Below are 72,089 nucleotides of genomic sequence, written 5' to 3'. Positions count from 1 at the left end.
TTTAATGGATGAAAGTACAGTATGTAGGTGTTGTGTAGTCTTAAAAACACCACATTTAAATAGTGTTACAAAACTTATTAGTTCCACTTTCAGTGCAAATAACAATAAAAAATGATTGCCATTCCTCTGTCTCATAAGACAAGGGATCACGTGCCATGCATTACTCTGTGTGTGAGTGGCACAGCTTCATACTAGAGCAGCAGGGTCTAGGTTCATTCTGCATCAGCTGAGTACTGTTTCTGGTGCTGTCTTCTTATATTCGTGCTCTAAACACTCTTCCCATTGGTTTGCTTCACACTCATTTAAATCATTTTCTCTGTGGCTTGCTTCTTATTCATTCTCTCTTGGCTTCTCACTCATTTAAATGGCTTCCTTGGCAGCAAACATTCAATCTGCACCTCGAGCTTCCCAGCCTGCTCACCATATGGCATGTCCTCGGGAATTTAACCATCTTTCCTGTTGCTGGCATGGCAGAGTCAGGACAAGCACCTTTGGGTAAGCAAAGCAAACCTGGTTGGTTTTCCTGCCTGTGCCAGTATGTTATTTTTTAAAATACGTTCTAGAGTTGAAACCCAATATCCTCAATGCGTTGAATCTGCATTTTTGGCAAGAATACATTGCCGATGCTTGCTTTCATAAAGCAGCATGCTGAGCAAGCAGGCTTGGTACACCTTCATCTTGGTAGGCATGATGTTGTCCCAGACCCTATTTGTTAGATGGTCCAATACTGATGCTGCTTTGCCAATTTGTGTCTTCCACCTGGCATCCTGGAATTGTTTGCTGGACCAGGATACTCTGTGATTTAGCTTGGTGGAGATGAACACATTAGTCATGCAATGGTTTTGGTATGAGCAAACTCTTACAGCATCTGCCCCTTTTTGTTCAGCTTGGTGATGCCAAAGTGGCCAATGCTGTAAGAGTAAGGATTCACTGTAAGCTCCTGCTCAGGCATCGAGGTCCACGAACAGGTAGAGAAAACTCTATGGTGATCTCAAGCTATCCATGAAACTCATCCTTAGTCTTAGCTGAAGAGCAGAGTGTGGGAATACAGATGCTCAGGATTTTCAGTGAACCTGAAGGTTAAGAGATGAAGAGGGATTTTGCATTTGGTTGGCGGTTCTACTGAAGGAAGTAGTAAATGCCATACAAATGTTGTCCCTCTATGTTTTTATTGCTAACGGAATGTGCAGTCTTTTCTCTGAGGCTGCTGTTTGATAGGAGTCTGGTCTCCTGTAGTTCAGTAACACATTGTCCTGACATTTCAGATTTCTGTTCTCTCTCTCTTCTTTTTTTGCCTGATGCAGGGTTTATAGGCTGCTTATTGGTATTTCCCCTAAACTCCAAGAACCGACTGAAGCATAAAGATTTTGGTGGGTCAGCACCTTACTGGCTGCGGGCTTCCCAGCTTGAGGCAGGCAACAGATGAGAAATAATACTGTGATGACCCCCAAACACACACCCCCGACTGACAGAGATAACCCTATATGTTCTGAGCTTACACCAATCATTCTGGAGACCGAAAACTCAGAAATTCTGCCTTCTGTGGTGTCCTCTCCAGGGCACAGGCCTGGGTGAAGTGGATGTACGTTCTGCCCAGTCAGCAGTATCCCCCTCTCAGTCTCACTGATGTAATCAAAAAGAAAGCAAAGAAATACGTTTGAGCTTGGGAGCTGGCAGAAAGAGGTCAAAAATTGGCATCCAGCAGCCTTAGTAGCACTAAAACACTACTGGAAACATTAACTTTCTCATATAACTTTTACATCAGTAGTAACGTAAGAGCATTCTTTAACAAGCAAAGGACAAAGCTGACTCCAGCATTAGATATATAACCCAAATGCACAATATTACAGGTCAGTGATATTATTATCTCACAGTAATCAGATCTCAACTGATTGATTGCCTCATTAAAGTCAAATTGGAAAAAAGTGACCAAATAAAAAAAGATATACACCAGATGTTCTGATCGCTATCATGTTTATCTGCTGATGTGGTCATTTTGGCCAAATTATGCAAACAGAAAATTATGCTGACTTGTTGTGTAAACTTAGATATCAGTTCAGAGAGAAAAAAAATGTTTGATAAGCACACAGCAGGCTTTTGTCTATTGCCTTTGGGACAGTAACAGCTTTACTCATATATCACAAAGTTTGAGCTGTCGAATCCTATAAAATATTACGAGCATGAGGAGTTAAAATTTTTGCGAGGAGAGCAAACTACTTTCTGCACTAGAAGTGAATACCAGATTAAGTAAAGTAAAACACACTTCAGATTAAGACAGATACACAAATCAGTGATAACATTACAACCCAAAATATTGTGCCCAATATTATGTGGGTTTTCCTTGTGCCACTGGGGCAGCTCTGGCCTTTAAGGGGCATGACTCCAGAAGACCTCTGGGGTTGTGATGTGTTATCTGGCACCAGGACTTTGGCAGTGGATCATATGGGTGTTGTGGGTTGAGGGGTGTGGCCTCCATGGATTAGAATTGTTTGTGTGGCGCATTCCATCGGTGCTCAGTTGGATTGGGATCTGGGGAATTTGGAAGCTATGTTGGTGGCCTTGGGCTCTCTTGCAGCAGGTTGTGGTGCACTGGGTGTTCTGGTGCCTTTCTATCATGACCAGTCGGCAAGTTGTGCTGCATTTGGCTTTTTTTGTGGGATTGGACCAGATAGGCTGGCCTTTGCTCCCTCATGGCATAAATGAGTCTTTAATGTCCCAGAGTTTGTCACCAGGTTACTGGTAATCATCATTGTTAATGTGTTTTGGCTGGTTGGTGTATCCTCTGTGTGGGAGATACAAGAGAAATATGGGACATGTTAGATAACGTTGTGTCATATCTTGATGCATATGACATTTTTTTAAATATAAAAAACTAATGATTTCTCTTTGCTTACTGAAGTCAAGGTTATGATAAGGTGTAGGCATAACATTACCCACTGACAATGGAAGTTTTTTGCATTGATAGTAGGACAAACAAGAATGTGTACAATGATATATGTGTGTGAGCCTGGCAGAAGTGGATTGCAGATAGAGAAGAAGTTTTGTGCTGTGTGAGGTAGTTTGGAAACACATAACTGACAGCTGAAAGACACCAGGGAGAGCAGATGCAGCTGGAGAACAGGTTTGACAGGTGCTGAGAAAGTGCTTATGCACTCTTTTCTTAACGCTCCAGTGACACACACACACACACACACGCGCACGCACACACGCACACACACACATTGCACCTTCATATCCCCCTGGGCGAACCATCTCTTTTCTTTCTTACACTTACATTCTCTGATTTGGTTTTATACAGTCTTATGCATCTTGCAGAATTAACCAGGCTTGTCTGAGATTGTGTTTTGAAAAACAGCAGCATATCCTCAGTCTCCATTCAGGTGTGAAATATTATTTCTTTTCCCAAAAGCGATGTGCCATGAGGAATGGTTTTGGAGCAGAATAGGAAAACAGCATTTGTTGTTCGCTTGTTGGTTTCTACATGTGACACTGAAAAATTCAGAGAAACACAAATAGTTGCTTGGAGCTGCTAAAGCTAGTTAATCCATATCCAATTTTCTTTTTTTTACAAACACAGAATCTTAAGAAAAACCTGGATGCTGATGTTGATTTAGATTTAGATCTTTAATGAGCTTTAATGGAACAAAACCTCCCTAGGACATGAGACAGAAACCTTGAGAGTTAAAATGTAACCCGTCCCCTTCATGGTGACAGAAGATAATGGGATGATCAAATCATTACTGTTATACACTCACTCACTTTTATCCCACTTATCCTCTACAGGGTCATGGGAGGCAGGGCTCAATCATGCACACAATAACACACTCACGTACACACTAAGGCCAGTTTTGGAAAAGCCAATTAGCTTACTCTGCATGCCCTTGAACTGTGGGAGGAAATTGGAGTAGCTGAGGGAAACCCACCAAGAACATGGAGAAGATGCAAACTTCACGCACACAGACCAGAGGTGTGAATCAATCCCTCAACCCTGGAGGCGCAGGGCCACTTTACCACAACGCCACCATGCCGCCCACAGTCACTTCTGTTTTGTGCAAATCTTTAAAAAAATGGATGAAACTGAAAATTGAAATGAAATACGTGATTATGGTTAACCCTACTGGTTAACAAACAACTTTAAGGAAAAAAATAGGGTCGGAAAATTTTTTAAATGTGATCACTTCAACATTTTGTGAAATCAAGTCATAAAAACAGTAGAACATGTTTAATAGTGAATGTAAGGGCATTTCCACATGCACAATGCGAAGGGATTGGGACTAAACAGCTGTGTAGCCTAAGAAAAATATTAATCAGTGAGACTAATCGGGGGGAGGGGGGGGGGCTGGGAAATGGAGAGCATAAGGAATGCATTAAAAAAAGGTAATGTGGTCTAATGAGTCCAGAGTGACGGGCGCATCAGGGTAACAAGAGGGGTGCATGAAGGTATTATTCCTAGTGCCTACCGTACACACCTGTGGGGGGCAGTGTTTTGATCTGGGGTTGTTTCAGTTGGTCAGGTCTAGGTTTAGAAATGGTATGTGCCCAAAAAATGAGGTCAGCTGATGACCTCAATATACTGAATGACCTATTTTTTGCCTTGATGGACTTTTTGTTTCCTAATGGCACCGGCATGTTTCAAGGAGATGAATTTATTAGGCTTAATTTGTAATAGAGTAGTTCATGGAGCATGAGACCTTAACCACATTGGGAATCTTTGGGATGTGCTAGAGAAGACTTTACACAGGGGTCCGACACCCCCATCATCATCCCATTTGTCCTTCCAATATAACTATAAGATTATGTAAATAATCTTTTATGATATATCTGTATATGTGTGTAATGAAATAAAGGTCTATGTGGGCAATCATGATTTGTAAAATTCAAATTACCTGCAATGTCATTAGCCCAATGAGTTTGCTAATCATGGTAATGTGAGCTATTCACAGAAGTGCTAGCTGGCTGAAGCAATGTTATCTGACCACAGAAATAGCACTAAATAGGACCCCCATAACTAGTATTAGGTACCCCAATTAGCTGTGGGTTAAATGGTATTCTTAACATTTGCTTTAGTAAGGAAAAGCAAGGGAGAAAAGAAGAAATGTACACTCACGGGGGGAAAGAGACAAAGATAACTGCATGCACTAATATTTAACTCTGTGATTTTAAAGTTTAACTAAAAATAGAGGAAACTTATCATCAATGTTTAACATAAAACTCATCCTCTATATCTCTTATTGTGTTTAGGGTCTCGGGACACCTGTAGCCTATCCCAGGTGACTTGGGGCATTGGGCAGGGTACGATCCATACAGGGCACAAAGAGGCACACATACAGAGAATTTCGAAATGGCAGTAAGCCTAATAATAAACATTATGGTTTGTTAAATATTGGGAATACATTTCTGCAGTGTGGACTTCGCTAGAAATCTGATCTTGTTATGGTGCTTGATATACTTCATGACCTGAACTTGACAATATTATGTGAGACTGAGAGTTTCTGTAAACCTAACAAAGAGGTAACTTTGAGTTAGTTTTCTGCTTCAACTCCTTTTACCCCAAGGTTACGTTTTATATTCAATAACATCGATCCTAGCTCTGGACTGACACTGAGGTTATTTGGCAGAGAAACTCAGTTGCAGCTGTAGTGATTGGAAAATGAGCTGAGTGGCAGAAGCCATCACCCAAAACGCAGAACAGCTTTAACACCTGACACCAGGCCATCTGTCTGTCAAGTGACTGGGCAACAAGACCCTCAGCTACAGGTGTGTGTGCGTGTGCGTGTGTGTGGTGTGTGTGTGTGCACACCAGTGCACAAAGCAAGATCCATAAACACATGGATGAGCGAGTTTGGTGAGGAAGAACTTGAACTCAACCTCATTTAAATATATATATACAGTGTATATATATATATATATATATATATATATATATATATATATATATATATATATATATATATAATGTATAAAAGCATCTGGAGTAGCAACTACCTAGAGGAAAACAGATTCTTGATATTTTTTAACCCTTAAGTTCATTGTTCATTGATGAGCGCTTAAAATTGCTTTGCTGTTCAGAAAATAACTTTTTTTTTTTCCTTTTTTCAGTTGCCACCATTTAAATTATATTATGGGTTATTATATTCTGTCTGTCAAATATGGTGTAAAAAGTAATTTATCATCTTAATTAAAAACAACAGTCAGGTTAATTCATTTTTGCAAGATGTTTTTTTACTCGAAGCTTTTTCTTTGTTACAGCAACGTAAAAATTAAAGCAAATAGTTACCTGTCATTTTTCACTCACTCATTCTCTCACGCATTGTCAGGGGGCAGAGGGCCCGGAGCCTATTACAGGAGGGTTAGGGCACGAGGCGGGGTACACTCTGGACAGGGTGCTAATCCATCACGGGACACACGCGTGCACACACTATGGCCAATTTGGGAACTCCAATTGACCTAATCTGCAGATCTTTAGACTGGTGGAGGAAACCCACCCAACACAATGCAGAACATGCACTCCATGGACACACAGCCGAGAATCAAACCCAGACCCTGGAGGTGCAAGGCGACAGTGCTAACCACTACACCACCACGCTGCCCTTGTTGTTTTTCAGTGAATTAACTATCTTATATTCAGTTATTGCATATACATTTTTTAGGCTGTAGTGCATCCCGAGCATGTTCTGATAATCCTGGCCATGATTTCTGAATTGACCCCAGAGCACCGCGTGCACATAGACAATCATGCCCTCTTTTACAAGTAGCTTGTTCAAGAAACCGACATGGACATAAATAAAGCATATTCACAAGCAATGAAAGATACACAAACCTGCTCTGCCAGTAATCCAAACTTGTACCCCCATCATACATTTAGGAGTTCGGTAAGAAATCTCACTTGAGAGCTATTTTGGTGAAAAAATTGCCGTACTGGTGATTTTCCAGAATCTTGGTCTCTTATAGGACACTCTTTCAACTCCTCAAGCCTTTAATCTCACCAATCTTAGCAAAAAGCTACTGAATTAATAGACGTGTCAATTCTTTCTGTAGACTTCATAAGAAAGACTCTATATTTTTACATCATAGGGCTCTCATGACTCACTCCAGAGGCACTCCAGAAACTCGTCCTGGTATTCGCCGATCTCATAGACGAAGGAAAGTGACAGTGAGATTGTGGAGTAGCTGAGGAAATAAAGAAAGAAAATAAGAAGGAGTTCTTCCTAGAGGTTCTGCAAAAATGAATTTTATATTTGGCCAGATTGACAAGAATGAGGAGTTTGTTGGCGAATGATCTTCGTAATTCAGGAGAGAGTTGGCGAGATCGAGGAGATCATTGGCGAGAACGAGGAGCAGCAGGGCACATGCAGCACTGCCGTCGTTCTTCCATCCCCCACTCGTGACTCTCTCTCTCCAATCTCTCCTCTCGTCAACCACTCCTCACCTCTTCTCATTCCCGTACAAGCACTCCTCAATCTCGCTGTTTGCAAACTCATTATTAACTACAACACAGGACTACATAAAGTGCATTAACAAACCATGAAAGACAATACAATTACTCGTACAACTGGCAACAGACACAGTAAAGAACATTGCAAGCTCTCCAGTATACACTTCTAGTGTGAATAAAATATGAAATATTGCAATATAATGATAAATGTAGTAAGTGTACTGTAACAGTAGCAAAAATGCAGATAATCAATACAGTGTAGTCTTTTGTTTTTCTATCTTTTGGCAGCAGTTAAAATATGTAATGTGCAAAACTTTTGACTATGAGTGTTTAGTATGTGTTTGTTAGCGTGCTTGTGTGTGAGTGAGTGTGGCGGTGGTGTTAAGCCAGTCCCTGAACAGTCTGATGGCTTGGGGCAAGAAACTCTTAGACATTCTGTGTGTGACGGCCCGAAGGGTCCCTTTTGCCAAACACCAGGAGGGCAAAGAGTTTGTATGAGGTGAGTGCGAGGTCATTTGCAATGCTGGTGTCTTTGTGGATGCAGTGTGTGGTGTAAATGTCTATGATAGAGGAAAGAAAATGCCCTCTGATCTTCTCAGTTGCCCAGGGTGCTCTCTGTAGTTCCTCTGTAAAATGTGGTGAGAATGAGTGAGTGGAAGATCGCTTTCACTCAGCCCTTACAGGAAAAATAGACACTGCTGGACTACTTCTAGCTTGTAGAGTGTGTTTTGAAAGACCACTTGAGGTTCTCCACAGGTTAACACAGATGAATTTTGTGCTCTTAATGATCTCCGTGGAGAACCCATCGAGGCTGAGTGGAGAGTGGTCAAACTGTGCGCTCCTAAAGTCAGCAACACTATCTTGTTAGTTTTATCCACTTTCAGAGACAGGTTCTTGGCTCTTGCACCTGTTCATTAGCCACTGCACCTTCACTCGATACACACATTCATCGTTCTTCTATGTCGATCTGCAAACTTAATAATGTGGATTAAGCTGTGCATTGCTGTACTGTTGTGAGTCAGCAGAGTGAACCGCAGTGGACTGAGCACACAGCCCTTGGGGACACCAGTGCGGTGGTGCTGAAGAAGCTACGTTCATTCGGGACTGACAGACATGTTCCAGACATGGTGCACTTTAGGGCCTAACCCTAACACGCCTGGTAATATGGGATTCGGTTAAGTAATTGTGTGAAATGGAAGAAGTGTATTTGGTATATCATTTACTGTGACATCAATTTATATATACAGTGCCTTGCAAAAAAGTATTTATACCCCTTGATCTTATAAATGTAAATGATTTGATTGTGTAAATCTGCTTTCGGATAATGCCAGTTGTTAAAAGCGCTATACAAATAAAATTGAATTAAATTGAATGTACCTTGCTGGGATTTTATATGATAGACCAACACAAAGTGGTGCATAATTGTTAAATGGAGAGAAAATGCTAAATACATATCATTTTCAAAAATGTTAACTTTTTTTTTGGTTTTCAAATGGTTTACAAAAAACCTGTGGTGTGCATTTGTATCCGCCCCCCCTCCCTTTTACTATATACCCCTAACAAAAATCCAGTAGAACCAAAAAAGTCAGCTAATTAGTAAGAGTCTACCCATGTGTAATTTAATCCCAGTATAACTACAACTGTTTTGTAAAGCCCTTAGAGGTTTGTTGGAGAAAATGGCGAGAACATTAGTGAACAAACAGCAACACAAAGCCCAAGAATCACACCAAAGTACTGTATATCCTTGTTTTGTTTTTTATTCTTGGTGCGATTGAACAGTAAGCTATTTGTACTTTCTGCAAATCTTCCAAATGACTTTATGTAAATATGCAGCCTGCCATTTATATTCAGCAGACACATCAAACTGCATAATGAAGACTAAGGAGAGAAGGATCTTATCATCTATTACTTGAAATAAGAAACATTAAGATCAATAGGACTTCTAGGAACTAATGGTTTATCTGTAATATAAATTCTATTTTCTTACACCTAAAGGTCAAGGCTTGTTGCTAAGTTTTGGGTGATTGTTGCCCATTCGCCAAAAAAATGTCATTGTAGGGAAGACTGAAAGATTATGTAATGTTCTCAATTATTATACAGAACTAAAGACTTAATGATAAACACAAACTGGGATCTGGTTACAAATAAGCTTCATTTATTAATATTAATAATAATAAACAGAAATTGAGACATTTAGGTTTGGAGTTTGGTTATTAAAAAATATCCCAAGCTTTGAATATTTCACAGAGCACTATTATCAACCCATCAACTGGAAATTTGGAAAATTATTTATCATTTTTTCCTTTTTTACAATTATGTGCCACTTTGTGTTGGTCCATCACATACAGTATAGCCTCATTACAATATATTTACATTTGTAATTGTAACGTTACAAAATGTGAAACAGTTTAAGGTGTATGAATACTTTTGCAAAGCATTGAATCATATTCAAACTACCTAAAACTCCAATATTTTCAGTCCTTTCAATGTCCAAGAAATAGTAGTAGTGTTATGACTTCCTGATCACAGCAAGTCCCCAGAAATACACACCCACACTCCTGGCAATCAAGGCCTCCTTCTCTGAGATTAAACAGACTTATGCCATAAAATCTCATTAGTCATCAGTGGCTTAGTCATGGTTACCAGTCTGAACCTGGATATTCGAAGCTTAGAAAAACATAGCCTTGTCTTTTTCCATTCGTAAGCTGCCAAGTTTCGGTGAGCTTGTGCCCACTGCTGCCTCAGACTCCTGTTCATGGTGACAGGAGTGATCTTCTCAGGGTGGTCTTCTGCTGTCATAGTTCATTTGCCTCAAGTGATGTTTGACAGGTTGTGCATTCTGAGATACTTACAGCTTATTTATGGTCTTCCTGTATTATTGAACCAGTCTGGACTTTTTCCTCTGACTTTCCTCATCAACAAGGCAATTTCCACCTGATTGTTTTTTGTCGCTGGTTACACTATTTGTTGTCAAATCTTCGTAGATTATTTTAGAACATTTTCTAAAATAATTAAACTAGAATCTAGCACTGCCACAACACTATGAAAGATACTGAGATTATAATTTTCCTTATTCTGATGTTAGATTTGAACAATGAAGCTCAAGCTAAATAAATTGCACAGTTGCCCAGGAATTGGTTGCATAAATGAGCTTGTGGACATGTGTTCCTATTAAAGTTAGTGTATGTACTTGTATAGAACTATACATAAAACATTATACAACTTACTTTTCAAACTTTTACAACCAAGTGCAGTGTCAGTAATACGCTAGCTCTTGCAGAAGCAGGGTTCGTACTGTACTGTGTAAAATTCTTGAGCCACTTGAGCCCTCATTTCTTCTTATTTTGCTTCCAAAGAGTCAGACGTTCTTGTATTTTTTATGTAGTCTTGAGAAATATTTCCCCAGGCTTCCTGAAGGATCTCTTTTTTTTTTTTTTTTTCACTCAGGCGCAAGTTTTTGCCTCTCGTTTTCAGTCCAGTCCCTGTACTTGGCCAGTTTTGTATTTGTTAAGCAAAACAGTGATCTATGAATCAGTTAAGCATAAAATAAAATCTCACTTAAGGCATGAACCAGTGAGAAACAGGTGCAGATGTTGACAGATGTTGTGTACTGGTGATGGTGAATGCTGATTGGTTGGAACAGACGGGAGGGGAAATGAGGTCGCTGCTCATGTCACATAAACAACAATTGTTTTATATTACTGTATATCTTTAGGCACTTTGAAGCCTGTCGCAGTAAAACATTTGGTACTATTACTACTATTCATTTAATCTACATCATTTCATAAAATTTAATATGAGGAAATGAGGATTGTCTTAAGACGTTTACAAAGTATTGTATTTCAGGCTGTTAATCAAATTAAGCAGTATTTATTAATATTATTATTATTATTATAATCTGCTGTTTATTCTTTCACCTGTGTGCCATCTAGTGGGCTTGAAGTTCCCTTACCCCTCACATATATCTGTGCAAATGAATTCATTCATTTTCCATGGTGCATGAAGTTTAATTACACAAAAGCATGTTCGCTCACCCGAACAGCTCTCTGTTAAACAAAAACAAAAGATTGCTGTTATCATGGACTCGTTATGAACAATTTGTTCATGTGACCAGCCACTACCACATTCTGGTTCAGTGTAATGGGGAAAAAAAATCTACCTGAAAAATTATATTACAGTTATAAAATATTGGTTAATATTTATGACAATGTGCTAAATAAGAGGAAGCCTATTAATAAATGTATAAGTTGCAACAGAAACATGAAACTGATCATATATCCTAGATATTTCAGCTATTTCCAAGACTTTTTTAAATTAAAGGTGATGTAATATAATGGCATAAAAATGCTTCTATGAGATGAGACACATCTGTCTTTACTGCCTTCCTACTGTATGTTTGCAGAATTGACCAGGATTTCAATGGCAGCATGCTCTATACTTGTTCTGCTAACAATAAATAAGACTTCCTTTTGCCTACAAATCGCTAGAATCATATAATTATCTGATCACTATAGACATGCAAGACGTTTAAAAAAGAAGTTTTAATAAAAGTAAACCATACCAGACACTGCAATGTCTCCTCACTGTTTCCCATTATTAGCACTTGATAACTTTAAACGTAATCAATGTCTTCAAACAGGATAAGGTTTTGCAAAAGAATTATTCCCAACAGTCCTCTTAAGAGGATAATAGAATGATATACAGTATAGACAACGTAGTCATAGAGACGTAGAGAACATAGACAAAATGTCTTTCCTATGAGGATGTTCAGGTCACAAGGGGTTAAAATGTATATTTAAAAAAAAAAAAGCAGCTCACATAATTCACTGCTGCAAGCAGGCTGTATCCTGCAATTACTAGAGAAGATGCCTTTAAACAAAAATAAATCTTCCTTTAAAGCATGACGTGTGTGTTATTTTGATAAACGATGATGAGTCGCAGATGTGGCACTTGGAGAGAGGTTTTATAGATGAGCTCAAGACCATGACAGTTTTAATTAGTTACCAAAAAACATGAATTAAAGCTCAGCAGCATAGTGATTAGTGTTTCTACTTCACAGTTTCAGGGTACTAGGTTCGATTCTGAGTTTGGGTTCCTGTTTGTGTTCAGCTTGATATGTTCATCCAGTGTTTTTATGGGTTTCCTTCAGGTTCTCTGGTTTTCTTTCCCTGTTTCCAAAACATGCATGTAGACACGACTGGTTGTACTAAACTGGCCAAAGAAACTCACTCACTTTGATTTGGCAAGAGTGGTTTTCATTTTTAAAAGGTTTGATTTTGAGTAGATTATTAGACACAGACAGAAAGCAGAAACACATGCCCAAGCATAGACAAAGACATCACTTTTAAAGACATTTGGTACAGGTGTCTTCCACACTGGAACGTTTTGTGCTGCAGTAAACAAAAAGAGAAACAGGAACCTTACTCTGCTATAAAGAAAATATCTTAGATTAAGTTGTTCTTGTTTTTACTATACACAGAAAGCCACTATAATAAGACTCCAACACACCAGCTTCTGTTACTCACTGGTGCCTGAGCATCATCGCTTCATTTCTCTCATCTCCTACAACTGATGCAATCATCTGTACATCTATGGACCAAAAGGAGCCTGGCTGGTCATCATGTATTCTTTTTGACATAAGAATGAAAGCCTTTTGCTTTACAGTGGTGAGAGAATTCAGCAGAAATTGAGGTAACATTAACATCATCACTGATTGCATAGTGGTGTGGTGGTTAGCACTGCCGACTTGCACCTCCAGGGTCTGGGTTCAATTCCCATTTAAGATCTGTGTGCATGTTTCTCCAGGTACTCTGGTTTCCTCCCACAGACCAAAGACTTGCAGTTTAGGCTAACTGGCGTTCCCAAATTGTGTTTTGTGTGAATGAGCATATGAATGTTGACCAGAGGTTTTACTCCGGTTGTAAAAATGGGAAAAAATACAACGGTCACCACCGAACTCCACGGTTCCTAGTCAGACGATAGAGGTTCCTAGATGGATAGATAGTTTATCTACAAAACTGGAGCATTGTATATCTACCAGTTTCAGGCTTTTACATTTATGGCATTTGAGACAATTCCCCTGAGCAACTTGCATTTATGTTATTTTTACAACTTAAGGTACACAAGGTGAGCAATTTTTTCTTTTTTTTAAGGATATTGCTAATAGGCCCAGCAGAATCAGCTACTGATCAGTAGTCCATTATCTTTTCTTGGACAACTGATGCAGGACTTTAGCCAAATCATCATTTCTCTGGACACTTTTTGTACCAATCATTTTTAGGATTTATTATTGCATATGCATTTACATGTAGCGTTTAGTTTTTTCTCCAGATGAGCGAATGGACAGATGGATGAAAATTACTAGTTTTAGCAGTGTACATATATAGTATATTGATTTAAAAGCTAAATAGGAACAAATAAAATCTCAACTATTGATTATAAATAATGTACACAAAAAAATAATGACATTATAAAACATATAAAAACTACATTAATGTTGCTGTGAATGAAAGAGTTATGAATACCTGCAATGTGTGGCATGTCAGGTAAAACTTAAAAATTATTATTACCCATCTGACCCATCCTGGTGCCATGCTTCTGGTTGAAGATCTCGTCACATGGATGCCCCGTGTGTCTCTTTGGGATGCGTCTGGTGTCTGGGGATGATTCTCTCTACCTAGAAGATGGTTCTGGCCTGATGTTAATTGATGTTAATATGGAGTCCAGGTAGTTATTGAAGACCCAGGTAGGCTTGTAGAAAGTTCCAGTCCTGAACTATCGAACTGTCTAGTCCCCAGAGAAACAGTTGCCAACACCAGTCGAGGCGAGAACCATCTTCTAGGTAGAGAGACACACGGGGCATCCATGTGACGAGATCTTCAACCAGAAGCATGGCACCAGGATGGGTCAGACAGGTCCGGAGGGCAGAGGGAGTCTGGATCACTGGCAGCTCAGGAACGACATGTGTAGCTCGACAAAGAGAGGGAAGAGAGGGAGGGGGAGACAGGAGGAGAGAGGAAAGAGAAAGAGGGGGGGGAAGAGAAGAAGAGGAGAGATGGCAGTTAGGTATGGTCACAGTCACACAATGTATAATGTGAATGTATATTAACTGTAGAGTGCAAGCAGAGACTCCGGCAGGACTAACTATTACATCATAACTAAAAGGGAGAGCCAGAAGGAAACACAAACATGAGGGCTTCCTGAGATGCAAACAATCACCTCACCATCAGCAAACCTGAGTGATCAATGGGAGTGAGGAAGACAGCATCCAAACATACCAGTTCACCATAATACTCTACGTCCATGAGTCCCCCAGATCTGCTCCTTTACCTATGGCAAATCTATTTATAAAAATGCTTGGCTAAATAAATAGGTTTTTAGCCTGGACTTAAACACTGAGACTGTGTTTGAGTCCCGAACACTATGTGGAAGACTATTCCATAGTTTTGGGGCTTTGTAAGAAAAAGCTCCGCCCCCAGCTGTATTTTTCATAATACACGGTACTGACAAGCAGCCTGCATCCTTTGATCGAAGTAGGCGTGGCGGATCGTAAGACACTAGCAGTTCACAACACACCACACACACACACACACACACACACACGTGAATACACACGCAACACACTAACATAGCAACCCAGAAAAAGGCGTTAGGAGAAACAGAGTCTCAAAGTAAGAGCCCACTGAGAGATGGTGCCAAAGCACTATAGGGAGTGCAGGACACTCTTGTTTTCCTAAGGGGCTTTTTTGGGCTTTTTTGGGCCCAATGTGATCTAAAGACATTGAGATGTTGTTGTTGGTCTTTTGCCTGCTCCCGGCGAGGGGTCGCAGGATTTATGCCAGATGCCCTTCCTGACGCAACCGTCCCATTTTATTCATAGGGGGGTAATGCCTGGGAATCGAACTCAGAATCTAAACTATTGATTAAAAATAAATAAATAAATTACACAAAAAAATAATGACATTATAAAACATATAAAAAACTACATTAATGTTGCTGTGAATCAAAGAGTTATGAATACCTGCAATGTGTGGCATGTCAGGTAAAACCTAAAAAATATTATTATTATTTTTTAAATTATTATTATATTTTTATCATTATTATTATTATTATTGTTGTTGTTGTTGTTAGTTAGTTAGTTAGTTAGTTAGTTAGTTATTTTTTATTTATAAATAACCGTTTGTTGTGTATCATGCGTGTAATTAGCTACATATTATTGACTATTGCAATGTATTTTACTAAATATCCACGAGAGGGCGCCAAAGTAATAGCCTGCTGGTCACCTCTATAAGCAAGAGAGGAATTTAAGAATTTATGTGGCACAATAAAGTGAAACCAGGACTTGTGTTGAATATTCATTTAAACTCTGCGTTAATGTGTTATTTCTGGATTTGTAAATATAATTTATTTTAGTTTGCTAGCTAGCTACCATACGGAATTAACTTTTAATTAATTCATTCTGTGAAAATCTGCGCCATTATTACATTATTTGCGCGCTGTGTCTGACTGCAGGAGGTGATTATTGTCTCTCAAATAAAATTGTAACAGTTTCCGACTCCTAAAGTCTCAGGACCACGTTGATCGCACGTGATCGTTCCATGTGTAAGAATCAGTGATCTGTATCCACTCAGCTTTGCAACTATTTTTAAAATATCAAACACAATCATGTAATTTCTCTTTTGTACATGTTTCTATTGATGATTCAATTATCATTTGTGGAATATCCATATGATTACATTCACCGTGTTGAAGTATATAAATAATAATTGTAAGCAGTCATTTAAAAGGAAGCGAATTAATCAGTTGGGGTTTTTAGCAGTGTTTTACACTAAATCTCCACCAGAGGGCGATTATTAACAAAATACCCATTTAATAGAACACAAAAAGGTTAACATTTTTTGATGTGTTTAATTGTGTTGCTAAGGCAAGGTCTTAATTTGAGGGAAAATAAGGTATTTATTTCTAACAAGTAGAAAGTCCTTATCTTTTAAAACATTTTACATAGAAAGATTAGTTTCATGATTTTGTGACATTTAAATGAGCCCATTGATTAGATATGGATTTGGCATGACTCCTGCAGCACTAAACTACGTCCACTAGATGAAGGTATTTCCCTCTCCTTCTTTTAATATGGCTTCATGTTTACAATTTAAACATATACAGAAATAATAAACGTAAATATTATAAACATTCAAATTGCCCAATATGCAACATTCAGTCTGGTGCACAGGGGCGGCGATATACACACCACACACACACCACACCACACACATACACCACACCACACACACACACACACACACACATACACAAACACTACACATACTACACACAAACACACACACACCTTACAAACAGACACTACACATTCAGCTCTTGTTTTTCTAAGTATAAATTTTTTTCCCACCCTTTTGGGATTTTGGGGGTCATGAAAAACTCATGAAAATTGGCAGACAAGTTGGGTTATGCTGCCATAAGAATGCCTGAGAAAGTTGCTCATATAGGGTTTATTGAGCCGAACAACTTTCGCACAACTTTTGCATGTCCTGGGCTCAACTCAACAGGAGGCGCCCAATGTGATCTAAAGACATTGAGAATGCAGAATTGTAGTGGGATTTTTGATATCTCAAATGGGTTGTTGTTGTTGGTCTTTTGCCTGCTTCCGGCGAGGGGTCGCAGGATTTACGCCAGATGCCCTTCCTGACGCAACCGTCCCATTTTATTCATATGCGGGGGGGTTGGGTATTGCATGGGAATCGAACCCAGAGCCACCAGCCCCCCTGACATCTTAAACGGGTCAGCCGTGATAATCCCTTCAGCATACGCTGAAAAGTGGTTAATAACTTTGTGTGGCATTATATTCAGTGACACGTTCAGTGACATCACATTAAATAACATCATAGTGTGAGGCTTTTTTTTCCAGCATCTGCGGCCTATTGTACACATGTACACATCACAAATGTTAACACTCACACACACAAACACGCTCGTAAATCACACACATGCACACAGACATACACACACATTACAAATGTTAAGTATATTTTGTTTTATTCATTTGATTTATATTGTAAAATTAAGAAATCTTCATGATTTCATCCTTTTTTTCTTACTTTTTTAGCAAAATTATTTTATATTCCATAATAATATTGATTCCGAAGACATTTCTACAATAAACAATATAAATCACTATTGTATGTTTCTTTACAATCTGCCAGCCAAACACTAGCATTGCATCCAAAAAGAACTGTTATTCTATGTATACAAAAATTAAGTTTACATTGTTTTTAAACCTACATTTTGTTTCGGCTGCTCTTGTCAAGGGGTCGCCATAGTGGACCACCAGATCTTGGCACAGGTTTTACACCAGTTGTCCTTCCTGTCACATGGTAACTTCTGTAATTTTGCAGTAGTAAAAAAAAAAATGTGCTAAGAAAAAAAATTCTAAACAGAATAAACATCCAGTATGTACATTTATGCAAGTCTATATAGGTTGTTCACTATATATACAGAGGTTAGACACTGTATATACACTGCACATTATATACTGTAATGCAAAACCCTCGGCTTGCTCATCAGGGGCCATCTAATCATTTTGATTTGTACACATTTTTTGCATTTCATACAAATTTCCATAATTTCCCTTTGATTTGCGACGATGACAATTATTCAATTAAATAATATTTCATTTGACATCACTACTTTACTCCAACTGCTGCAGTCATTTAATTATTCCGATGCATGTTTTACGAATTCACGGAAATGAGATGTTACATTCGTACCTGTTTCAGTGTTTTTGACGTGTGGATGGCCCTGGTGTGGCCACACCGCTCTCTCTCCCTTTCATACAGATTGCTGCTGGTGCTGCCAGGAGCAAGACCTGCACTACACACTCTCTATTACAGCACAATAAATATATTTATAGCTGAATTTGTTCAGTTCAGTTCTCACACTCTTACGTTCTCTTTGAGCCGAAGGATAAATCGATAAGACAAGACCAAAGAAGATGGATCCTATAAACAGTAGTGAACTCCTCATCAGTTTATATTTGGGCTACTGCGATACTGCATAACCTTGGTAAACTTTTTAGATGATATGCATGTAGATGAATCCATCAGGCTGTTTGAGTTATTTTGTTTTAGAGGATCAGTGGAATTATTCCTTTCATTACAAATTCGGAGTCAGACAAAAGTTACACACACAAGAAAAGATACTAGGCGTGATTTTGCATTAATAAAATTTTATTGCTTTAAAGGTTTGATACAGAACAGCTTAAATTTCTGATTTCAAAGCACTCGTGTGAAGAGCAGGAGTAGTGTACCAAAATACTATCGATGATTCTGGTTCCGTTCAAGTCCAGTAGAATTACTTTTTGTGTGTAGCAGCGATGCGAAGCTCCCTTTAGTATTAACCAGAGCCTGTTGGCAAGACTGTACAATTTCTAGTTTTTGCCATATGATAAGGAGATAGGACATGAAGGAACCATTAAAAAAACAGGAAAAGAAAAAATAAAAGAAACAAAAACATGGAAAATAAGCAGAATGATAAGAGGAATGTGGGCGTGCATGGATTCAGTATATCCATCCCACTCGTTTTAATTCACAGTCAAGTGCTAGAAGTAGTGATTGACAGTTCAACTTGTTCCAAAATCGAGAGTCGGGGAGAACATTTGCAACTCAGGAAGGTACATTTCAAATAAGCATCATGTAAAAACCCTGAGAGCAAGACAGTGTGTGAAGAAAGAGACAGAAAAAAAAATACCCATTTAAGAGAACATAAAAAGGTTAACATGCAAAACTACCCTAAATAATTACCCAGAACAGGAAAACAATAAATTTCACAGTTTTATATATCAAAGGAGAAAAACAAACTCATATCTCATTCAAACTAATATAATAGTGATAATAACATCAGCCGAAAAGAAAGAAACGAAATAGACCACAGAGTCCATAAAACATAAAAACATCTACATAAAGCCTTTGGATCAATAGTGATTATTGCTAAGGGAAAAACAAACAAACAAAAAAAAAAAAACAGAAGACCCAGATCAGCTGGGCTGCTGAAGTATTGAATCTGAAACATTTCTCTCTGCAGCATAATTAATACATGGCTTCTCCATATTTTACTTCTTTACCCACACTGGGCTACAATAAATACATTTAAAACAGTCCGTGTGCATTCTCAACCGGAAAAAACACACACGCACACACACACACACACGTGAATACACACGCAACACACTCACACATAGCAACCCAGAAAAAGGCGTTAGGAGAAACAGAGTCTCAGAATACAATACGCAGACTGAGTTAGAGATTGCATTTTTCATTTTTTTTTTTTTTTTCAAGTTCATCCAACACTAGTCGTCTTGTGCCAGTGGCCACTATGGTGAGGAAAGACGCCATCTAAAACCGGCTGGTATCTCATCACCTGTCAGAGTGATGCTCGCTTAGTAATACTCTGTTTCATAGCGCTCACACCACCAATTCTAATGTGTTTTTCTTTTTGTTTCCTGTTAAACACCAGAGGTCGACCGGGGTAAACGGGAGTCGTCCAGTCAGCGGGGACTAGTTTGGAGAACAGACGAGGAGTTGGCTGTAATTACTCTGCCAGTTCGGTTTGCTGCTCTTTGAGGTTCGCTTTGAGTCTGAGGTTTATACATTTGAGGAAGAAGAAAAAATTCTTTTTACAAAAATACCCAACTCCACATGTGATCATATGATTGACCTGATATCCAACTAGGAGAGACGCTCAGGAGGATGATGGTCCTGGAACTGGTGCTGTAGCCAGACAGGAGGCAGCAGGGTGACAGCTTTCAAGTAATAAGAAAAACTAGCATTTGGACGCATTAGGCCTGTCTAAAGCCTCTGGAGAAAACACAAGTAAGGCCTGAAGTTAAAGTGTTTTGGAAGACATTTCACCTGGACGAAGGAGTCTCGTTCTGTTGAGATTTGTTTGCAAGTCACACTAGAGCTAGATAGATCTCTTCATCTTGAGCCCTTTATATATATAATTTTTTTTTAATAGGAAAAAAAAAACTGCACTTCCCTCAGTTAAAAAAAAAAAAAAAGGTTAAAACAGGATGTCTGACATGGTCAGCATAGCTGGAAACTATGTTCATGTTATTATAGGCAAATATTGCCCAGATATTATATGCTGAGATAATATGTTGCGCACACCTCGGAGGGTTAGCCGTAAAGCCTCTGTAACTCACCATGCCCTCTTGTTATGTAATACAAAAGGCCAGAACACAACTCGGTATTCTGGAGGTCTTGCTAATCACTAAAGCTGAATGCTGGATTTTGAGTCCATGGAAAAATAAGCGCAGTTCCAGTTATACTCGTCACACAGTAGTCTCAGTAGTCATGTGCCGGCTTGTTTGCAGGCTCGTATGACCATTCTCTGTTCAGTTTGTCAATCATATACAAATCATTATACTAAACTGTTCAATTATTTATTGCTTAATGTGACATTTCAAAACAAAACAAAAATTCATTTTATAAAATACTCTAAAAAAATCAACTAAATCATCTGGTAGTAGATAAAGATATACCAAAAAAAAAAAAAAAAAGTAGAAAGGCACTTGTAAATGGTCTTTTTGTTGCTGTTTAAAATGTTTCTCAGTACAAAAGTACTTATTGTATGGCACTGGAGTTACTCCTTCACTCCACCCCCAGGAGAGGAGGCTCGCTGTTCGAGAGGATGCGCTCGATGTTAGGCTTGGAATGGATCTCCAGCAGGCCTTGCAAAAACCCGTCCGAGGCTGAATCCGAGACTGGATCCTCTGCTGGAGGCTCTTTGGGTGTCTGTGTAGCTGGTGATGTTTCTTCCTTCTTTGTGACGATGGCAGGAGCTTCTTTATTGAGCTCCTGCTCCCTTTTTGTGGCCGAGGAAGACTTGCGCTTTTTCTCTTTCCTGCTTTCACACTCGTTGTCGGAGGGAGGGTTCGTGCTGGTGGGGGTGGATTCCCTCTCACTAGCCGAGCCCCCGCTGAATCCCTCGTCCTCTCCGGCTGCGCCGCGGGGTTTCTGGTGTATACGCTGATGCCTGACCAGGCTGTGTTTCAGGGTGAACGTGCGCTCGCAGGTCTGACACTTGTAGGGCCGTTCACCTGGTAACAGAAGATGGTAGAAGCAGTTATTAAAACACTATATGTACACTATAGCTATAACACAGTCAACACTGAAATTGTTCTTACCTGTGTGAGAGCGCATGTGTCTCGTCAGATCCTGAAGGCTCCAGAAGCGTTTGCCACACACCCCGCATATCTTCTTCCTCCTGTCAGTTTTGCCCCTAGGCAATACAGGCTCCTCTTCACAGCTCTTTGGTTCAGTAGCACCTCCTTCATCATCACTCCTCTCGTCCCTGTCCTCTTCAGAGCCACTGTCCATCGCACTGCCCGCCCCTTCACTTTCGGCCGTCCCGTTTCGCTCCGGCGTCTCCACCTCGTCTTCTGCCATATCCTTTTTCAGTTCGCAAGACTCTGCCGCATCGTCCGTTTCGAAGTCGGCGTTAGTGGCATCGGCTGCGCTTTCTAACACGTGGACTTTTTCGTGGCGTGCCAGAGTGGCGGCATATCTGAAGCTCTTGTTGCAGCTCTTGCAGGTCAGCTTGGACTCTTCCTGTTCATGTGAATCACTGTCTACAGCAGAAATGGGCCGCTGTTGTTCACCCTCCGAGAATGTAAAGTCAATTAACTTGCTGGCAAAGTTCAGGTCCAGGCTCTTATTGCTGTGGGTGTCGTCGTCATTAACTGTGCTTTTCCTTTTTAGTGACTCGTGGACATCTTGGTGTTCTGGCTCCCCCTGGTGGAAGAGGGGCTTTACTGCAGCTGCCTCGGTGGGCTTGGCTGGGGAGGGTTTCTTGGCATCCGATGCCGCTGGCTTTTCAGGTCCACAATTTGTCAGCTCCATCGCCTCACCACAGTTGAGCTCAGTTTCAGACATGCTCTCTATAACACAAAATTAAAACACATTAAACATTGCTGTATTTTTTATAACTTGGATTTTATTTTATTTTTAGTGTAAATCTGTATTTCATTTCATTTACTAAACATCTATTCCATGTGTGGTTGCAGACAATTCGAATCATGACGCTATATAAATGTCTGTAATAACATTACATAACATTTAAAGTGTAATAATTTTTTTTCTTGCATGTACTGTACATGTCTTGCTTTATCCCAAAGTAAGTGTTCCCTGTAACAATTAAAATTTCCCAAATCACTGTTGAGAAATAAATATCTATTCCTACAATCAGCTATCTGACTGAGTTAACAATTTCAGGCAATAACATAGAAGTTGATATTTCATATTTTGTTCCCATTTAATTCCAAGTGAGACTCAATGTAGTTACAGGTTACATTATACAGCTTAATACAACACTGATTTCTATTATTGATTTAGTTTCATCCAAAAAATACACAGACGAGTTAACTAATTTAAGTGTCCAATCAAAAGGTAGTTTTCATAAATGTTCTAAAAATCCCAATCTCTCTCTCTCTCTCTCTCTCTCTCTCTCCCTCTCTCTCTATCTTTCCTTACCTGCACTCTCAGGCGAACACTCGTCTGACTCCTTGGATTTAGACATGGCACCATTTTGCCGGAGGACTCTATTGGTTACACCATGCTTGCGCAAAAGATGGCGCTCACAGTTGGACTTGGTTGAAAACAGAGCTTCACATTTAGGGCAAGGGTACGGCTTTTGACCTAAACCACACAACGAATAGACCCGAATTATGCCACATACATAATCATATATACAGACATGCTAAGACCATGGAATGGGATGGTTTGTTGTGTGTTACCTGTGTGTGTCAGCATGTGGCGTTGGAGTGAGCTGGCCCATGGAAAGACTCTGGGACAAAATGGGCAAGTCATTTTTTGCACAGAGTTTGAGTATGCATTCTTTTTCCCTTTGGACTGCTGGGGCTGAGAGGTCTGCTTGGCCTGCATCTGTTTTTCATCTTGTCCTTCTTTCTTGTCACCATTGCATGGCTGTTCTCCTTCTTTCCTTTCCAGCTCCATTATGTTGGTTTTTAAGTAGGTGCTAAATTTATTGGCATTACTGGTGGCCAGCATCTTCTCCACACTGGCAAATTCCCCACTGGACTCAAGGTCGATATTGGAGTCTGTTGAATTCATTGCAGGCTTTTCTCTAGTTGTGTTCGTGGCTTGCCTTTTATTGCTTCTCCTTTTGGATCCCTCTTGGATAAACTCCTCAGCGGAGATGTCTGAGACAGAGTCAGGACAGCTACCGTTAGGGCTGTCGCGTTTCAGGAGGTCGGGGGCACCAGAGACGGAGGAGATAATCTGGGCAATGGAGGCCAAAGGTGGGAGCTCCTTCACAGCAGCAGAATTTGGTTTAGGCAGCAGGGGCTTTAACCGCAAGGCACGACCTGCTACACTGGTTGCAGAGATGGTGGTCATGGCAGTGGGGAGCTGATAGCACCCAAGCTGCTGCGGTTTCTCTTCAATGGCTCTATCTATTTGTAGGCCCATGGGGAAAGTGTGATCCATTATGTTAAGAGATGTCTGTTCCATTTTTACTTCTCTTTGCAACACTGCATTAGGATTTACCTTCATCTTTTTATTGGGATTCTTGGGAATTGAGAGATCAATGGGCTCCATGGAATCATCATAAGAGGTAGGCTCTGTCTTGATTCCAGGAGAAGCACTGATGTTTCCAGCATTGTTACCTCCCCGGTTTTTGTTTGAGAAGTCCAGCGGTTGGTCCTGATCTGCACCATAGAAACTTAGATCTTCCACTTTGATTAGACAGGGTGATGTTCTTGGTGGCACTCCGTTGGGTGGAGAAGGTGTGGGACATGTTTGTGAAGGAGGAACAGTGATGATAGCTATATGGTCTTCTATGTCCTGCTTTTTAATTTCAGGGTGCTGTTTCAGTAGGTGGTGGATACAATTTCGCTTGGCTAAAAAGGCTGCTCCACAGCGTTTACACTCAAACGGCTTTCTCTGGAAGCCATTGTGGACGTGCATGTGAACCTGCAGCGCTCGGGAGGTCTTAAGGTCCTCGCCACATAAACGACAGACAGTGTCACTTGAGCCAGTTTGATCTAATGCATCGGGCATCGTCGTGGACGAGGTGACATACTTGATATTTTTCTCAATTTCCTTACGGTTGTTCTTCATGTGTTTCTTGCGTAGGTGGCGCTCACAGTTGGCTTTAACAGTGAACGGGTAATGGCAGACTCGACAGACATAGGGTCTTTCACCACTGTGGGTGCGCAGATGACGAATCAGTGTGGCTTTGTCAGGTGCAACATAGTCACAAATATTACACTGGTGGGGCAAGATACCGAGATGATAACGCATGTGCGCCTGTAGTACCCCCGAAAATGCAAATACCTGGTCACAAAGGCGGCAGGGGTACGACCCCTTGCGACCTGCTGCCTTCTTTCCAGATGGCGCCATTATCTTGTCTTTTGCCTGCTTAATTTGTTGGTCATCTGTATCCATGGGAGTGTGGGCATCACCCATGCAATCAGCTTCCATTTGGAGTTTTTCCATAGATGCCTGGTTGCAAGTGGATGATGAAGATGAGGACGAAGATGGAGACAATTCCTTGGCAGCCTTCGGGAACTGCCCAGCAGGTGGTGGCAGACTGGGGCTGATGCAGCCTAGTGATGCCTGCTGGGTACTTAAAAGTGGTGGAGGAGTAGACGTTGTCATGTTGGTCCTGGGAGCAACCAGAGGCTTTGGCTTGAGTGGGGGCATCTGCTTGTAGTTTGACTTCACCGCACTGCAGGGTGCCTTAGACAAGGGAGGGAGGCTGATCTGATTTGGGGCAGCAGAAGCCACTTTGAGGATCTGCTGTATGTCAGCCAGTTCCATTCCAGTCTCACGACAACCTGGCTTCACTACCATTCCACCATCTGGCTGGACAAGGAAACTAGTCTGAAATGGTTGCAAAGAAAGGAGTTTGAGTGCCTCGTTCTGCGACAGACCCCGGAGAGATGTCGGATCCACCAGAGACAGGCTAATTCCACTGAGAAAGCTGGACTCCTTTTGGACCGAGGATGGCTCCACATGGATCACACGAATATTGTCTCGCTCTGCTTGCAAGGCATCCTCCTCTGAAGGTTCAGGTTTGACCTGAGAAATGTGCTGCAAACCCAGAGAGTCCATGAAGCTTCTTTTCTCAGATTTGACAGCCTCTTTAGTGGAAGGCTGTGAGGAAGCAGACTCTTGCTTGGTTTCAGAAGTGTCATGGGTGGACTTGTGCAGGTCTAACGCCACATTTAAAGGGAAAGCTTTGTCACAGGTCTCGCACACAAAACGATGAAGCTTGCTGGTGCAGCGGCGTAGATTAGTTTCGCACCAAACCTGTACATTTAAATAACAGTATATAAATAGGACGTAGTATATCTAATATACCACATAATAAAACCATCAGAATTAACACTTCATTGGGGCTGACTAACTGACATAAATGCAGGTTATTACCTGGGCAATGCGAGCGAATTTGTGGCAGGAGAAGTCGATGAAAGCCAGATCGTTGAAGCCTAGGGGTATGGAGGGGTTGTTCTGAATGAATGGGCGTCCATTGGGGTCCGTCGGCAGCTGCTTATGGATGGCTGCATTATGACGGAGCAAACCTCGATGTGTCCGAAATGAGATGCAACAATGCTCACACCTATGAGTAATACCACATTTTAGTGCACTGTCCTTCAACCAATCCAAAATGCATAAATAATAAATACATCTATCCAATATTTGATAATTGTTGAGGAGCAATCAAATGCATAAAAGGCTTCTGAAACACTAGGATCAAATATTATTAAACTCGAACGGACAACTGCAAACATCAGAGAAAATGTAGAGTAACAAAGGGCGGTTTGTGATGGAGAACTCCTGCATTAACTGTGGCAGTTCTCCATTTCTGTTTGAGACATCTGGCAAGTGTGGATGCGGTTGCACACAGCTCTTATCAATGCCCACACTTCTCACCACTGTCGTGAGGTGTCTGTGCTGACCGTAAGCTGCTTTATCTAGAAGTGCATGCGTGCACGCACGCAACCACACCCGTAACAGTGTGACCAGGCAAGCATTATGGCAGGTGTGTTTCCACAGTTTAGCTAACTGAGATGCACATTTCTTTGAGGGCTAGTCATGAAAACGCAGCAACATAACTGCCAAACCTGTTCTCCTTTTGTGTAATGAGTCATTGAGACATTTTGTTTATGCAGTGTCCCCCTCCGAGGGAGTCTCATATAACCAAAGTGCTAATTCCCTTTATTACTGCATGCATCCGAGTGTGTGTGTCTGGACGTGTAACAGTGAGCAAAACACCTAACCACACGTCCATATCATGCCACTATGTATCCCTGTATTTGCATGCTTGCAGTTTTATGCTCAGCACCCGATTCACTGCAGCGTAGATCCTCTTAACTAGCTCTGGCGATTACACGGGATTAGTGCTAAATTTGCTCTACTTCCATACAATAATGGTTCTGTGAAACCAAATCCAGGCAGGCTCACCTCAGAATGAACCAGCTCCACGAAGCTACCCATTAACTTGTGTTCAGAGAGGTTCGTCACTGCATGAGTGAGTTTTAGGGCCGGAGTCTCTGGACTGTGATGTCTCCAAGGATACTCATCCCCACCCCCAACAGAGAGGTCCAGCCGAATGCGTCCTGAAGTCTACTTCTGTGACTCATTAAATCCCCTCACCGCATACACACACACACACACACACACAACCTCCATGGTACTCCCCCCTCCCTTTCCTCCCTGGTTTCCTCCCTCTCTCCTCTCAACACCACTCCCTAACTCTGGTGCCTAGGGGCCAAATGGGGGAAGGGATAAATCCGTTTAAAGTTCTGAAACCAACTGAGAACCCACAAACACCATAAGAAACACCCCAGGTACTGTATGACCCTTCTCCGTTCAAATTACTGACTTGAAATATGGCATTCCACCTCATTTTAATTCGCAAACTTCGAATTCACAAACAGGATATCAGAAGTCATTAAAATGTTTAATGATGGAGAAAACTGCAGCAATTATACGAGTCAGGCTATAGACAAGCCCATGAAACAACACCCTGATTGGTATGCATGAGGCTTGGATGTGTTAAATTATGACCATTTCAGCACAAAGAATGCCTCCATAATCTCCCAGCAACTCCTCCAGTCCTGCCTAAACCTCCAAGCTTTAACGTCCTCTATCAACACAGCTCTCATATCCTTAAAGTCTTTTCTTACCGTAATGATAAATGAATTCTATCCAAATGCAGGCAATAATTTAAATAAACAAGCACTAAGCTAAACCTTTACAACTTTAGATGCTTTCTGTATAAGTGTGTGTATAGTTTGGAAGACAGAATATTTTTGATGTTATACTAATATTGGTATAATAGTAGGTGCTGTTCGAACCTAAGCGCATTGTCAGGATGAATTTCCATATGAGTTTCCAGTTCTTGTTTGGAGCTCAGATTCTTGAAGCAGATGGGACATGGTAGCTGCTCGTCCTGACCCTTGCTCGCCGTCTGATCGTCTGTTCCACCGTCTTCTAAAACCTGCTACACAGCAAAGACAAAGCAGTGTCAGTGATACACAGTGATGTTCAGAGTGATGCATGGTATGCATTAAGTAACTCCTTATGCATATTATACATTTTTAGGGGTCTTTATTTAGACATAATCCATATTTATAGGGTCTTGAAAATAAATAAGCATTACAGATCAGCTCTGGCTTTTTGTATCCCTAAAACAGTAACTAGAGTATTCTGAATTTATCCTTAGTCAACCCACATAGTGGCGAAAATGTAACACATGGCGTGTAACAGCCACACATCTAACCTTTTTACTGGGTGGCTCATCAGCTTGTTCTCCATCGTCACTGTGGCTGAGTTTCTTCTTGGAAATAACAGCAGACGGACGTTTCCGTTTACCGGATAATGAAGGGCTGGTGGGACTCGGGAGGGAAGGATCCTTATCGTGGATCTTCATGTGCCTGCAAATTAAAAAAGATGGTCGAACTTTTCAACATGTTTATAAGATGTGTTCTAAACACATTATGATTTATAAGAAAATGCAAACCCTTACAACTATCATCATCAGTCACTAGTGATTTGTTTGCTTTTTATTTGTTTTGTTTTTTTGTTTGTTTTTGTTAAATACATTTCATGATGGTTAAGATTTGAACTTGATGCTTAAATGACCAGGATGTCGATCAGATACCCGAGCCAGCTGGGTGGGTTTGCTCGTTTGGAGTGCCTGGTTGATGGATAATCTTTGCGTAAAAACTGAAACTTGGGATCTTTTTCATGCGTCCTGATAAAAACCGCACCAAGAGGAAAAGCACTAATGGGCTAAAAAACCCCTGCAATTATCCCAGTGGATGTGTATGCCCTTACATGGATAACATGCACTGGAATAGGCAATGTTCCATGAAGGGACCCAGAGGCAAATCCTCTTCATTTTGCTGGTCATGAAGCTTCGGATTTGTAAATTTAAAGCTTGAAGCATGTTTCTACCCTGAAACATTTCTCGCTTTAGAACAGTCTTCTTACTTCTCGTCTACCTGCGAGTCCCACGCTCCATGCCAAAGAGAGCTAAAAAGATGTAAAGGCAGCCGACTTGGGCAATGCATCAAAGTTTATAGAAGTGTTATGTAATGGGCCTGTGCTGACAAGAGTGTATTTCCAATGACAACAGAGCATCAAAACATGTATTGACTGTGTGTGTGTGTGTCTTATGCAGCTCTTTGTTAACCCTCTCTGGATATGTTTATGCATATACAGTGTATTTGTAATCATGCGTGTATTTAAAAAAAAAAAATTTTATAAAAAAGGCATCCATCATCATCTTGATCTCTGCTCGGTTAGTTTCATCTTTTTTTATTATTAATAGCAGGCAGATGATTGGCCACTCATGTGGTGAGATTTGATTCTTTCTCTGGTCTGGACTCTGACCCTGGGCTCAACAAATCACAGCACACCTACCCTGCCATGTCAGCGGCTAACGATTGGATGAAGGTCACCACTGATGCCTGACAATTATATATGTTTAAGCTGTTTAATCTGTTTGCAAATACTTTGCAGAAAAGCACAGAGCATGCCATCAATATACTTTCAAACACGACGATGCGGAAACAAGTGTACTCATTTTCCCTGGTGATGAATTCAGCTCCCGGTTTTATTTGTTCTAGGCTTCCTGTCATTGGATCATGGGTGTTTCTTTAGAAATCATAGAAGTCAGCTAGCTAATCTGTAAAGGATCATAAAACTTGTTGATGCCGCAACAAGTCCATTCCTGACATTCCAGCACAGTGTGAAGGCAGGGGGCGCTGTCTAGTCAGGTTACTAATGCAATGTCAGGCCAAGGGCACTACTCTGTAACTCCGGCCGTTCAGCAGCGTAACCAACGCTGGAGGAGTTTAAGCAAATAAAAGCAGCCAATCGGCTCACGTGACCGCCCTCCTCTGTCAGTTGTGATCTCTCCCTCTCTTTCTCTCTCTCCCTCTGTCTCTCTCCTTGACAACGGTGACTCCCTCCTCCCTGCCCCCATTTCCATGTGATGCTTTGGCACAAAATGGTGGCCTCCTTGCCAACAGCAGACAACTTCCTCATGCATCACAATTTGCAACAGCAGGAAAACTTTGCTAGAGTTTTAGGGAACGACAAGGCACAGTTCACGGATGTGCATTATATAAATATAACAACTCGATTAGACGGTGAGTAAGAAAAGGGAGGAAGATTACATTCTTGGAGCCTCACAAACACAGCGAGAGACAATTACGCAGTGCAGGGAGGCGAACAGACCAGTTCCTCAACTCTTCACTCATCAGCAAGTAGAACTCTCAGCAGCTCGTGTGTGTTTAACAGCATCACACTCAAAACCAGCTTCATGTTTCTCTTTTTCAATGTCCATTCAGGTGGAAACCGTTGGGGGAACTTTTATCTTTCTCGTGTCTTTCGTGCCCACCCCCTCCTCCTCCATGACTCAACAACATCAGAGGATGTAGGTACTCGCCCCTCCACCATCACAGCCTGGTGGTAGAAGATACCACATGTGAAACAACGGAGAGGGAAGCGCTTTAAAGACGTCCGTTTCCTGTGCACAATCCTTCTTTCATAATAAACTGTCTCTGTCCTGGCCACATTCACGACTACCTCGACATGCACGAGTAAACACAGGCGCACGCGCGCGCACACACACCAACGCCCATTTACTATCTCGGATGCACACTTGTCGTGTTGGCAGGGTGGTGGTGCAGCATCAGGGCGAGGTTCAGGACAAAATTACTCAGAAAGATGAATAAAGGATCGGGTTGTTTTTGCTTTTAATTGATGTCTAATGTTAATTAAAAAAAAATGTGGTGTTGAAGTTTTGCCAACAAGCAAATTGCCTGCAAATCAGTGTGTTTTATATCCACATACACACACATATAATGTATATATATATATATATATATATATAAAAGCCATAGTAGCAGATTATGTCTTATTTCTCTCTCGTTTTTGATTTGTCTCTTATTTTAAAATTCCAAAACCTCACTATTTAAATAATCTAATTATCATTAAAACACTGTGTAACTTGTTCCAGAAGATAATCTTTTATTTCCCCTCCCCTTGTCAATCTTCTTCTCCACACTCCAGGCCAGTAGGTGGAGGTATTGCACCAACTCACCCATGAATGATCATTTTGTGAATACTTTGTAGAAGATGAAAGCAGTTGGTATCTTGTGCAAAAATCTATGGCTGATTTTAATGTTTCTACATATAGTTTACCCAAATATTTTTACTAGTGTAAATCGTTTCGGGGATGACTATAATAATACATGCTATATGTTGTCTTAATACTTTTGGACACCGCTGTATAACGTATAGGTAAAAGTCGGAAGTTTAAATTCCTATGCGTTTCTTTGTACACATTCACCTCCTTCACTTCCTCACTCATTGTCCACTTGTATACAGGGATTGCGGGGGGCCTGGAGCCTATCCCAGGAGACTTGGGGCCCGAGGCGGGGTACACCCTGGATGGGTGTACCCAATTTAAGAATGCCAATTAGCCTAACATGCATGTCTTTGGACTGTGGGAGGAAACCGGGGCTCTGGATCTTGTAACCAAGGTGGGAATCTAATCCTCGACCCTGGAGGTGTGAGGCGACACGATGCCATTGTGCCGCCTACATTTTCACCTATTCATATACATTTTGCATTACTCAGTATTTCTATATGTAAATGCAAAAAAAAAGGAAATAAAAAACATACATATCCATATTTACACATTAACCATCCCCCCGCTGTTTAAACATTCCCTTAGTCGACCACCATTCCTGACTAACCTCATTAGCTAATGAAAGCTTTTTAATAATCTATTAGCTGTGTAAGAGGCGTGAGCTAGCTGCAGAACCAGCGTTAGGCAACAGGAATTTCTGATCGTTATCTCTTCACACCGTGAGGCCTGGTTTATACTTCTACCTCCGTGCATTTGTCAGGGTATTGTTCCAAATTGTACGGATCGGTGTGTTCCTTCTAAACTAACAGAACGTCTTGCATTTTACTGCAGAACGAGGAGCTGTTGAGAAGTAGCAACAGCTTTTTACTTCCCATGTTGCTAGAGATAACATGCGGCCGAACATGGAAATCATTCAAGTCTGAAATCTTCGGATTTTCCTCTACATACGATAATGATAAAGTCAGGACTGGGTCTTGTATATTAAAATAGACTAGATAATAAGCCCCGCCCCTGAATGTCATCTTCAATACTCGATACTGGATGAACGAAACCTTATACAAGTTACTATAAAACTCTTGATAAAAACATGCAAAAGAATGAACACACCTTTCTGCCTCAACCAATCAGCATTCACGTTGAAGTGCATTCGATGTAGCACTGATGTACTGTAGCGTGCACACCCATACACCCCCCCCCCCACTCCTCCTTCCCCCTCTGTGTCCCGATGCAAAACTGCTTCGACTGAGAAGTACTGAACCAGCCCTGACATGTCACGTCTACCGAGCGCCTTCAAAAAACAGGAGCTAGAAAACGTGAGCCACTAAGAATCTTGCATCAGAGTGGGAGATGTCCCTCACACACGTACACACATACAATTCCAGAATCTTCCAGGATACACAGTCACTGCTAATCTTGGGATTAGACCTCATTGTTGGGAGGCTAAGCATGAGGCAGAAAGCCACAGGTGTCTGTCTGGATGGTCCAGTTCACTCGCTCACATCCCTGTCTCATTCCGTCTTTGTCAAACACGCAAACCTACTCCTGCTTAACCAGCACAGATGAGTCACCTGTACAAATACTCATCGGAACTGTTCAGGCGTGTGCTCTTGGCTGCATCGGCAAAACCGTTTTTCCGGTGTATCCCATCAAAATAAACGGACTTGATTTAAATGGAAATGTTTCCCGAGAGATCTTCACACTTCACTGATATTAACCCAACACAACAAAGACGTCGACCAAATTAATTAATCTCTTTTGGTTTCCTGGTTCGCTTCATTCCTATCCTGGCACGGTGCTGAACAAACACCTAAAAGAGGTTACGTCATGTCTCTGACCTGTGCATGTTGCCGTTGGTGGTGAAGGTCTGGCCGCACACGTTGCATTTGTATGGCCTCTCGCCGCTGTGCACCAACATGTGGCGGTCCAGAGAGCTGGCTGAGCTCAGGCACTTTCCACAGATGCTGCACGAGTGATCTGAACCTCCAGTATCTGTGTTATGCTAAGGAGAGAAATGAAATAAAAATTATTATTATGAGTAATGTTTTTGTAGAATCATGATTGTGGTACGCTGGCCTGTGGTGCGCGCGTTACCTGGCGAATGTGCATCGTAAGCTGGTGCTGAGTTTGACAATTTTTGTCACAAAGTGGGCAGACGAGAGATGATGTCTCTTCCTTGGTATCCTAAATCAAACACACACACAGAAACATTAGCACATTATTATTATTATTGTTATTATTATAACAAAACGGTTCAGGTAGGTGAACGGCTTTGGATTTACGCCATCAATATGATATTTTAATATAATACAAGTCGGCACGGTGGCTTATGAGCGTGTGTGTGCTCTGCGATGGATTGGCAGCTGATGAGTGAGTGAGAACACAAGTCTCAGGTTATATGCCCTAGTCTGGCAGACACCATAATCATGTACAGTATAACCAGTACTGAATGAGGTATAGTTCCAAGATGGACATTATACTTTATACACTAATAGTTGTACATGATTATACATGGTTATATTCCCCAATGCATGTTTTGGTCTGCCCGTGCTAAAAACAGAAGGGAGTGTGGGTAAAATCCCATCTGGTGGCCTCGTCTTCTGCCCTTGACCATTTCATTGATCCTCAGTGTATGTATAAGATTCTGAGCTAAATAAATACTCTACTAGATAAATATGAGTGTATGATGATCTGGCCTTTTTGTCCAACTTGCATGGGCTGCTGTTGCATGGGACAGTCCAAATAATTACAAAATGACTTCAGATATCTCGTTCGAGGTCGACTGAAACTGAAAGGTGTCTTCCTTTCTAATCGGATATACACTACGCCACTCTCGCTTTACTTTTAGTTTTGTTTCAATCATGTTCTTATTAAGGAAATTGTTCATTTTGTCCATTCTGCGTGTGCCTTCTGTGTGCATGTGCATAAAACAAACATGTGTGTGTATTCCTCTTTCACCTTGAGTGGCAGCTCATTGTAACCCAACACCATGTGCTCCCTCCCACTAATGTTGACAGTAGAGCAGATCATTAACTCCGAGTCTGGTGTGTGTGGCCCTGCTCGACTCTTCCCGCACTCACTCCCACAAGGCCACATCCAGGTTGGACGCCGTGCCATCGAACACGCACACAACTCCAGAACATGATCGCATCGTAGAATGCATGCGCATACAATCGATCGAGGGCAGAAACACTGCAGAACTTGTGATTCTTGTGCGGTTTTTCACACTCCAATCAACAGAAAATGATGCACGTGACGGGTATCAGTTCAGAGCCCGAACATTTTTCCTGCACAGCTTTACTCTCTTTAGTGATATCAATCACACTTTTCCCTTAACCTTCTCAGACCCAACCCATAGTGTAGTGTAGTGTATCTTGTAATTTCTCCTGACCTTATAAATTATCGAACAAGACTAATAATAATAATCAACAGTGCTCTTATAAGCATCTACAAGTAATAACTTGCGTAAAAAATAATGTGAAATCCTCATATAAGGACGGTGGGGTCTCTTGAGGTCACGGTTACAGGAACGATTCAGTTTTCAAGCAGCATTGTTCACTTGTTTTAAATGCCTTAGGATCTTCAAGCAGCCAGACTTCTCTTGAGCAAGGTCCTTAAACAAAGAAGTTCTTTGATGCAGTTAGTATCTCTGTATATTTATCTGTTATAAAATGTACAAAAACGGCCACAGCTCGTTCTGTGATGACTTGCAATCACAGATCAGATCAGTGACCAAACAACAAAGTTTAGAAGATTGCAAAGAACCAAGGCCTCAAGCTAATCTTTTTTTTTTTTTTTTTTTACATTTGTGCATATTTATTTTAGTCAAAGATGGAGACTTTCGAACTTCCTAATGAGCCACCTTATAGGATGTGCATGCACGAGTTGTTTAAGCTGATTAATTAAAAGTGAATATTCAGGTTTTAAATATTAATCAAATCATATTCATGTACTAAGAAAAAGCTTTTAAAATATACATTTACAAATCGTGCATGAACTGATAATACTTAAATAAAGTTAGGATGTTAAAATCTATCATCTTATCCTCTCTGTCAGAGTAAACAGTTCATTAATAGTTAGATTTAAACATTTAATAATGAAAAGTTCCCAAATGCATGGTAAAAAAAATATATATATAAATACAAACTTGTCTTTATGCATTCGTCCGTCTCATCTAGAAAATCTATCTAGATTTTGGAAGGGGGGGGGTTGTGTGGGGGGGGTATGGAGTGTCCTGTGAGGTCAAATTAACACCTGTTTCCCCCACATGAGGGCAGTTACAGGCCTGAAGTGCACGCTTTAATCGGTACCATGTGATGACGAGCTGCGTGTACAAAAGGAGGATTGAGAGGCTGAGGACCATGTGTCTGTCCGCTTCAACATGAGGACACTGTCCCCTCTCTCACCTGCGTCATCCCACCCTCTTCCGATGCAGGAACACATGCGCGCTCGGTCACACCTGCTACTGGTCCGGCAGACTATACAAAGCAATGCTGCATCGCTCCAGCTGACGCTATAAAATATCCCGCGTATCAGCTGCAAGATTGCTGCTAAGTCTGATGAACATCTTGTATATCTCTCCAGCTCACTCGCATGTTTGAAACACCAGACGCCGGTGTAGAACATGTCATTATTCCCATTCTATCACGTATGCCTGGTACAGTCTGGCTGAGAAACACATGCACGCACAAGAATGTGTTTTTTATAAAGAACACGAGACTCTGTTCATCATGTAGACTAGCTGGTGAGATCATCAATAATGATGGGTTTGATTTTCTAAACAATTAGTCGTTCCCTGGATATAGCGACCCGGACACTAGCTACATTCTATATTTGTTGGGTTTAATTTTCGCCTCATTCGTCAAAAAAGATCAGCTGCATCACTTTTAAAAACCAGTTTGTGCCTCGTCATACGTTTTACGCATAAAATATGTGCTGCCTTCTTTTCCATGGTTACGTCAGATTCTGGTGTTTGATTTTGTTTCCTTATCTCTGGAGTTTGTCGAAGCCCACCGCAAGTGGTGTACATGTAATCGGCTGGTAACATGCGGATAGGCTTCGCAGGCTTAAAAAGAACAAACAAGGGCGTCTGTGAAGGCGAGTTTATGAAGCCTTTTTTTTGGAGTGTGTGGGAACACTTGAGTATGATTGCCCTTACTGTTCCTCAAGTGTTCTAGCATTTGAAAGAGGAAGACTTCATACAAACCACAAAGCAAAGCTATTGTTCTAGACAGAACTAACAGCTGGCTAATGTATGTGTGTGTATGTCTCTATGAGACTTTATATACGTATTTATACTGTACCTGACTTTTCCGGGCGTAGCGGGTGGCGCTGGGGCTCTTGCTGGAGGTCTTGCTGGGGGTTTTGTTGGAGGAGGCCTCCACCCCTCCGTTCAGCTGAGCAGCTTTCATCACGGTGCTCATCATGGAGGTGATGGACGACAGATCTGCTCCATCCGCTCCCTCTTTCCCTGCCTCCGTTCGGGCCTGCGCATCCGGCACGCTCGCCGCTGACTTTCTCAGACTCTCTGAGGATTAATCGTGGTGATGTGGAGGGTCATAAACAGGCTGTTTAGCAACATTACTACACAAGTTCAGGCGTACACATCACCTGTTATTGTCTAAAGAATTTCTTTTTAAATATTACAATAATAATAAATTATATATAAATATATATATATATATATATATATATATATATATATATATATATACACTTTTTTTTTTTTTTTATCCTGACAATGCATTAGTGTACTGCTTTTAACTTCTTATGAAACTTCTATTTCGGCCTCACCAGCGTGTCGATCCGTCTCATCCGTCTGCTCGGCCTCGACGGCGCCGATGGCACAGCTGACCTCCTCCCCCGTCTTCTTCTCCTCTCCTGAACTATCCATCACTGCAGCACAGAGATAAGAGATGTTTAGAAAGGAAAGACGAGAGAAAGATAGTGCATGGATGCATTTGGAGCGCTTTATAAGCCTAAGCCGAGAACGCTCCATAACGTGTGGCGGAGTGAGCGAGGTAAGCTCAGGACCACTTCTTAACTTTATAATATCTGTTAGGGGGCTGCCTCGCATGGTCTGTTGCACGCAGCATCGAATTTGGACGACAGCTGTGAAAAGCCACTTTGATTTTCCAGTCGGACATGTCTTAAAGAGCAGAATGTCCCATTGCCTCAGATGTGACACAGATCACATACACTGACATGCTGCTGGCGCTGTGTGTGCTTTATGACTCCAGCACCTGACTGCAGAGCACGGGAGAGTGTGTGAGAGCCACCATGTGTGTGTGTGTGTATCTGTCTGTCTCATGACACAACAAGCACAGCAGATTCTAGCACAAACACGAGACATTAAAAAGAGACTGAAGTCAAATATTGTTCCTGGTGAATCTGCTGGTTTTTTTTTTTTTTAAGAAATAAAATGTTTTTATTCCTTTTATCGAATTCTTATAAGTAAAGATAGAGATATGTGATTGGTTGAAACTGATATGAGCATCATTAAAACAGGTGAGGTGTTTAGATTAAGGACTTGGTCTTTTCTCGTTCTTATGAAGCAACACACACATACAAACACACACATACACACACCCTGATTAACAAATATGCAGTCATATGAGCCGGGTTGCAACAGGAAACTCCAGGCTAGCTTTGACACGACTTGAGAAATGGATCCCAGTGCAGATAAAAAGACAGGCAAAAAAGTGGAGTAATGTGGAAAGAAGACATGACAAAAAGAGAAAGAAGAGTCAGAGAGAGAGAGAGAGAGAGAGAGAGAGAGAGAGAGAGTGTAGAGGGGTGAAGAAACAGGCTTCTCCCTCGGCTAATTGCCGTTTCCCGTTTACGGCCCCACAGGAAGCTCCTCTCCGGTTCAGGCTACTTCCTCCTCACCAGAGAGTGGAAACAGACGGACAAAGAGATGGGGCGTGTGTGTGTGCGCGTGGGGGGGGTTAGTTTAGATGATGAGAATGCCATGACACCACAGTGTGATTGATGTGCTCATCAGTGATGCCAATCCACTCCATCAGAACAAATGCATGCCTGAAATGGTGGTAAATACACACCCGCTCAGACATGTGCACACACACACACACAGCAGGACTGATGGTTAACAAGACGAAAATGTTACAGAATGAGAGTTCTATCAAAATTATCACGTCATGTCTGAAATGCTGGCCTCCCAGGAACTCCCGTAATGGCCCAAATATGTGGAAGTGAAATCAGGACTGTACGGAGGGTGGGGGTGGGATGTGGCCCCTAAACGTTCACGGGGTTACGATCGGCCTGGGCCGGGATCGCCGCTCACGGACGTGCTGTCTTCTTTAAAACGATTACATCATCCGAATGTTTCCGAAGAGTCTCATCACCGTACTGCGCTTGAAGTCTTCTGTAAATGTCAATCGCTTTGATGTCTTTATTCAAGAGAAATTTCATTGCGAGTCCAGGTTTGACTTGAACGCCCGCGTAAATCATACTTGTAACGAGTTAGCTCTCTTTAATCCAATCCCTTTTTTGTTTATTATTTATTATTAGCACTAGGACACCAGCAAATCATGGCCATAATCAAAAATAAACTGCACAAAAGTATTTACACAGCTCTTTCTGTAGCCAGCTAGATGGAGGAATGAAATGCAGATAATCGACATGGCATACGCGTGACGGTACTGAAACCGTATACAAGTGTACCTCTGTAAGGGTATCGCCCGGCCAGCACCGGCTCGGTGGAGGGGATGTACTAGTCCACCACGCTGGCACTTTTATGGCCTGCAAAATGAACGGCAACAGATGATGGCAGAGGGGGATGGTGTTAAAAAAAAAAAAAAAAAAAAAAAGTGATGTACCAGACCCGGGTGTGGGGCCAAAAGGACCAAGTGTCCAATAAGGGGAAGCATAAAGCCGAAACGAGGTTGTGCGGACCTGAAGTGTGTGGTGGAGAGGAAAAAGTTGAGGGGCAAGTTTTAAATTTGTGCGAGACACACACACACACACACACTTGTTATTAGATTCTTGCAGCTTAGCCAGGAGAAAGTTTGAGGGAGGGGTGCGCTACTGTTACTACATCTGTTCCCAGCCATCACTCTCACTGAAACACAACACACACATACACACATACACAGATATACACTGGTTCTTAAACATCCTTGAAAGAAGAAACCATCCACAGGTGACACTACAGAGGTCATGCATAGCGCGATATAGAGGTGTGTGTGTGTGTGTGAGACAAGAGTGTTTGTGTTCAGTAGAAACAGAGGCTGGAAAAGTTCGTGCACGCTGCCAAACACTCTGGAAAAGAATGCCCCCCCCCCCCTCCCTCCTTCCTCTCTCTTTAACAAGCTGCGCTCCCGGCACTGCCAAAGCATCACCGACATAACAACTGATGCATGAAGGAGTCTATGAGGTGCTGACTTGGATTGCGGTGAGAAAAACTCGTCCTGGACGATTTCCCCAAAGTGGCGTGAGCCCCACCCCATTACACCCTCCCCCCCACCCCCACCGAGACCCCTACGGAGGGCAGAGTTAAAGCAGGTGATGCATTTTGTTTCCTGACCACCAAATTTTACTTTGTCGTCGATAATCAGGGTGGACTTCCATTCCTGATAGGGTGTGTGTGTGTGTGTGTGTGTGTGTGGAGTCAAGCGCCAGCTCCTCGGGTGATGGTTTTGGTGTGAAACCCCCGTTTCAGACCTCTGGAGACGACTCTGACGTCCTGTGAAGCGGAGCGGAGGTGACGGAGGTGTGAGATCCCTCGCTCGTTCAAGGGGCTCTACTGATTAGGGTGCGCTCGTTCAGGAAAAGAGATTCTCGCGGTGCTAAATCATCCCACACACGGGTTAAAAGCCTGGGGATTATACGATGGGTCGAGGGAAAGAGAGAGAGAGAGAGAGAGAGAGAGAGAGAAACTTTTTGGAAGGGATGACTTGTAGTGGAAGAAATGTCGATATGAAATGAAACGAGGTGAACGTAGCAAGAATTTAAATTAAAATTGCACTCGGTTAAACTTACTCTCTATTTAAACTATTTATTGGGTTTTTTCGTTTTACTTTATCACTTCTTTCCCTGAGATCCCCAGGCTACGGTGTCTGCCCGTACATAGCACCAGTATAAATAAAGGATGTTCTCTGTCCTCCAGTGCTGATGCATGTGACTGTGCCACATGCGAAACAACACCTGGTTATTTATTAGACCGGCGAGCCTTCATTCCCAAACTAAATTTATCTAAACACTGGTCAAGGTACAAAGTCTCAGCTCGGCCGCTCGTGGCAATCCCGACAGGAGGTTTCTCACTGCGTTCTGGAATTCGCGACTCGAGAGCGGAACAGCCCAGGGAGAAGAGCTTTTTTTTTCTTTTTCTTTTTTTTGAAACCTGGCTGATAGACAATGGCTCAGAGCCAAACTGCCGAAAGTGACACATACACTTCAAAGCTAACAGGAGCGAGGACGGTACAGCTAGTATGTGTGTGTGTGTGTGTGTGTGTGTGTGTGTGTGTGTGTGTGTGTGTGTGTGTGTGTGTGTGAGAGACAGAGAGGGAGAGGGTGTGTGGGAAGGGGAGGTGCTGTGTGCTTTTACCTGCTGAGAGGAGAGCACCCACATGTTAAGGACGGAGGGATGAGGGGAGGAGGAGAGAAAAAGAAAGAGCAGTAGAGAAGCAGTTTTTCCAGTGTACTTCTAAAAACAATAACGCAACCCAAAACGGTCTGATCTCAGTTCAACTCTCACTCCTTCGCGAGCGCCTGCACTATAGCGCTTTAAAAACGAATGAAGAAAGAATCGTCTTAAAATCAATCACCCATCACTGTTCCCCATTCGATTTATGACACTAAAGATTTCTTTCTTGGTGAGATTCGTCCACAAAACATCTCCGAAACCTGAAATACTAACCCGCATCAGATTTTATTTTTAAAAAAAAAAAAAGGGGGGGGGGGGGGATCTTTTCAACGCACCCCAGTTCTCCTTGAAAAACGTACTGTACATTACAACGTAATGTAGAATCTAGATCCGTCTTCGTCTTCGTGCCGGTGCGACAACTTTAACTGAAACTCTATCCAAGTTGTGAAACAAAGCAGCCCGGTGCTGTTTTTCAGGCCACAGACAGACATTGCACCAAGAAACCAGACTATTCTGGGCTTATTCATTGTCTGTAGTGGACATGAAACCAACCAGCACTGAACAGTACCCTAGTGTTAGTACTTCACTTTCTGTGGATTCCTATTTTAAACCATACAAGGTTTTTTTAAGCAAGAACTTAACCCAAAGAAGTGGATTGTTGGCCAGGAAAGAAGCCTTTTAGTGGCAGAGAGAAAGAGAGAGAGAGAAAGAGAGAGAGAGAGAGAGAGAGAGAGAGAGGGGGACATGCAGGTTGGGAATAGGGGTGAGGGGCCTGCGGGGCCGCAGATCCGGTGACCATATGTTGGCTATTTATTACAGCCTCCTGTGTGTCTATCCTGACACTGCGCTTCTCAAAAAGACTTGATGGAAAAAGGTGGTGGAGGAAAGGATGGAGACAACCCCACTCAAACGGTGTTGTGTATCAGTACTACAAAGCAGAAGAGTGCGAGGAGATGGAGGAAGGAAGCAGCCCTCAAACCTCCCTAACTCCCACCCTCCATGCCTGTCTCCCTCTCTCTCCCTTTGTCTTTGTCTCTCTCTCTCTCCGTCTCTCATACACTGTTGCATATGGAAAATAAAATGGGCTGCAACAGCTTCGCTCTGGCGCGGCATCGAAACTTGCCATAACGACGTGCCTGGGAACAGGAGTGTGAATGTGTGTTTAACGTTTAGCTGGAGTCATCCGTATGTGTGTGTGTGTGTGTGTGTGTGTGTGTGCTGCTGCTGTTCTGTCGTCTCCACTGAGGCCCGCACACGCCTGCATCCTGCCTCGACATGCCAATGGTCCCCCCCTTCTCTCTCTCTCTCTCTCTCGCTTACACACACACACACACACATACACACGCAGCGCGCTAGGGCACAATTCTACTTAACTTGATTCGCACTTGAAGTGCTCGGCTACAACAATGCTTCCATTATAGCAGGGACAACAGAAGGAAACGACCTTTAAAGCTGAAAAACATGACTTTAATGACTGATTATACAGACTGGTGTGTTTTGGATGTATTTGTCAACACACACCACTAAAGTCTGGGATGCTGCTCGGATTTGTTACAAACGAGCTCGGATCAATCCAAAAAAAAAAAACTCTTTTTTTCTTTTTCATGAATTCATATCACTCACTCATCATCTATAAGACACTAAGGGCACAAGGCGGGTACGCCCTGGATGGGTGCCAATCCATCACACAGCAAACACACATACACACACGCTCATTCACATACTACAGGCAATTAGGGAGAACATGCAAACTCCATGCACACAGAGCATCATTGAACCCGGGCTGTCGAGGTGCTAACCGCTAAGCCACCATGCCGCTCCCCTACACAGCTGCCAAAAAAACATATATATATTTTTAAAATGTCATATTTAAATATATATAAATATATATATATATAAATAATAAAAATATTACTATTACTGTGAATAAAGGTGTGGTTGGTGACGCTAACTAAAGGAAAATACATCAGATTATATTTTCCTTTCGCTTTATCAGCACTGCTCATAAATGCCCCGAGGTAGACTGAAGCTTCTTGAGAAACATCCATTAACCAGAATAGAAAGTTATTAAAATAAAATGCTACTTCCTCTTAAAAGTACTAACGATATAAGGGAACATTAATTATCAACAAAATTACAGTAGATAATACTACATTACTGGAAAATGTTGTTCGAGTAGTGCCAAATCTAACAGTAAACCAGCAGCTCCCACACACACACACACAGGAAGGGATGAGCCACACACACACAGTCTCAGCAGCCAGGCCAGACGGATCGTATCTGACTCTCTCAAACTCAACCGAACCCGAGTTTTTAACACTGATAAGGTTTAAAGGGGAGTTACTTCCTTCTCACATACTCGCCTTACTGTTGTCTCCGGCACACTCCTCCATTCCTTTATTCCCCCTCTCTCACACACTCGCTTTCTCTCTCTCTCTCTTTCAGAGGGCAAAGATCAGCGTATCAATGCAGAAGCATGTTTGCAGAAGCAAAAGCCAAAGAGGTTGATCAGAGGCCAGGCTAGGACAAAGCGATAGGAAAAGGAATACCATTCTCTTCTCTACATCTCTCTCTCTCTCTCTCTCTCATTCTCATGGAGGATTTATTCACACAAGGTTTTAAAAGACCTTACTCTGAAACTTCAAATCAAATTCCAAATTATTACCACTTTGACCTGATTAAATTAAAAAGTCCATTTCTTTAACAAGTTAGACATGTCAGTAAGACATGTCTCATAGCTCCCCTAGATAGTGTGTGAAAATGCTTAAGCACTCCTCTTCAAATGTGGCTATTCAGTGTCTATGTAAATGAGCCCATGCTAAGCCACACCCACAAAAGAACAGCAGAGCTGAGCAACAAGCTGGAAGAGGGTATATTCTTTTATGAGGTCACATAAGGAAAAAAAAAAAAAGAAAAAACAAAACAAAAAAAAAAAAAAGAGACACCTAATTGGACTGTCTCGAGCTCTACAAAAAAGGCCAAATATGGATATACGGTGACAACAAAAAAAAAATAATGAATAAAAAATTATATATATATATATATATATATATATATATATATATATTTTTTTTTTTTTTTTTTTTTTTGCTGTTCACAAAATAAGAAATGATATATATATTTTTTTTAGTTTTTTTTTCCCCTAATGTGACCTCAAAAGAACATACCCTCTCCCAGCTTGTTGCTCAGCTCTGCTGTACAATAATATAAAATAATAAAATCATTTTTAAAAAACAGCAGCTGTCAGTTGCCTGAATAAGTTAACTCCAAGCTTAAGTCAGATTTAATAGCTCCTAACCTCAGACCTAGCTGCGTGCCACCCATAATGCCCAGCCTGTCTGGCTCACTTCCTGTTTTTCAATTGATTGAACCTCTTTCTCACTGCAATCAATTGTAATTTCCGTGTCTTTCCTCCGATATTCTGCCACACCACCAGTGTGCATCCTCACCTGGCCGATCAGACGCCAGACGCGGTTACGAGCGCACCAAAGCTGACTAAACTAAACACAGCCTTAATGTCAAATCCTACAATAATGATGCTTCGTATCAACCTAGAAAGCTAGGCACGTTTACGTTGTTCTAAAGTCGACCGTATGCACATATGTGTATGTGACAAATAAAATTCGAATTTGACCGTTAACATCTAGGACTGTTAACACTTGATGCGTATACTCCTATACACACGCACGACCTTGTGTATAAATGAATTGAGGATTTTTCCCACACGTATAAGCCAACTCATTCTGTGGGAAAATGCACTTATTTATACGCTTCCTGTCTAGGTCTGGCTCGAACTGTCCACAGAGCAGAACAGAAACAACTGTTCAAGCATACGTGGCTATCTAAGTGCACACACACACACATACAGAGGCTACTGTTTAACTCATCTAAGACCGTCAAGATAGCATTGTCCTCTCCACTCCTTTCGTTTGGTTCTGAGTGGGAACGCTGGGTGTGTCCATGTGCTCCAACCACAGTGCAGAGAAATTTGGCAGCCCTGTGAGGCAGCCAGATTCTCCAGCAGAGAGTCTCCAGCAGAGAGCAGGGTTTCCACGTCTCTGCGATGACCGGCATTCTATAAAAAAAAAAAAAAAACGAGGGCAAAAACACGAGCTTTTACTCTTGACTGTTTTCGATAAAGCTGCAAGTTTGCTCCCTTCTTTTTTTTTCTTTCTTTCTTTCTAACCCCATGTGAGGAAGAAATAACTTTCCTGCTGAAACTTCTCCTTTCACACATCTCCTACGAGCTGTCAGCTGATCTCATGTTACACACGATGTTGATGAGAGAGTTGAGTTTTCTTTGCCGGAGTCTGTTTAAAAAAGAGAAAACCATAGACTTGTGTGTGTGTGTGTGTGTGTGTGTGTATATGTCCTTTAAAGAGACAGCTGTGGCTAGGATCTCTACGCTCCGTCGCTACTCAAACAGGTTCTCTCTGGCTGTCGGCATGCCTCAGCGCGGACGCCTCCGGGGCAGGACAGAGTCTCAACTGCGCTACATCTAAACTGTATCTATAGTATCATCATCATCATCAGGACTGGAACCCTGCACTTCCACGTCGCCTGGGTCTCTCTCTCTCTCTCGTAAAAAAACGGAGCAAACAAATGTTTAACTTTTTTAAAGACAGAGCTACAAGAAGTGCATTCATCCATGCAGGTGACCTTGGGTTACACTCCCTTAAGGTCAGTCAAGGGAAGCCTTGGGACACTAGTCAGACTGAGAGTTTAAACACAGACAAGTGTAACTTCCTAATTTCAAAGAAATCAGACATTTGCCTGTAGACTGTCAGGAAACACGCACCAATTAGTGCTTCAACTAAAAACGTCCATCAGTCCGGGGACTAGGTCTGGCTACGCATAAACAAACTGCGCCTAGAGCTGAACATATTACAACCATCAAAAGATTCTGAAGCTCGGGGACAGAAAACATCCAGTGTCCTGTCACCCAAGGGAAGGAGGCCGAGACCACATCACTGTTCGCTTAACTTCCGTCGCAATCACAGTAGCTGTGTTTACCTAGAAACTAATATGACACTAATAATGGGAATAATCGCCCTGATCAGAATAAATATGCATCATATAAACACAACAGTCCGACTGGATCAAAATGGATTTAATAGGTGAATATCATTCGCTACTGATAATATTATTAGAGTTACTCGTCGGAAAGTAAAAAGTTCGGTCCCTGGTCCCTCGGCAGGTGAGACGAGGGCCTTAACCCCGTCTGCTCCAGGGCCGCGCCGTATAAACACCGACCCTGCGCTCTGACCCCAGACTACAAACAAGAAGCTGGGCCATGCAAAGGATAAAGAATTTCCCTGTGCAGTATTATACAGTATATGTTACAAATAAAGGCTGAACTTTCACAGGTAAACATTTCATCTGATCGTCTTTTCTCTCGTAGAAATAAATACATTCCTTTTGCGCATGTTTGCGCCACATAGGGGTAACTCTAGGTCATGCGAGGAGTTTCCAAAAAAACAAAAAACTAATTTTGCTTCCATTTCCTGATGTGTAATCTTTGTAAGCACAAAACAACCCTCTCACAATAACCATCACGATATTTTTTACATAGTGAAGCATCTAACCAATTAGAGAGGAGACTTAAATTCTTGTAAGCTATAACAAGACAAAGGGTTGGGTTAAATTATTAATATGATTTAATGCACTGCACACTGGTGTAGTGGTTAACACCATTGCCTTGCACTTTTAAAGTCTAGGTTGGATTCCCGCCTCGGGTCTGTGTGCATGCAAATTAGGCTGAATGGCGTTCCCAATTTGAGTGAGTGAGTGTGTTTGTCCCCTGTGATGGATTGGCACCCCGTCCAGGGTGTACCCCGCTCGTGCCCCAAGTCTCCTGTGAGAGGCTCCAGGCCCCCCGTGGCCCTGTATACAGGACAAAGCGGTATAGACGATGAATGAGTAAGTGAATGATGTAATGCTTTGAGCGTGTAAACGCATCTTATTAGATCAGGGTCCATGTAAACAGTTGAACTGGAATGATTTCAATCGGATTGAAGAAATATTGTCTGTGTAAATGTAGCTACCGGAAAAACCTGTAATCTTACAGAAGTGTCAAATCTTCAACAGAATTCAAGATTCAGCTTTTCAGTTTCAATCCAATCCACAGCTCTGGGTATCATCACATACCTAAAACCCGACTGATACGGACATCGTTTTGTAACCGAATCTCTGCTGCTGAGCTATGTGAAACATCATGAGACATAAGCGCATGGGGGGGCTTTGAGACAATTTGTCTTCTGTATTCATGTCAACACCCCCCCCACACACACACACGTACACCACACACACTAACAATACAAATTACAACCGTGGATCGGAAAATATGATTCATGCAGCTTTAAACGGATCCAACTTCACATCGCGCGCCAATCCAACACACACGATGACGTGCAGGAAAAGATCGGTGCGGCTCAAAAACAACATCCTCTACCTTGTGAGGAGCTCCTGCAAACTTTCCTCGAAGTAAATATGTTTTAATATGATGCCAGCCCGTTAATTGTAAAGCAGCGCGGACGTGAGTGTCGGTATTCGGCCGGGTATTAGACTCAACGCTTGGTGAGTGAGAAATGTGAACATAGGACACTAACCCTCGTCACGCCTGCGGTGCTTTACATAACTTTGCATTAGCACTCTGATGATTGCTTTGGTTCTGGTTAGAATGTCAGAAACACACTACACATTACATTACAAATGAAACAAGACTTGCACACTTTCGAACAGTAGCAAGCGAGCGAGCGAGCGAGCGCATGCTGTCGGACTCGGGTGAAAGGAATGAGCACGAGCGTGGCAGGACGCGTGCACGGTGCAGTCTCTCTGCGTGCAAAAGAGGGCAGCAAGCGGAGACACAGAGGCATGAAACGGAAGAGGCACTGGACACGGCTGAACAACTGAAACCCTTATATAATTGAGGTTTCAAATAAAAAAGTTTTTTAAAGAGCAACAAGGCCGGCAAAGTGACAAAGAATAATGTGGGAAAGATGAAACACAAAGACACTACGGGGGTAAAGTTTCAAATGATACTTTGCATGCTTGCCCAGGAAGCAAAGTTCTGTAAGGGTTCATCCATGCTGTGTTTTATTTCAGAAATTGAGGATGTGCTGAGGCTGTGTGTGAGGTTGAGGAGGCACGGCCTGAGAAGGAAGGATATTTACCAGTCAGAAGGACCGCCGTGAACCTCGAGCGTCAGCACCCACGGCTCACACTGCAGGGAGACCACAGATAGGGTTTAATACACACACACACACACACACACACACACACAGAGAGACAGACAGACAAGACAAAGATGCTTGAAAGTCAACTCATGCAAACTCCTTCCGCAGTATGACACCGGGTTATTACACAAGACCTGCTTGTGTGTCTAATGCGATGAGTGAAGCAATGAGGGTACGGTACTCGATTCACATCTCCTGTGTCCGTCTAACAGAGCAATAAATCGTACAATGATGCTTAGTCTGTGAACCTACCATGCAAATATTAGAGCTGAGCGCGAGTACGGTAACATTTCAGAGTATTACACGCGTGCGCCCTTGTCAACAAAACAAACCCCCAGTTTTAATATCCATTACATCATAATGATTGTTTACTAGGGTTCTTATGACGATCGAAAAGTTGCCTTTAATACCAATATTGGCTGTGATGTCATAGTATGAACACCAAATAGATGAGAACTTAATAAGCAAGCGAATAAAAGACATGAGATATCTTGATCCTTCATTAACACCTTAACATCAGGCTGAAACACACCTCAGATTGTGCATTTTTTAATACCTTAATCTCCCTGTATTTCACTTCTCCTATAAAAACACACCTCTTCAGTGTCTAAGTAAATACATCTGAGCCACGCCCACAAGAAAACGAGATGGGGGAGGGGCTCCTCCTATATGAGGTCACATTAGGGGCGGGAGGAGGGATATAAAATCTAACTTGTTTATAAATAATAAACATTTTGACATACATAATAACTTTTATATAATTTTTTTTAAAGTCGACTTGGGCACACAAGTGTATATATAATAAAACCTTCACTTTTTGTTTGACCCACCTGGTCTGTTTGGTGTTTCTTGTGCGCACAGATTTTTAAAGGAAGTAAAAACTGTTAAGCGCCTAATAAAGAGTTTTAATAAACAATAAAGTTTGAATGCTCATAGAGATGCTTTGCCAAAGTGCTCATGTTGGCTGTTTGGCACTGGACTTCTCCCTACTATAATCAAAAACATGCCAAATCTGAACTTTTTGAGCCTGGGTATATACTGCGACTGTTGGGATCAAGCAGCTTTGTTACAGGCATCTACAAATTATCACCTATAATAAGATTCACCTCCGATACAACATGTGCTTAGTTAGTCGGACATGAACGTTCTGGCTACAATGCTGAAGCACAACACAGAGCCACGGGGGGCATAAACTTTCAGTGTAAGCAGCGCGGCACTAAACTGTCCTGTATCTCTACTGGTGATTTAATACGCCGTCATGTCCAGTGCGCGTCTGTCTTGCAGTTCTACGTCTGTTCGACTTCTTTCTTCTTATTTTGTCTTTGAAGTCCTTCATTTAGCCTCGGTTCCTGTCTGTATGTTTATGCAAATGTGTGTGTGTGTTTCTAAAAGACAGCGACATACAGATGGGCAGAGACGTGGAAGTCGACAGATTTAGGGCTTATCGTCTTTGTGGAGGAGCTTTTGGAAAGACGGAGGAGACAAGTAGAGACGGAGTTGGAGGAAGAACGAGGATGTGTAACGCTTCGGGAGCCGACCATGATGATCAAAATGTGAAGAACGGATTCTGGTTTAAAACTAATAATTTGTAACAAGGGGGGAAAAGATAAGGGGACGGAAAAAAAAAAAAAAAAAAAGGACAGCGGGGAGATGAGAGAAATAAAAGAACCAGAGAAGGAGGGAGGGAGGGAGGGAGAGAGAGAGGACAGTGATTATCAGATTAGTGGCTGGTAAGACTGCCTAATTGAGACACACTGAGGTAGTTATAATGGCTGGGTGGAGGAGACATTTTAGGTTGCAAAGGTCTTGAGCCATGCCAGTGTGTGCGCGTGTGTGTGTGCGCGCGTGTGTGTGTGTGTATGTGCACGCACAAACAACACCCAGTCTCTGCATCATCTCCAGCCTTACCAGCTGAATACCAGCAGTGTGTGAGGCTGTGAAACAGAGGATGCAGGGAAACAGAACCGCGCAGCTGTGACTAGCGCTGGCGATGGAATGCTGTCGACGTCATCGCCTGGCTCCGACCCTTGAATAACAATGATGTCGCTTACATTTTATTTACATAAACGCAATTATTTTACCAAAAAAACAAAAAAAAAACACTAGTTGCTAAATTCTCCTTACAAAATAGTTGCGCACCCTTCACCTAGGTGCTTCCACCAAGCGTGTGCACTATTTAGTTCACTTTACGACGGAGCCTTAAGCAGTGCATCATCATAACCGTAAAAGCTTCATGTTTGTTAAATAAGCCTGCCAGCTAATACCAATGACAAAACATTACCCCAGTATCACATGACTGTACTCGGCATTCGACGCACGACCCTGGTGCTCTTCCTGAATATTCTGCACAACATCTGGATATGACATGCTAGTATTCGTGTTTCTTAAAGCGACCCTTGGGTGAACCAGATGTCCACATTTTTAGTCCAGGTGTATCAGGAGTGGGAAGAGAGCAAGCACCAGCAGGTTTTTACAGCTCTGGCCCCCCGTTCACACCGGACGTTAACATGCGTCCTGGGTGATCAGGTCACGAGTGGTCAGCTCCGAGTACGGGTGTGAACGTGGTCAAGCGCGTCCCTAAGACGCATTGTGATCCGACGGCTCGTAGCACATTCGGAGGCGGGCTTATATAGCCATTTAAAACCTGTGTTGTACGAAAGGTGAATTGTGGGTCAGGGGTAGACATCATGCCTGCCATGAGGGTTGCGGGGCACCCTTAGGCTAGCTCTCACTTTCCACATTTTTGTCCCCGCAAGTAATTGCCGTGGGATTTTTATTTCATTCCAGATACCATTCCTACAAGAACCTTGTGTCTTATATTCCGAAGGGTTAAGGGCCTTGACCAAGACCAACACACTTTTTAAAAATACTTACAAACATTAAAAAGTCTACAACACCACAGATTATGAAAAAAAAAAAATACAAATGACTTCCATTTCCTGCAAATTTGCGAGACTCTCACTTCTTCTTCTTTTGGGTTTACGGACAGGTTGGTGCAATACTGCTACCTACTTCGCTGGAGGGTGGGGCAGACGATTAAACCCCGTCGATATTTAAACAATTGTTAGCACAAGTTACACAATGCTTAAGATGCTTTTGGTAGTTTTTAATATTTCAAAATAAACCTTAGACAGTTAACATCAGTAGAATCGCGGGAAAAAAAAAAAAACAATGCCTAAAAATTACCTCTAGCAATACTGGTTGTGTTGCTCTGTAAAGTCAAAGATGCATCAAGTGCCAAAAGATTTCATGCAAAATTATGACCTGCACTATTTATGCACTCTTTCTAAATTTATTCGGTCCTATTTACGCCGACGAACGTAAACACGGCAACGTAGCAATTTTCGCCAAGAATATAATTGTAATTGGAGACAGAGAAACGTTATTATTAGTGTCCGTGTGTGAGGTGGACGTTACCGATTGACTCTGAGCATTACAGTGTGCATGTGCGTATGAGAGTGAGAGAGAGAGTGTGTGTGTGTGTGTGTGTGTGTGTGTGTGTGTGTGTGTGTGTATAAAGAATGCTGCTGTGCTGTTTCTGCGCAGGATGACAGGCACGGACAAGTGCAGGAACCGACAGCTTCTTCAGTTCACAGGCTTCACAGCTTCTCCACCTGCCCATACCCTCAGCCTCACACTGAACACTAACACCAAACACACACACACACACACACATAAAGGGACACAGACAGACTGCTGGACACAGACTGAACTCTCAAAGTAGATGAAAAAAAAAAAGCAGATGTAGTTGCAGAGAGTTAAAATGCTGAAAGTGTGTGTGTGTGTGTGTGTGTGTGTGTGTGTGTGTGTGTGTGTATAGAAGTGTACACCAGAGCGAAGTTGCTGCATTAATCTGGATTAACAAGAAAGTCCGGTTCCCTCCTTCTCTCTACGGCGACGATCGACGTCAACGGCTTCCCAGCCTGACTCACTCGCTTTCTCACTTTGTATTAGTTCCACAGAAAGGACAAAGAGAAGCAGAGGGAGGGGAAGAACATCCTTATCAATGCAGACCGTACACACGGGCACACTCGCACATATCAGGACGTACTCAGATACTCTCTTCCATAAATGTTGCATAAGAACACAAATACTTTTCTAGATTCTCGAAACGGAAAAAAAAAAGGAATTTTGATTTGTTTGCTGATTAAGGTGAAGATGAAACGAGTAAGCTCTGAGCATCACCTAACCTTTGATTTTATTTTACACTATATTCAATGCTACAAAAAGTATACTAAATACGAAAACAGACTTGATTTGATTTCAATCAATGTTTCTGAGCAGAGAGGAAGAAAAAAAAGGAAAAGTTTCACGCCCTGCAGCAGGAGTCTCGCTGCCAAGCCTTCCTTCTTTCAGAAACCATGTGGTCTCTGTGTGTGTTTAACTTCCAGTACATCTTCCGAAATATTTCCCCCCGTCCAAACCACAGCCAAGTGCCAGACTGAAACCATTTATAAGTGTAAAAAAAAAAAAAAAAAAGTAAAAAAGGAACAATGGCGAGAGCAGTACTGCCATCACGGCCATGTCTGGAGACTAACAGGAAAGCGGTGGAGACATGGCCTGACTTGTAGAGATGCTCGTGGGACCTCTCTACAGAAAATCTTCCCCAAAAGACTGCTTATGTTTTACTACGGACGTGCTGGTATGGAGATTCCGAACCAGCCGCGATGTGATTAAAGTTTCATCAGCTCGACTGGCTCAGCAAACAGTAAATTCTCATCGGTCACTTCCGTTATAGCTATCTAATCCGACCAGCTGGTGATTAGTGCGAGTGAGCGCTGGCGTCGTATGTGGTGTAACTCCTAAATGCAAAGCTGCTGAGATTCATTCTACAATTTTATCATTTCTTTTTTAAAAAGAAGTCAGACCTGAAGAAGACTCATTACGTTACACCCTGACCTCAATACAGTTCGATTCTACAGGATCTACAAGGAGAAACAAGGACAGGAACCTGGAAAAGAACTTAAATGATGTATATATTTTTTTTTTTAATCACGAAGAAGAAACAAATTCAACCTAAATAAATGCTTGATATTGAGAACTTAAGGTAAAATCCATTTTAATTATTAAACAAAACATGATTAAATCTGGAAGACATTGAAACTTCACAAAACGTTAAGTGTTGTGAAGGTTGTCCTTGTGCCACCAGTGCAGCTCTGGGCATGGACCTCAAGACCTCTGGGGGGTGTGCTGTGGTGTCTTAGCAAAGGATGCTTTGGGTGCTGTGGATTTATCGAGTGGTCGGACTTGTTTGTCCAGTGCATTCCATTGGTCCTTTGTTTGGAATAGAAGGACAAGGCGGACCGGCCTTCGGTCCTCAAAGGCATAAATGAGCCTTGGATGCCCATGATCCTGTCATCAGTTTACTGATATAGAATTGTTTATCAATGTTATTCAGTTCACCTTGCAGCAGTAGTAGTGGTGTTGCTGATCAGCATAAAAAAACAACTGGAAAGAAGTTGATGGCAACCAACCATGTGACATCAGCGTCTTTTCAACCCGCCCACACATCGACTATTTGGGGGTTAAGAAACGTGTGATTGGCATGAGTGGAATAGGTAGTGTCGCTCGCCCCCCCCCCCTCCCCTAAAAACACGGCCAATCAGATGCCCAGGCTTCCAGCTGTAGCAAGATTCGAACCCGTGAATGCTTTACTATAGCACGACCCATTGCATGCACAGAATCATCTAAACACGAGTCTAATTAGGCTGAAAACCGGTCCAGTGACTGGTCCCTGGCCCACTGATCATCTGAAATCTGATTTCATTGAAAAGCAAGCGGTAGTAAACTGGCCCCGACTAACTTGGATGCTGAAACAGACACGAGAGTAAATTAATAAAACCTTTTTTTTTCGTTTATAGCCAAACATGCACCATGTTGTATTTACTACACTGGTATTCTCATAGAGCTCGTGGCAGCATTAAGTCTGGAACAGCTTAAAAATGCAAGGCAACCTTTAAGAAGTGAAGTGGCACAATAAACACGGCATCAGTAATAACCAACACTGGAAACGTCAGTATATTTAAACAGGAAGCGTGAAGTTTACTTACATACTTATAGGCAATGAATCGTAACAAATTTACAGGTTCGTGCCAATTATAAACTCATTTCGGGATACGTTTCCTTCGCTTTAACATCATGCGGGCTTGACACTCAGCTGATGAAGTGTGTGCGTTAGCTTGCTGGCACAGCAGCTCTTGGCTCTGGAATTAAACATGGCTGCAAACTGCTGGTCCTTGGCAACAGGTGCCAGAGACACTTTTTTTTTCCCCCCCTCGCTCAAGCCAGTACGTCTTTATTTGGGCCTGAATGGTGTGTATGCTGCCCAGGCTTGGCTGTGCTCTCAGCGGAGTACCGATGCAGAGGTTGTCTGGTCATATGAGCCTGCCTAGGGGAAGGAGACAGGCTCAAATTCAGCCTCCTCTCCATGTCGGTGCAAACTGCACAGGAACGTCGAATGAGGAAAAGCTGAGGGGTTCCTCACTAGAGACTGACAACGGGTCAGATCAACAAATGTTTATTTGGAAGGCATGCTCATACTAGCACATGAACACACACACACAGTACGAGTTACAAAGCAGGAGTACAGATGCAGACTGTGAGCTGACAGATTGGTGTATCACTGACAGCTGCCTTGGAAAAAAAAAAAAAAAGCGTACACTGTCCTCCACACGCTACAGATGGTACGAGTGTGTATGTGTGCACAAGTGTTCGCGGGCAGGCTTGCTTACAGACCATCACTATCCTTCCGATGCATTAAAACACTGCAGGCTTTCGCAGGCTGATGTTCAGTTCCCTTTAGGAAAGAAATCTTAAATGAATAAACTGGCATTGATGTCGGGCTACAAGGCTTCTACAGAGACATGCGACGGTGCGAACCGCTGGGGAAAAACACAAAGTGAGCCCCTAATCCCCCTGTCCATCTCACCGATGCTTTTCTGATTACTTCGTTTTTGCAGACATGTTCCTGCAGGAAAAATCAGATGTCTGATATCCTCTATTTATAGCTGTTTTTTTGTTTTGGCACCCAACAGGGCATGGACATGGAGCGGGTTTTTTCTTATCGTGCATCGCATGCAACGGTTTCAAACCATCCGTACAGGATGCATTCAATACATTTACCACTCTTGTGTTTAGTCATGCTTAACATGGTCCATGAATGAAACTAGACTCCTAGATAGAAGGCACATGGGAATCCCTCCCACCTTCTCCTTTCTCCTCCGGTTGCTTGGCCTGCTCCCTCAGCTGTATTTATGACAGCGGGGACGCTGCAGGCCTCGGCGCTCTTCTCTTGACAGTTGTCCGTCTGCAACAAATGGTGCATTCATTGCAGGGCGGCAGTGACGGCTCCGCTCCGTAAATCACTCCTCCAGGACAGTCTGTCCATGCCAAGTAGACAAACTTCTGGATGATAATAATATAAACTAACACATTATCTTCGCCATCGTCTTTGAACGCTAATCTACAAACGACATGATGTGAGTGAAAGAAAACCATACACTCTTACAAAAGGTAAAAAAAAAAAAACAGAAACTTGGCAGGGAGTGAATGATGACTAGGCGAGTGTGAATGTAATATTCTCCCAACACTAGGATGGAAAAACCAGGAGGTTTGCTGATGGCCTGGACTCATCAGGTTTTCTGATAAACAGAGATGTAATAGTCCAAGATTAGCTCGGGGTTAAATCACACTGAATTTGAGCTCACAGCTGTATTTCTGTCTTCATGTCTCTGGAAACTAAAGGACTAAAGATGCTTAGGATAATCTCTTTTCGAAGCAAGAGACTCCTGGTAAGGCGTGGCCCCTAGTTTCAGGAGGTAAAACCCAAAAGCCTCCCTACACCTGAAAAGAAAACGATGGAGGGAGGGAGCGGGTGCTCGGAGGGCTTTTCAGGCCCGTTAAGCCGACAAGCCATTACACGCCGACGTGAACAGATCTCCAATATGCCCTGAACACACAACGTGCTCCCTGAGCTGCCGATCTCAAAGACTTTCAATAGATTTAAACGTCTCTGCTTTTAAAAGAACGCTCGTTAGGTTGCAAAACTTTAATAACAGTCGCCGAGTGCAGTCTGGAATTCTTGGTCTTAGTTTTGCACATGACCTGTAGAGAACTGGATGAGCTAGGGGAACTGATGCTATAGTTAAGCAGATGACAATTTCCCAAAATCTTATTAAAATAAACTTAAAGCAGTCAGTAGCTGTCAGGAAATCTCCTGTAACAACACTCTGTCTAACTTTTTTTTTTTTTTCAGCTCTACTTAAAGGACTTACAGACAGGGTTTCCACCATGCACCATGATCCCAACAAATGTCTCTCGACTTAAAAATAAATCCATACCCCTGTGCCTTCATGGTGTTTAAGGGACTGATGCCTAGCCTGCTATTAGCAGTGGTACAAGTTGTAGAGTTGTGCTGCCGGGCGTCTGTGGGTTCCACCTTGTCTGTTTGGGAGACGGAGGAAAACCGCTGGAGGGGGGGGGTTTAATGGAGCACTGGGCAGATACGCCTCTTACAGCATGCTATAATGGAGCTCTTTGTGAAAGCAAGAAGAATACACCCTTCATCTGGACTGAGACTGAGGCTATCCCGAAGTCTGTCTGTCTCTCTCGCTCTCTTTCTCCTTCTCACACACACACACTCTTGCATACACACATGATTTGTGGCCTGCCAGACCTCCCCTTCCACTGAAGAACACAGCCACTTGGCAGAAAAGGAAAAAGTACTCATTCAGCAACTAGATGGCACTGTACTTAGTCAACACCTGTCCTTGTAATGCCAGAACAACTGCAATGTTATCTGCAATTCCAGATGAGTCACTGCACACACCTCTACATCTAGCCCTCACTTTTTCCCCCTCCCTCCCTCCCTCCACAGCACTTTGGCTCCAGTTCTGATGTTATATGACCTAAGCTCCAAAGTGAGGATGGAGGCCAAAGTACAAGGCCATAACATCAGCCAACTGGTGCAATGAAAGCGCTCACCCACCTACATTTCAGGACCTTCCCCCTAATACCAAAATCACATGACTACCCTTCAGCCAATGAAAGGCCAGGTATCCAGCTGTTTGCTAAGGCAGCGTGCTTTGATTGACAGGCAGACCAGCTCTCCCAGTAGGGCTTATCCATCAAACTCCAGGGATATGTGGGCACGCTGGAACTTCTCGGTTACACTGAAGCGACTCGGCGGCATCACATCGCGTACACTCCTCTCCCCTCCTCTCCTCTGGCTGAAATAAGAGTCACATTGTTTTTTTTTTCTTGCCACTCCACAGTCACTGTGCTAGTCTTGCTCTCTCGTCTCTCTCTGTACATAGGCCTCTGCCTGAGGACATGCTCTTACAAGGGAGTAATTCATCTGAAATAGGGGGTTGGAAGCTCTGGAACTTCAGAAAGCTTTAAAAAAAAAAAAAAAAAAAGTTCTGGTTATCTATCTTTTTTTTTTTTCCATGATAAGATGCAACTCGCCAGGTTTGAACGGGATGCTCCGATCGAGCAGATGACTTTCTAAAGAAAGTGCCAAATTGCAACGTGGCGACCAAAGCTGTGTCTACACATCCTTGATTTCATCACCCGCGCCAAATTTCCGATCCAACCCGAGCATCATTTAGTGCAGAGATCTTTGTACAGGAAAATAAAATGCCTTGTCGTTTGCACTCGATTCAATTTAAAACACACAAGAGGCCATTAAGTGTATAGGACAAAAGCAGAATCAGTAGACTGTGAGATTCATTACAGTGCAACTAGTGTTATTTTAATTGCCATTCATAAGCTGTTAACTCTTTTCAAAAGCCAGCAATGCATGTATATGTGAAGGACAACTGATACCAACATGAAAGAATGTACACGGAGAGAGCGCTGAATGAGGAACATCTAGATCTCTGTCGTTCAGCATCGCAGCAGTCACGGGCTGGGGTCAAGACTAACCGGTCCCTTTTGTAATCCCATGGCACTCTGCGGAGGCGTTAGGGCAGTTGCATTTCGTCTGTGGGACTGTAAAGGCCTCATTTCCATCTGTATGGGCCCCCTCAATGTTTTGCCAACAGGGTGATAAAGAGAGTTCCATCAGATGTGAGCCAGCACCAGGCTGGGTACAGATTGGTGGGTGGGTTACAACTCTCAACACAGTCAACCCTTGAGAGAATGAAAACGCTTAATGTTGAAACGGAGACAGAGGAAGGGAACATAGATCACTGACTGACTTTGGGCTGGTGAGTCAGTCTTTGTCCACTGAAGCAAAGTTCTCACAAACCCGGAGGATGTCCTGTGTTCATTCTGTCTGCAGTTCTCTAAATGTCGTGGTAATTATGAAATCCTGAAAGATACAGGCAGTTTTCGCCAATTTCCTGTTCAGCAAACATTTGAAAGTTTTGCAGTCTGGTGGGAAAAGCCATTTTCTAACCAAGGCCAAGGGATGAAATGAGCGGAGGAAACCGCTACAAACACACACATGGATGTTCGGAACTAATTACACACTGCTGAGATCAACATGAAGTCTCACCGAATCCTGAACCCTTGGTCATGTTTATTACTCAGAAATCAGATCTGTCTAACTTTCTGGAAGTAAGGATGGAGCCATATCATTATCGCCATGATAATGAAACTGCTCGGCCTTTTGGCTTCATTTCAATTCGGTACACATGACAAGGGCATTCGGCAGACGCCCTTATCCAGAGCGACTAACGTTGTAGCTCTTTATACATCTGAGTATTTAAGGGCCTTGCTCAAGCATGGCAGTGCTGGGGTTTGAACCTATAACCTCTCAATTAGTAGTCCAAGGTCTAAACTACTGAGCTACTTTTGCCCCTGAGACAAAAACTTGAATCACTTCTATTACTCTCTAGTATCTACTTTCATTCATTTACTTCCTTTATAGTAAGAAAACTGGTACTATATGGAAATTTTAATCAAAGTTTGTCCTAAATTGTTCTAAAAGTGGTCAGCATTTGTTGCATGTGTAAATAAGTCATAAGAAATATGACTGTAGTAGTCAATTAAATAGTGACTATAAACAAGACTGGAATAATCTCTTCGAAGAGTCCTTGACCCAGCTTCCTACTTACGAGCCTATCAACACCCTACTTATCTCACGCTCTTTCTTCCTCTAAACTTTATGGCCATCTTTGCTCATTTTTTTTTTTCTTTTTCTTTCCCTGATACTTAGTACCAAAGTTCACGAGCCGAGGCCTAACTGAGCGGTTAATGATAACACTCCGATCCGCTTGATGGAGAGGTCACAGGGCAAAGTGTGACGGAGAAAGACAGGGTGACCAACTGACTTCCTGATGACTAAGCCTCAGCTGAAATTGTTTTGAGAAATGGTGGTTACAGCTCACCCCTTTTGTAATCTACGCGGCAGGCACGGACAAGTCGGCCCTTATTGCGTTTGCATGTACCTTCTTACCCACTACGCCGTAAAACGCTCTGTGCACAACTCTGGAGCTGATAAAACAAGATTATGAGCTGGGAATTGAATTACTTTTATTGTAAGGAACCTAACAAACTGAGTGCGAGAGAGTAAATATGTGAAAGGTAGGGCACAGGGAGCTGGGCTCGAACAAGCCAGTGTTGTTCAAGTAGGCCTCTTTTGATAAGTGTGAATCACTGATATGGAATAGGTGTTGAAGGTGGGCGGGGTTTTGTGGTTGTTCTTTATGCGCCCAGATCCTGATCAAGAGGCCAGGTTTCACACAGGAGAAAGAGTCCAAATCACTCCCTTTTGTGTCTTCTTCCTCAGAGGCGTGGTAGGACCAGGACCATTGACTCCTTGTTTCTCAAGGGAGGCTTACAGTGTACCATTAACCTTAGTCTAGTGGGCCAGGCACGTCTTTACGTTTCACCTACCCCCACATAACCGCAACCCAAATTTAGGCTTAGATGTACAACCTTAAAATAGCCAAGTCCCCACCCGCCCCGAGCACTTCACCAGCCCGGTCTGCATCACTGTACGGCATTTATTTTGAAAACACTACTACTGACTGCATCTGTGTCCACCATCTTTCTAATGCTTATGTACCAACACACGTGGGGAGGGTGGGTTTCTCAGTCTTCTGTTAAATTGCACGACCTGATGGTGTGGGGGTTTGTTTTTCCATTTGCTCTGCAATGGTGGGGCATTAACTGAAGCTCAGGGTATGTATACTGTCTGTGGGTTCATTTGAACTCAGTAAGAAGTTGTTGCTGCAGTCAGAGATGCAAGTAGGGCTTGGGTGTGGCGTCCAGATAACAGTCATTCCCAGGCCATAGTTCAGCTACGGCTTTATGTTTGCAATACCAGTCTGAAACAGTATTTGGGGAAGACAAACTTGACTGGAAATCCCTGTCCCTATTATTCTGCTTCTGCGATGGACAAGATGGTGAACATCTTGTTTGTATTGTTCAGTTATAAAATGCATGCTGATACTTGTTTATTAGAAACAAGTTTTTTTTTTTGGCTGAAACAGCAACATGGTGATAAAGGTTAAAGAAATGTGACCAACATGCAATGACATGGCAGTTTCTCTGAATGGCTTCTGAATCGTTTCTGAAAAAGCAAAGACGCAGCATATTTGGCAGTTCCTTGTCCGCTCTGGGTATTTAGCAAGACTTTTGTAAAAAGGGAAAAAACTGCAGCTGAACTTTCAGCGTGTCAGATTCCTCAGTCCCCCTCCCCATCACCAAGCCCCAATCCTATTCTTCAGTGAGTCTCTCCACCTCCATTTCAGGTATTGCTAATGGACCCCACCCTTACCTCCCCTCCCCCACAGGTGTACCACTTGCTTGGGGATGCTTTCTTTCAAGTAAAAAGAGAAAGAGAGAGAGAGAGAGAGAGAGAGAGACAGACACGGTCCCAGTGAGGCTGAAAATGGTGTGTGGCTGAACTTTTTTACAAAGCAAAGAAGCAGCAAAAGTAGGGGCATGAGCTGTGTTTCTGTGGAGACAAGGTGTGTCCCGTGTTTGCAGAACAAACAATGGTACCTTTTCAGCCCAGCGTGAGTGGGGAGGCAGGTCATTGTGTATGTGGGTGTGCATTGAGCACCTAGGGCGCTGAAAAGGTAGCAAAAAAAAAAAAAACACGTCTGTGAGACAGTGGGGTTACCGCAAGAGAGTAACGCCAAAAGCCCACCCTTCTAATTACGTGTTTTGCAACTGAATGTAACCGCAAATGCTTTAAAAATATACTCATGCTAAGTTTGGAGGTTTAAAAAAAAAATTGAGTCAAGCGCAATCTTCTCGAGATGCCGTCAACATCAGCTGAGCCACTTCTCTTTTCCCAGCATGCACTAGGGTTTTCAGGTAGGGTGTCATTAGGGCAGCTTGTCTCATCCTCATGGGCTAGGTTTGTTAATCTAACAGCATGGCCCAGTCCAGCCAGATTAGTACTGTCTACACAAAGGCACTCGGCAGGTTTTTTTCTTTCTTTTTTTTCCCCCCTGCTCGTCTTTAAAAGTGGCAGACGTGGAAAACACAAAGTACCACCCAGGGGTAAACTTTGGGCATGGGCTGGAAAGTGGGACGAGTCTGTGAAAGCAAAACAAACTGAAGTCTGTCTTCTCCGGTATAGCTATATAACTTTGATTGCGGTCACAACAATCTGGTTGTAAAAAGATACAGGCAATTCAGCTGTGTAACATTTGCATTCTCTTTCTCTCTCGCAAAAAAAAAAAAAAAACTGGTCGGGCGATGCTGTTGCTGCCACTTTACCACCCCCCCCCCCCTTCCTTCCTGCAGGCTCCTTCTCTCTCTCTCTCTCTCTCTCTCTCTCTCTCTACCTCCCTTCTTCCCTCCCTCTTTCTCCCTCCCTTCATCGTTCTCTCGGTTCCACTGAGCAACAAGTGCTGCCTGGGAGTACCACCCCTCCCCCTCGCTCCAACCTCCAGAAGCTATCGCAAATCCTCAGCCTGAGCACTACTGCCAGCTGACAAAACTGTTTAGTCAGCAAGAACGCCAGGCAGGGAGGGAGAGCTTCAGGCTCGAGAGAAGACAGACAGAGTGAGGGAGAGCTTCTAAAAAAGAAAGAGAGGCTAATACAGAGCAAGGGAGGGGGGGGCAAGGGGGGTTAAGGTTCAGCAAGAGAGGCTGTCGTTTAGCACGGCCTTTTTCTCCCATCAGTCTCAACACTATTTAGCCTTCGAGATAACATCGAAAAAACAAAAAGAGAGAGAGGGAGGGAAAAAAAAGCTGTAGTATAAGCCATGTGCAAAAGACATGAGTGAACCGTCAAGGGGGTGACTGCTTTAACACTATTGTTCCGCCACTTCCTCCATCACTTCCCTGTCCACCTCAGTTGAGAGGCACAGTTTCACTTCCTGACGATCCCTTCTTCTCTTCGCATTTTTCTTCTCTGCGTGCTTCTCTCCATATCTTTTGTTCTTCCCTGCTCTGGCATTCTTTCACATCAGTGACAGCCCTTGAGTTAGACTTTGGACCCACAGTAAATACCTGCTCTATTTGCCTGTTCGAGCTGAAGGGGGTTGTTCGGGAAAGGTGATAGAGGCACAACATGTTGAAAGAGGAGGAGGAGGAGGAAAAAAAAGGAGGAGGAGGAGGAGGACGACGAGGTGAGCCTAACTGACACGTAGGCTTTTGTGACCAGGTTGTCAAAAACTGAGCTGATGAGCCATCGGGATGAGCACATCAGCTTGGTCTGCTGACTGCTCGACGGCGGGTGATTAGGTCACGGGCGTAATGAAAGCTTTCCTGAATGCAGTTTCGCAAAACAAGATAGTTTGTGCATCATATTATGGCGGCTAAAGTACTCAGGGGGTGTAATAAAAAAAATAATTAAAAAGAGGGGAAAAAAAGACTAGACATTAAAAAAAAAACTCAAAAGACAAAATGGGAGGTAGATGAAAAAAAATTATAATAATAAATTATGTGGAATCAAGCAGGCAACAGTGGCACACACATCATGTTGAAACAGGCCAGAGTTTCGACTAGGACATGTGACATTGTTAGAAATAACATTATCAAAGTGAAACTTACACAACTAGACTAATATCAAACCCTGTTACTGAGAGAACATGCCATGATGTGGCTTCATTTATACATTACCACTGATGAACTGCAGGCCATAACAAGCCTTCAGAGACAACCACAAATATAGCCATTGCCATAATGTCTGCGTCCAGCACTATTCCTGTGAGGACTCCATATCCCCCCCACCCCAACCACTAAAAGTGGCTTGGCCACAAACCATGCTCTACCATGCTTTGTTTTTTTTTTTGTTTGTTTTTTCCCAGTTGCAGCTTGCATTCACTCAATTTTATCCTCATTCACAACTCATGTGTACACTTCCCCTTTGAGCATCTAATGTGCTTATTTATATGAAATCATCATCTTTTTCAGTTCATGGTCAGAAAAACATGAGATGAACAAAGTGTCTCTTAATCTACATGAACACAGATGAGCAATTAATCTTCAGTTTGACCACAGCTTTTTTTTTTTAACGGCTTGTATACTCAGGCTACACATCAAGGCTGAAGCAGGACGCTTTCTGAATTGTGAACATACGTTCAATAATCAACATTAACATTAGTTCGGATATTGTTATGGACAGCCAGATTATCAGCATTTAATACATAGTTACATTTTTTCGTGCCATTTAAAAACAACTTTATGGTTCAACTCTCATGGTTCACCAAATTCAATCAATTCCAACGCACGGGGGGGAGGGGGGGGAGTTTTGTCCCTGCATCCGCTCTACACGGTCAGTAAGAAGGAATATAATCTTATCTAAAAAAAGGCAAGATAAATATAGCTTGGGAGTCAAAGGGCCAGCTCATCAATACCCCGGGGGTAACACAGGACCTTCTACATCATGCCGAAACCCTAAAGAGAAGAGATACACAATCTGAAACTTTCAAATTTGATTCTATGCTTCGTTAAGAGAGTCATTTTAATCTTATTTCCTTTTTTTTTTTTTAAAGAATAATCAGACTGACTCTCTTTACTCTTCACTAGATGTATGAACAGACTTTGTTTTCAGATGCAAAAATGGGAAAAAAATGAATGAATAACAAAGCAAACAGTACATGTAAATCCTGTGCTCTATGTAATAAGCAGATGCAAAGTGATACCCAGCAATTGTTTGGCTGCCGACAGAAAGGGGGTTGGTTAAGTAGCCTGGGCGTCTGGAGACTGCACTTTAAATGAATTAGGAATTGCTAATGCCGGTACCCTGGGTAATTCTGAATCCCTACAGGGAAGAGGTGTGCTTAATTAACTGGTCTAAGCCAAACGCAGACAGAGATCCTTCAGACATCATACACTTCAACTGTCTTTCAAATCATAATAAAAGAAATTAAAAAAAATATTTAAAAAAAACACTCACAAAAATGTCTTCTGACACTAAAACTCTCTTCCAAACATCAAATTAGAGGTTGCGGCTGCTTATCTATATGTCCTGTGGTTTGGTTAATAAAACCAAACCATCTTGGCATCACCTGTGCATTTAAATCTTACCATAAATATTTACACTTTCATTCAGGCCCTGTGCTAATTGCGTATTTAAGGATGCATACGGAGGATTTTCAGTTGAACTCTCACTCGGCTACACCGGCATTGTTCGTCTCAGCAGAAACCTGCGATTTGTATATTTTGTCAACAGACCTCACAATGGAGCAGGCCACATCCAGCCTAGGCCTGCACACCCAAACACAGCTCACAATCATACAAACGGAGAGCAGCGACTCCCAGGCAGCAACGAGAAAGAAAAAAGAAAAAAAACTTCTATGGGATGACAACAGCTAAAGTTTAAGAACAACAGAAGCTGATATCTAGATTATTTTAACAGCACCGGAGGCCACTGGGACCACAAACAACTGCAATCAAGAATACACTTCTCTGCATCAAGGCTATATCTGGAGTCCTGGTTTCGGTTTTTCAGCGCCTATTGTTTTCCATCAGAGTGTGTTTTCTGTAATACAGGAACTGCACTTCAATCTCCTTTTATTCCTGTCACTTTAGTTCAAATTTGCATGCCTTTACTTGATCACTGCTCCAGGGCCTCCAAACAATCATGTGCAAGAGGATTACTTGGTTTAAAAAAACAAAAATAATAATAATAATTATAACAATCCGCCTTAGCCCATTTATCCAAACGTACCGGATCGATCATCAAGTCAAGTTAAACTTGACAAACTCATTAGCACTTCACAAAATAAAAAAAGGGTGTGTTACGGCAATCGAATTCACAAGCAGGATTAGGAAACAAAAGTGTCAGACCTTTCCTTTTTCCCTTTCAAACCTACAGGTTTAACATTTCGAGCGAGCACGTTTTTCAACTTTAGCATCTTAAATGTGCAACACATCAGACTAGAGAGTGGTGTTTCTCAATCATGCTGCACGTGCACTTTTATGAACATATGCAGTTTTAGCCAGTTTCAAGCAGAACCCTGGTGATATTTCTTACTTGCATCAGTTTGTTCCAAACTCTAGCACGATTTGTTTGGTGCAGTGAGAACAAAATTATTCTCTTATTCACCCTGAATGCATGAAGTAAACTGAACATGCCAAGAATTGTGGGCCATGCATGACATTTTTCTGGAGATGTGAGCTATAAAACTGAACCATGATGCACAACCGAAGGCGAAAGCTGTAGCACTACAGAAATCAAATGTGTTCTGCATATCAGGATCATAGACTAATTCTACACAATTATTAAGTAATTTATTATTATTGAATGTCAGCTAAGAGTTTTTAGTGCTTTGGCGATTTTGTTTATTTTTATTTTCTTCACATCACCATATTTTTAAGGAATGCATTTTCAAGTATGGTATACATGACATGAACCATGTTAAACAAATCATATCCTTTAAACTCAAGGCACAGATAGGTCAGTGATAATTAAAAAAAATAATAATAATACATGTGCTTATATGGAAGCCTTGCCGGTGTGTGTTTAACAGGGAGGCTGTGGACATCAAACTGTGCATTTAAGTTTTTTAGATTTGTCAGGTAAAACAACAAAAAAAAAAAAAAAACATCATTACTTTTATGGTCATTTTTTACCACTGCCAGAACATAGGAAGGACATTGCGTGTAGAATGAAGAACTCACAAAACGATCATATTAGTTTTTTTTTTTTGTCATAGAAACAACTGAAAACAACATGATCATGTGTATCTGTGCTAATTCTTTGCCTATGTGACGGTTTTTTTTCTTTAATTTTTTGCTCAGTCATGCTTAAATAGTTAGTTAAAATGAACAAAAAATTCAGTGCATCATATTGCTTATTTTGTGCACAATCCTGAGGCCTACATATGTTTACCTAAAAAAAAAAAAAACAGCAAAACAAACAATAGCTTAAATGCTCCAAGTTTCATCAAACAAACCAAAAGCAGCATCACTTTTTTAAAGGCTAATAGGTGTGCTGATGCTAGCTAGCTCTCTCTCTCTCTCACACACACACACACACACACACACACAGACTTTAACCTCATGGAGCCTGATATGTTGAGTCAGGTGTGCTGGAGAAAGGGAAAACATTACCCTGTACCATGCAGGGAGACTAAATGAGCAGAACTTGGGACGAAAACACAGAAAAGTGCTCATGGTGTGCTTGCTGTGTGCATAACGTGTGCGCACTTCTGCTAAAGGCCTGCTCTCTCATGCAGTGTTGAATTTCGTAATGGAATGTGAACTGCTCATCCGGATCTGTCCTCCCTCCCTCCTCCTCCTCCCAGAGTGGCCAAGTAAACGACCGGTTTCACCAGTAAACCTTACAACATCGCCTCTACGCCATGGCAGGCGCGCATTTCCACCCCGGGTGTTGTCGTTTCGACCCGCGATACGTATATACCACACTTAGCAACGAGGCATCCTGGAATTAGCTCAGGCGATGCCGTTTCCCAAGAGACCAGGGGCCACGTTCTAAAGCGCGCACTAACATACTGCATAGTAGCCTACGTCAGAATAGGACGCGTCATAGTAAGGACGGAGAATAGTGCGCGACGGTGCGGTTTAGAACGGAGCTTCATCCATTCCTATAAACTAACACAACATGTTTTAAAGGAAGCTATCAAAGCAAAAAAGGAAATAAATAGAAGAGTTACAAAAACATCACACGTGTTAAACCATCAATAAGATAAACAAACAAATAAATAAAATAAGCGTCCAAACTCCTTAGATGAAATAACACGCTTTTAAAAATAAACATACACACCTCAAAGAACTGTGACGATTTTTTGTTGTTGTTTTTTTGTTTGTTTGTTTGTTTAACATACAATGTTGCAGCTAAACGTTTGATTACAAACAAATGTATGAAGACAAAAAGACAGAAGAAACAAAATAACTATAACTATAAAAGTATAGGATCAAAGGGCAAGGCGCACAGGGAGGGAGAGAGAGAGAGAGAGAGAGAGATACGGATGCTCCTGTTAGTTAGCAACAGCTAGCTGATAGACTTTGAACTCCGACATCCTTTAAACTTAAACACACACACACAGTCGAACAAAAAGTTTTAAAAGTGTGTAAATGAATAACTTTATGGTTACAAGTGTGGCTTTATGAAAGCGCAGTGATGTGGGCAGGTTTGCGGATGAGCATCAGGTCCTCGGCGAAACGAGGAAGTCAAAAGCGAGAGAGAGAGAGAGAGAAACTTTTCTGCGTTTTCGAATCTCAAAACCAAAGCACACAGTGAGACATAAAAGCGAACGTGTTGATCAAAGCATAGAAGACATAAAAGAAAGTTTGTAACTGTAACTTACGTTTGACTTTGTTGGGGTTTGGCTGCTTTCGCCGAGACATGCTGATGATAATGATGATGACGAAGATGACGATGATGATGATGAGTAAAGGATTGAGGGAGTGATGATGGATTAAAGAAAGAGTGGGATAGGTGGAAAGAAAGAATGAGATGGATAGAGAAAAGAAGCAAAGCTGTTTCGGAGAGGAATCAAAATGGCGTTTCCCGAGGATGTGCAAAAAGTTGGTTAAGTCCGTGTTTTCTCTCCTCCTCTTCTTCTTCTTCTGAATCCCCCCACGGGAGGAGAACGAGATGTGTCAGGGTGGGAGGAGAGGAAAACGCACTTTCATTCGGGTTTTTTCCCCCTCTCCTCTCCTCTCTTCACTTCTCTCTCCGCGCGTCCTCTTCAGCTCTCTCTCTCTCTTCTCTCTCTCTCACTCGGTGTCTCTCTCTCATCACGTGTTGCGCTCCTGCCGGAGTCTCCAAGGGGACCGAGGCTGCTCCAAGCATCTCTCTCTCTCTCTCTCTCTCTCTATGTGTGTGTGTGTGCGCGCGCAAGGGAAGAAAAAGGAAACTCAAGTTGTTCAAACAATAAAAGAAAAACACACACACCTGTGGCATCTAACATCTAACCACTCTCCATCATGTCCTATTAATATTAATACAACTTGTGCGTCACAATATTTGGTCAATACGACCAATCAAGGGTTGCGCACGTGACGTTTACTAACTACACACACTTATTTTGCACATGTACAAAAAGAAGACAGTAATGTGAAGTGATGAGCACAGGGTTGCCATGAAGAAGTCTACACTGAAGTTCATGTTACTAAATAAATGCAAGAATGGTTCATTTAAATAAAGAAGAAAAAAAACTTTTTTAAACACTGGATTGTTCAGACCCAATGCTCAAATTTCCATTTCACGATACAGCCCCCCATCCATCCACGTGTCTAACAGCTCATCAACTAGGCTAAAAGCCACTGAGACGCGGGTTGCCAGATGCTTCCGAAATCATCCCCATCTTCCCTTCACACATACATGGTTTCAAAGCCAGTTTTCAAATCATTCATTTTAATCTACTCATAATCAAAGTTTTTGTCTACCAGAATGATAACATTTACAACTTAAGATAGGGAGACACTGTGGATTTTTATTTTCTTGATTCCCCTCCGACTATACAGCTTTCCCTCACGGCCTGAACCTGAGACCTGCATGTTTGGGCAACCAGGCACACTGTGAGTTTACACTGTACGTTTAAACAGAACCCCTGAACCAGTTTGTTTACTGATAATTCCAGCAAACAGGATGGCAGCATCCTCAAAGTTAGTGCCAAAAAAAGCAAAGCAGAGCTACTCTTAGTGATTTAACTTTGTTTAGAAAGCAATAAAACAAACAAACATAAAAATACATAGTTCAGAAGACATAGGGAGTATGGTCTGTCTGTTCTTCAGCAGGAATTCTGTCCACAAGTGCAATGTCTCCTTTGTGCCCATATGTGCAGGAGGAAATCGGACTACGGATGTTCGCACTGAAAGAAAGATCACCAAACCTTCTGATGTCAGAACTTTATCCAGGTTTGCCATTGGTTATTTGGTTGAGTAACCACATGTTAAGAAAAATCAAGAAGTGATCATGCCAAAATGCTGTACATTTATAAAGTTAGTCAAAGGTGACAGGCCTGGGCATACACCTTGCCAGATCTGTACAGTGTCACATCAGCTTTAAAGAGAGCAAAAACTATATCTCCACGGATTAAAAAAAACTAAATCTGGCAACCACGAGAACTGAGCCATGCCAGTCCTCCCCCTTCTTTTCTTCTTCCATCTCCGACGCTGGCAGCTCTCCCTACCTGAGCCTACAGGACCAAACAGGTTCCACAAGAGGCCATTTTATCAGATGCTCACACAAACGTTTTACAAAAAAAAGTTTAAAAATTGTTTACTCTTGCACTAAGTTTAAACAAGAAGCACTCCTATACAGAGAGCAGCATTTAGCACCTATTCCAGTTTACTAATCCCTGTTTGCACAGTCAATTCAAGGCCTATTTATCTGTGATTAAATCATCTACACTCATTGGCATGATAAAGTGGGTGATTGTATTTTAAAGCCTATACAGAGTATATTGTCTTTTACTTGTCTACTATTTAAATAATGAGTAGGTGTATGTCTACCAGGGTTTTTTTATGTGAACACTAAAGTCATTAAGAATTACTGAAATGATGTACCAAGCTTATAAACAGCCAACATACTGAAGAAATTCTTCTGTGATTGTTAGATTAGATTAAACCCTGAAAGCCTAGCTCCACATAGTTAAAATTTTATTGCATTTCCAAAAAGTCACCACAATGTATTTGATCATATATTCTAATTCTGTTTGTTATTTTACCTACCAATTTTGAGAATCATAAACATTGATTATGTATTATATCTTTATAAATGCAATAACTCCAGTGTGCTTTTTTAAATATATTGGATGTAGTGATAAATTTAGTATAGTACATAAGGTTTTTAAATAATCTAAACATTTTAACTATCTTTAGCTGTATTATCTCTCATCTGGTTTAGTAACGATCCCAAAACATTGCCAGTAAAATACCCAGAGGTTATTCGCTCAGCAAAGGACACAGTCAAGATCGGTCTAGACTATCTGAGTCAATGTGTAACTTATTCATGCACATTACATGCACTGTGTTTTTTTCAACCCCCACTCACATATTGAATATTATTTTAGTGATGCCTAATGAAGCACCGAAGACTAAATGCAGAATAAATTTAGTGCACTCTATTTCCAGTGTAAACTGTGCTAGATCTTAAGGAATAACTTCACAGTTTGGTATTTATACCATTAGTAGCACCAAAAAAAAAAAGCTAAGAAAAAATTAAACCACTACTAATACCATGGTACAATTCCAAAAAACAACAACAACAACAACAAAATAAGTTCCCATAAAGTAACAGTGGACATGATGAATGTCCAAGACTGAGAGGGGAAACTTGAGAGTGATGTTATTTATTGACCTGTTGCCACAGCTCCCAAATGCAACGCTGTTGCTAAGGAACAGCCCTTCGCAGCAACAAAAGGTTTCCTTTATCCTCCATGAACTGAGGCTGAAAGAGCAGCTACCTCTCACAGGGTAGAGCAAACTTTAAGAGCATCCCACATTAGAGCAGAGTCGCAAATGCTTGTTTCTAGTGTAGATTTAACCAGTTGTTGAACGATTTAAGAGGACAAATACAAACCTGTGGATGTGAGCATTCAGGATGACACCTACAGTATTAATCACATTTCAATCATAGGAATTTAACATTTGTTAGTCAGACTAGGCAGATTCACAAAATAACCAAGGCAAATGAATTCTTATTAAGTGTATGCATCACTTTAATGCAAAAGTACTGTATAATGTGTAGAATGAAAGAAAACTCTCCTACTCTAATACACCTTAAATTACTAGTATGCTCTTGTTCCACTACTGGTCTAAGAAAGTGTGTATGTGTGTGTGGGGGGAGATCACATAAACCGGTTTGTCTCCATGTGTTTTGCCTTGCAGCCCTTCACCATGCAGCTGCACAAAATAACTTCAACACAAACAGTTAACTCCTAAGTGCACATGATCATGCAGGTCCCTTTTCTAAAAGTACATGCTTCATATAATATAATATAATGTAATGTAATGTAATGTCCTAGCCATGATTTATAATGTCTACATTTAAAATATTTTCTACACTTGTAAAAAAAAAATGTACATGTTATTTCTTCCAGTGGCTTTGAGGCTGCATTTGTGATCGCCAGCTCTGTACAGGACACAGTACAGAAATACAGACTGTAACACTGTTCTGCTGAACTCCACGAGTGTAAAAGAGTACTGAATTAGCTTGTGGTAATTATTTAATTTATGTAACTCCAGATGAAATGCATCTTTAATATGACTTTAAAGTGTTGAACCTACAGAGAATTTACCTAAAGTTATTATGAAATAACTTGAAATAACATAAGTAATATAAGTGTTTTATGGATCAACTTGCTTACTTTGATCACTTCATGCTAAAAGATTTGTGTTAAATAATTATTATGTAAATATTATATATATGAAATTTAATTTATTTACCCTGTTTAAAAGTGCATTGTTTGATGTAAAGCTTTGTTATTTGGTCAAATAGGTGGTTAGATGAGTCCTTTTTTTCTCTCGCTTTCTGCTGACACAGTCATTTGAGATCTTTAGGCATCATGAACCCATTTAATATTATTGCCAGATGAGAATTAACCTACAATTTTACAATTTAGTAGTGAGAAAAACGAGGATGTAGTTTTCTCTGAGAACACACTTTAAAGAGAGAGAGAGAGAGAGACTTCACATCACATAAATTCTGTTCAACATGCTTGATTGGTGAGTGTTTAGTGTGCTCATCAATCACAAATAATAAGCAGCTGGTGTATTGGTATGTAGAGAG

The 72,089-nt window shown here is 41.9% G+C and overlaps 1 protein-coding gene across 5 annotated transcripts; it reads right to left on the bottom strand.

Moving 5' to 3' along the window:
* Positions 1–18,663: 18,663 nt before the first annotated feature.
* On the bottom strand, positions 18,664–68,133 carry rreb1a (ras responsive element binding protein 1a). Of its 5 annotated transcripts, XM_053494345.1 has the most exons (13): positions 67,660–68,132; positions 47,912–47,961; positions 36,929–37,030; positions 36,439–36,662; positions 33,230–33,319; positions 32,974–33,137; positions 28,256–28,409; positions 27,831–27,976; positions 25,900–26,089; positions 23,241–25,779; positions 22,978–23,142; positions 21,633–22,385; positions 18,664–21,545 (listed from the first exon to the last, which is right to left on the bottom strand). In XM_053494345.1, exons 3-13 carry the CDS (start codon positions 37,026–37,028, stop codon positions 21,097–21,099), a joined length of 4,974 nt encoding a protein of 1,657 aa, XP_053350320.1. In that variant the 5' UTR covers positions 37,029–37,030; positions 47,912–47,961; positions 67,660–68,132; the 3' UTR covers positions 18,664–21,096. The 5 variants fall into 5 exon arrangements, with proteins under 5 accessions (XP_053350320.1, XP_053350318.1, XP_053350319.1 ...); XM_053494343.1 differs by lacking the exon at positions 47,912–47,961 and having other exon boundaries at positions 67,660–68,133; XM_053494344.1 differs by lacking the exon at positions 47,912–47,961 and having other exon boundaries at positions 27,831–27,973; positions 67,660–68,133.
* Between the last annotated feature and the right edge of the window lie 3,956 nt (positions 68,134–72,089).

Source organism: Clarias gariepinus, chromosome 4, assembly GCF_024256425.1.
Source record: "Clarias gariepinus isolate MV-2021 ecotype Netherlands chromosome 4, CGAR_prim_01v2, whole genome shotgun sequence".
Classification (NCBI taxonomy): Eukaryota; Metazoa; Chordata; class Actinopteri; order Siluriformes; family Clariidae; genus Clarias; species Clarias gariepinus.
The sequence above is the reverse complement of the archived record's forward strand: the minus strand, read 5'-3'. Positions and strand labels throughout refer to the sequence as shown.

Excerpts from the sequence above, each read along its gene's own strand:
- rreb1a (XM_053494343.1), bottom strand. The coding sequence starts at position 67,699 with ATGTCTCGGCGAAAGCAGCCAAACCCCAACAAAGTCAAAC. Across the intron at positions 33,138-33,229 it reads TTACGATGCACATTCGCCAG|CATAACACAGATACTGGAGG; the intron begins GTAACGCGCGCA and ends TTCTCTCCTTAG. Across the intron at positions 25,780-25,899 it reads AATTCGCTCGCATTGCCCAG|GTTTGGTGCGAAACTAATCT; the intron begins GTAATAACCTGC and ends TTAAATGTACAG.